Source organism: Pollicipes pollicipes, unplaced genomic scaffold (genome assembly GCF_011947565.3).
Source record: "Pollicipes pollicipes isolate AB1234 unplaced genomic scaffold, Ppol_2.1 Scaffold_5724;HRSCAF=6776_pilon_pilon_pilon, whole genome shotgun sequence".
Lineage (NCBI taxonomy): Eukaryota > Metazoa > Arthropoda > Thecostraca > Pollicipedomorpha > Pollicipedidae > Pollicipes > Pollicipes pollicipes.
Genome location: NW_023596746.1, coordinates 26571498 through 26634895, shown reverse-complemented (window position 1 = coordinate 26634895; position 63398 = coordinate 26571498). Strand labels below are relative to the sequence as shown.

The window sequence follows — 63398 nt, the reverse complement described above, 5'->3', positions numbered from 1 at the left end:
ACAGCGCCACTGCAGCTGCTTTGTGCATGCTGCAGCGTGGAGGCCTCCAGCATGCCCTGTCATCCTCGTCAATGCAGGTGCCGCTCGGCAACTGCCGGTGTTTACGGACAGCTGGCACCAGCCGGCCTCTGCAAAGAGAGGGAGGCTGGAGGAGGCCCGGCCTGCTGGAGACGGTGCGGGTGTTGCGTCGAAGCCCCCGGGCACTATTCCACCGGCTGACATTTACGACGCCGGCGTGTATTCTGTTATTGGGGCTATCGGCCGGCTACCGCCGCCGCGGGACCTGCGTGTCTCGTCCATTGTCTGCCCCGGACCTGGCGGCATTGGTTTGGGAAGGCAGCTAGACCTCGGCGTAAATCTGCCTGAAACGTCCGTGGTTTAGATGGTATCACAAACTCCTTCGTTCTTTATTGTCAGATCGTAATGAAAACGAGCAAATGCAATCGAACGCGCAACATGCAAAGAGCTCAAGCGACTTCTGCAGCCAACTTGCAAGCTGTGAGCGTTGTGCAAAGAAGTGGCTTCTTGTGAGTTCTGCTGCTCACATGGTTTGGTGTCCTGCTCGGACGGAGGTTCATATGCGATATTTAGAATAGCTGCGGCGATATCCACAATAGCAGGACCGCGCCTGACGTCTGCGGACCACGCCGTGCTTGCGGCACACATATAGCCACTTTCGCAGATCCAACCAGGCGAGAAAAGCTGGATATATAGATATGCATTTGATGCTATTTATTGACGCACTTTGAGCTTAAGGTATGCTACGATTATTCTACACGTCAGTACCACGAACAGTCATTGTTCATGAGCGCGTTTTTCGTCCTTTAAAGCTTTTATGCCTGTGCGTGCTTTTTTTGCGACGGATTACCGATGCCTTCCTACTAAACACCCGCTGCCGACCATTACAAGCAGTCCAAATACGTCACTATGTATTTTGTGAAACCTTTACGAAAATCTAGGGTGGCAATGATATTGAGCTCTTGACATTACTTTCCATCTACATTTCAGGGTAGCTATTCATTTGTAGATGTCCATTTCAGTGTAGATGTCCATTCCGTCTACTTTTCGGTGTTTTCTGTGTCGACTACCTCGGTGGGGCGGAACAGGAAGATGGTCATGTTTTTTTTCGCCAGCGGGCCAGCGGGCATTTGTCCAGGTGCTTCAGGAGTACGTCAGCGACCGGTCAGGTAGAGGTCAGGAGGCAGTGGAGTGAGTACCAACTTTTGATAAATCGCGCAGGCAGGGAAAAGTGGCGCATTGTTATTAGCTGATGGTAGCATATATTAGCAAGTTATTAGCAAGTGGCGCGTATATTATTACCTGATGGTATCAGTGCGGATTGGTGCGCGTCTGTAGGAACGTAAATTGTAAAGAAGCTTTTGTTATTTCCTGGGGTGTGTTCGGAAGCAGCCTTGTGCTATGCATACAATAAGTCAGATATACACCACCGGTACATTTTTCTGCACAGTAAAGATGGAGGCAAACGCATTATCAAGCATCCAAAAGTTTTTCAGGGCATAGAAAAAAGTCTTATCAACAGATGTAATCACGTGTCCTTAAACACACATGATGTATGCGCCTTCTAAAATTGAAACTACGAGAGTCTTACATGCGTCGTACAAAGCTTTCCACCGAATACTCTAAAATGACTTACGAAGGTTTTCACAAGCCTGAGGAATGTAGTTGACAAATTCCAGGGGATCCCATAAACACTTTTTGTTTACCCTTGATGGACAGCTTGAACTGCGCAAACTGAGATGCATGCAATGGGCGATGCACATACTACCAGAAGGTATCATTGTCGAAAACTGCTCGCGAGTGCTACCCCACAATGCGGGATGCACATACTACCAGAAAACAGTATAAGCGAGTTTCGTCCCCGAATGTCCATATGACGCACATGTATACGGCACCAGTGGCCCATGTTGTCAGGCAAGCTGAAGGAGGATGCCGGCGCCAGTGTTGGAAGCACCAATCCGACGTCCATTTGCACTTCTGCCCAAGGAAACGTTTAAAATTGATGCCCTCATTATCTGCCTACCATCCCAAATAAGCACAAGAATGTGAGCGTCACATACGCGTGCTCCCCCCCCCCCCACCCCAGCAAACTTCAAGGCCACGCGGTGTGAGGGGGCCGCCCGTTCCTGGCTGGTGCGTTCCCAGCCTCGACCGCTGGACGAGCCGACCCACACACAGATCCTTTCAGGCCGGCGGCTTCGGCTGCTCACATCGCGGTCTCATCCCGCTCAAAGCCGCCTCGCCCGCCCCTTCGATATACGCGCCCGCGCAAAAAGCCGCTGCCGCCAAGATGGTTCCCGACAATGTGAGAGGAATAGATAATGCGAATAAAAACTGCGGCTCGGACGGGCAGGCTGTCGGCCGGCGGTCTGTTGCCAGTCGCTCTCGATGCACCGAATTGACCCGCACGCGGCTGTTGTTTGCCATCAGCGCCGACCAGACCAAATAACCGATCATTTCCTCCGCGTCGGAAAGTGCGCCGGTGCATTGGGGGCGCTCTGGGACAGTTGTATGGCCAAAAAGGGCTGCAGATATAGCGGAAAAATTTAGCACGCGCCATTTATTCCGGCCATTTTTTACGTCTGGTCGAGCTGTCTGACTGGTCGGCAGGACATAACCCGAGTTCTCTTTGTTGCAGACCAACGTGTTTACTCACAGAAAGACAAATTTCCATTTCAATCCACGAAACCTCGACGGCAAATAACTCAAAAATGATTTAATGGCCAGAGGCTGCGTCCCAGCGCGGCAGCCGAACAACAACAAAAGCACTAAAGCCATTAGGCTAACTCAGACCTGTCGTGGGTGTCACAAAACTCGCTGAAGAAACGCATACGGGACAGATTGCGGCGCATGCTAATCGCCTGATCCCCTCCCCCCTCTCCCCCCCCTCCCCCCCCCCCGCCTTCTCCCCAGGAATCAGTTCGGAACTCTTCGGTTTTTGCCATGGCAAGACACGTTGCCAGCATGATGCCAGCTTAACAGGTTGAAAGCTCATCAAAATAGTGAAGACTTCTCTGGTGGTGCCTAGTGCGAGTTGAGTCACCACATGCCTTACTGGTGTAATGCGATGTGACTGCAAGAGCGCCCCATTTGAAAACGATCAGGCATGCAACTTAGACAACGCTGTATGGATAATTGCTTCATGCATTTTAGTAAAATATTGCCAGTGCTTGATGAGCTGTTAGTAACACACAAGTATCTGTTCAATAATGCAAAATGCATGATTTAGTTAGACATTGAAATGTTGGCCACGGTGTTACATTACCTTCAAAAATGCCCTTTTAGGACCTTCGAAGTGTATACATTATCATTTAAGAGCAACTCACGTCCGTAGCTTGCGTACCTACTATCACCAGCAGACATCAATAGCAAAGTGCCGCGGGTGTCAGTCCCAGTCGCTCCCGAAGCCGGAGCTTTGGCAGTGCTGGAACGTGCCGACGCTGATGTAGCAGCATTAGCTGTTGCCCTAGTAGCAGCAGGGCAACAGCCAACCACATGTCAGGGTCGGAGCTGAAAGAACCGCTAGCGCCAGCTGCAGCTGAAAGAACCGTTAGCGCCAGCTGCAGCTGAAACAACCGCTAACGCCAGCTGCAGCTGAAAGAACCGCTAGCGCCAGCTGCAGCTGAAAGAACCGCTAACGCCAGCTTCGGCAGACGGCGCCCGGTGGACGCCGCGGTGGCGGGTCACGCTGCGAACGCCGGACCACCGGTCACAGGCCGGTGTAAAGGCTGTGCCGCCACGCCGGCTGGGCGCGATCACAGTGCATGTAGCATCAAAAATCATGCCAGCGACTAATTGAATGAACATGCTTTAGTTGATTCGGCTCAGCTTATCAGGTAAACAAGAAAATAGTGAAAGAAATGTTGATTTCATGCAGAATGTAGATCCCGCCGTGAGTGAATCCTCACTTCTGTTTGTATTTTAGGTGGCAAAGTAAATACCTGCAACCCGTTTGTACCACGTAGCTATCAGAAACTTTACGTATCATTCAAATGTTGTATTGTGTCATAGCTTGTGTACCACAAGTCATCGAAACGAGAAGAAATATGCCCTTCCAAAGATTCAGGGACCAACCGTTCCGAGAGCAATTCCGATAATGACCACGCGATTTGTTTTCTTTTTCCAGCATATACCTCATGCAAGCGTTGGGGTTCACGACCCTCCAGAAGCAAAACAAAAAAAAAACACACACAAAACGGACAGTTACTTCAACGTAATAAATGTTATGTGCACAACAAAGCGCAACTCATTCTGAATGAAACGCGTTGAAGTAACTTACACCAACCCCGAAAGGCACAAGGGGGAAAAGACTACAATGCTTGCTATGAACCAATTATCAAGACGTACAATGTCAAATAGCCTGCGTTACGAATCACGTTTATGGATATCATACCATATGATTTTGGAGGTTCGAAGCTGGGGCTGGTGGATAATCTACGAGCTGTGGCCCTCATCACTAATGCGTCACCGTCAGCGAGGAAAGGTTGGCATAATATAGGCTGAGGGTGTGGAGAAATGCTGACAGCAGTGGCGCACTTCACCGCGCCAGAAGACATGCAGCACCGCGTACAGCACGTGAAAGAGGAACTTTTGTCAAGCTGTTGAGATAGAGACGGCTTACTGAGACTAAGTACTGCTAAACTGACAACATCTTTGTTCAAGCATCATATTTAATGGAGTTTGACACCCTCTGATACTATTCGCTCATTGTTAAATGAGACACGTCCGATTTGATAGGAAATGTTAGTGTTCTCGAAATTTTTTCTAAATACCACAGAATTTCTATTTAAAGTACCTGCTCCGACACCCATGGTGTCTTGCTTTTTCCAGTGTGCGTGTTCGTATTGTTTGCAATACAATAACTGTTCAAAATGTTTGTGCAATAAGTTCTACGAAAATTTTTCGGATTTCGTGATTTAGGCTCTTTTTATGGAAAAATATGCCAATGTGAGGACATTATCACGCAAATTTAATAAAACCTCGTACTATGGCCTTGACTTCTCCCCTAGACGTTCCAGGAAATGGTCCACATTTCAAAATATTGCAGTAAGCGTGAGATATGATGAAATGAGCTCACTTATAACTAATGGTACACTTTAAAGTAGACAGAAATACTCCAGAAAACACAATGTTTCCATTCAGCAAATACACCCATCAATACGTCATTTTTCGATCGCGTAACCGTATCTTACACAACATTGATTGATAATCAACTGACGTCCGTTGCATGTCGAGATTGTGCTTATGAACGCCAGATGTGAACAACTCGGCAATTATATTTGTCTTGGCCTTGATCGTCGCATGGCCGATGGAATCGCAGAATTTGAATGAAGTTATGGCGTCAAAGATGTCTTAGTGACTTTGAAATAGTCCGCACGAAAAAAATTGTCTTTTATGATGTGACAAATAGTCCTATAAATTATGAATAGTTTTCGAAATAGTTAAACTTGCCCTTCCACACATTGAAGATGTTTTTCAGAATAACGTTGAACGACACGTTTTTGTACTGCATGGAGGTCAGAGAAGGTCACTACCCTGAAATGGTCGTGGTCAAGTTTTGGTCGTTTGGACCATGCCTCCTGGTGTAATCCTCGACACGTATTTAAATTCAAAAGCCAAAACAGCTTAGTAAGTTTTTCGTCAATGTGGCCTTCTGAAGGTCAAATAAGATAACTGACCTGAAATGAACACTAGTGACCTTTTGCTTAGAAGGGGTATCTAGGTTTAAAGAAGTTGGGTATGGAGGTCTAAGGGTTCTTCCGGCACCGATCTTGAATTTTACCTTGTTTAATGTTATTTGGCACTGGAGTCATGGCACCTCAAAATTTGACGCAAGTGAATCCGCTTACAGTCCTACCTACCCTGTGGATTCGATGTCTCTAACTTCCTTAGTTCTTCAGATCTTAGGGAGTTAAATCGACCCCCACCCTCACTCCATCCGAGTGCGTCGGATCCAGCCGGCCACCCTGGCACGTGTTAACCGTGTTAACCTTGATGAAGAAGTTGGTGAGCGTACACACGGCAGGAAAAGATATATAGTCTGCATACCGATGAAGGGCCAAGAGAACTCTGGTTGGTCGGAGGTCCGGATTCCAAGGCATACGGAGCCATCCAACGTTCAGATTAGAGATACAAGTTCTCAATGCGCTAACCCGCCACGTCTTCATATCATGATCATCAATCATCATCATCATAACAAACAAAAAATAGATTTTTTACAGCAAGGGCACCAGTGACAGAAAACTCAGGGCAGTCATGACAAAGAAGTAAACCAGGTTGCATAAATGGAACAGCTTTAAGCAAACATCCCCCTAAAAAAGCTCAAGAAAATTAAAACAAATCTTGAGAGCTTGATCCACAATTTCATTCAGCAGTAGTTAGCTGGGTCATTAATGTTGTCGCAGCTACAGACTGCTCTTGGCTGTTATTGCGAGAGTGGGGTCCACTTAAAATTTCTGTTTTCCTACGCAAACCATAAAGCACATTCACTATTAATTATTGATGAAATGAAAGGGAAACGGTGTGCCTTTTGTTGTGCTTGTTTGGCTCACTCATCGATACTGCCCACAGTTTCTGATGCATCACCTGCGTAACAGTTGCCGAAATCAGAAGAATTGTAACGTCTGGTTTGTCTATATATGCTCGAACAACATACGGTTTGCGATCACGATAACAGGGTCTCTTACGAAGAAGTTTAACATTGCTTTGATTGTCATCGGTTTTCCACCTAACAATCTCTTTAAGATTTTTGGTCTCTACTTTTTCCATGTTTCCCAATATCTGCATCTGTATCCAGCTCCGTGTCAAAGAATCCAGCTCAAGGTATGACGGCTAACGGAATTCAGTCGATGTAAATCAGACCGTTACGAACAGCAGGTTACTTAAAATGTGAATAGAGGTCATAGACATGATTTGCTCAAACTGCTTTTCCGCAGAAATTTTTCTTCGGCATTTAGCAATATTTAAATTTTGTGGGAGTGGAATGCGACATGATCACACGTGATTGATGTTGCTTGAATAGCAAAGATTCTTGGATCAAGTGCCATTGCCATCTTTGCTTGTATGCAGTATCGCAAGCCTTTTGGATGGTTGATCGCGCAATGAAATATGGAGACTGCTGAGAAAGAAATGTGAATGATTTCAAAGCTATTATGTAGCATTTATTCCCGTTCTGTTGCATGGCGTACCGACTTGAGGACAGCAAACTCCATATCAGCTCCTGCGTTTGGCTCTTGAATGCGGGTTATGGCATTTCGGCTGTTGTGACGCACTCAAATGGTGTTTATCCCCGTATTTAGTGTAATGAACTGAGGAAGCTTCCCATTACCAGAATATGCAGTATTTATTTTCTCTGTCAGTGCAAAGCCATCAGTTCATGAATGCAGGCGTGAAATACCTAGCCTATGGTTTACTGAGGTACAAAGGCGAAATACCTGATACATTTTGGAGATAAGCCATTCCAAATTCCACCCATCTCCCGTCTCATTTGTAGTACGAAACTGGGTCCATAGCGTTTAAGATGTGCTTTGTTACAATACAATTTTCGTTGTCCAGGGACTTTGATAATCGCTGTCTAAGGAACATCCCTGGTCTCAGACAAACAACGTGGTGCATTGGATAACATTGATATGGCAATTTATGCACATTATGCATAGGTCCAGAATTAAGAAGAAATGGGAAAGCACGGAGTGCAAGTAACTTGGTACCTGCGGGTCAATGCCAGCTCAGCATTGTAGCATAGCGGTTTTTTTCGAGCTACATTCCTAGCTGGCCGGGGTGAGCCTGGCTGCAGGTGACGTTTTGAAATAGCTGCATCTCTAGTCAAGATTCTACGCGAACTTTCAAATCCCATGGCAGCGGCCGGAGTGCTGCAGGGGGATGGAGCAGCACGGGGGTTGGAACACGAATGAGATGACCAGGGCGTCTTCAAGACACCCAAGGCGCCCACTGTATCAAGGTTACAAAAGTTCATACGCACACAAGGCTTCGGGATCAATATACTGGGGAATCGAAAATTAGCAAGAAACAGTTCCGTCAAAAAACAGTATGGGGTGGCGGAAAGATTTAAAGGGGTCAAAATTATCATAAGTCACAAAATGGTCATGCATTCAAGATGGTAGGGACCATGGATACCACAGGTAGGCAGGGTGCACTCCTTAGTCGCTAAGGGGTCAGGGGCCAAGGAAACGGTATTAACACGCGCTTGGGTGGGGTGGGGGTCAGATTGATCCTCCCGAAGTCCTTCCAGCATGGTTTCCGAACGGCGCGGCGTAGCTGCACCAAATTTTGCATAGCTGTAGACAATTAAATAGTGGATCGCTTTACATACAAAATTTAGATGTACCTTGTAAGGTCGCTGATCTATCGCAGGCCAAAGTCAGGCCATAGTTTTAGCAAAGGCAATTTCTAGGGAATCGTTCAATCTGATACAACAACGGAGTGTTTGACGAAGCCATACATTTCTGGGATGCTTTCTTAGGCACCAAAAATGTTGAATGAGCAAATAGCATTGACCTAAGGTCAGGCATAAAGGTTAAACCAAGGTCAAAACCTACCTGATTTATTACTCTAGGGTTTCTTGTATGGGATAGTTTCTGGTGCTCATTTCGAATGTATTGACAGCAGAAACCGCATTATACATCTTTCATTGAGTTCTTTAAGGTCAGAAAAGGTCACTGACCTGAGATGACCCGGGTCGACATTTTGTTTTAGGAGCATACTGCCCAGCGTAATCTTTGCCGCTTATTCAAATGCAAAGCTAAGAGCAGTCTTGTATGATTTTGGTCACCATGACCTTCATAAGGTCAAAAAGGTCACTGACCTCAAATGGGCTTGTGACCTTTTGCTTAGAAACAGTTGCCGAGGTTCTGGGGGCACCTTGGAGACCAACCTGGAATTCGACCTTGTTTGAACTTATTTGACCTGGAGGTCGTTACCTAGGAATATCAAACTTTAATCTTAATGAGTCCACGTACAGGTCAAGACACCCAGCAAATTTAGTGTCTCTACCTTTCTTTGTTCCCGAGATCTCAGGGGGATCAAATTGACCCCCCCCCCCCCCATCCCGAGCGAAGGGTATTTAGCCGGCCACCCGGGCGCGTGTTAAGGTACCGTGCGTCCGTGAGGTGGGTTCGGTGCAGTACTGAAGATTCCTATCGAATGAAGTATTCATATCTAGGGACAAAGTATTCCTTTGTTTGGAGGCAAATGCTGATTATACGATGAGGATTTCAAATATGCCTACCTGCTTCTGCTTTAAATATCAAGCCTCTGATGCACAAAACGCTTTTTACTGGACAAAAAGTCTCAGCATTATTTGGCTTCGGGTTTATTTAAAGTATAACGTCATTGGTGACGAGAACACTTGAAGACAACAATGCATAGCTCGAAGCAGCATTCCAGAGTGGATTTGGAGAATGCATCAATGACATGCCGGTGCTTGGGTTGTTTAGTAAATGTCCCCCACATCATAATCAAATGACAGCTGTGCATCTACTTAAGTATCTCTCAATGTCGCGTCACTTTATTGAATGCTATTAATCAATCAACGCCACATACAGAAGAACACGATGCAATGCCGCTTAATCTGTTGTCTCAATATAGCCAGTGATTGCTTCGTAGCGATGCCTCACCAGTACGTCCCGACATGTTGAAGATAGCTTAACTTCATCCTGAGAACTTCGATCTCGCACCGAAAAAGGAACTGAAGTCCTTTCTTGTTTACATGAAGCGTGATAATACGGTTGTAGTCGTCAGTTGGCAAGCACGGCGATGGCAAATACCATGCTGCACAAGAAAATGTAATTATTGCTCACATTAACACGCGCATGCGAATTCAGTGAAATCTTAGTCTTCCTTACTTTACAGTTCTGGAAAAGCTTAGCAAAGGAACATAGCATGTGCAAAACTGAGCCGCAAAGCAGCGGCATAAAAGTGCAGCCAAGTAAAAAACAGAGGCAGGCACAAAAACAAGGAAAAGTAACAGCCTATGCACGGCACAGGCTAAATGCGGCTTGGTATAGATAGGCCACTGGGTTTGCGATTCCCGAGACTTCCTGCCAGAGATCAGCTAAGAGCAGGCAAAAATATCCCATGGGCACCCTGTTCCAGAAAATATTAAATCATATATGCTATAGGGTGCCTTGCAAATAATGCTGACTTAGAAATACTTCGAATTATTGCATCTAAGCATTATGACTGTTAGATCTATGTGTCATTATTGAGCGATGAGGTACAGTGATGGCTAAGCAATACTAAAATTACCGGCATCTAACTACGCCATTAACATCTCAAGCTCATGCACATCGTCCCTTGATGTGTGCTGGTCGACTAGACTTACGTGATTGTACTTGACCATGATATGTACTCGTGCAGAATCAAGCAAACCCCAGTTGGGCATGGACGTAGGGATAAAATGGGCCAGGTCGTCCGCGGCCGATCTGCTTTTCTTGTCAGATTAACATTTGCCGTAAGGTAATGCAAAACAAGACTTTTTTCTTTTTTTAATGAAAATTTTAAATTTTTTTAACTTCTTACTTTTTGCGGTTTTCCCACGTCTCCCTGGTTGGACACACTTGTGTCGGAGTCGAATCGTTTATCCTATCTTTCGGGGGTATAACCGCGGAAGTTTGGCCTGGTTACTACAAAATTGCGTAATTTACTACAAGGGCCATCCTGCTTTTTGACAGAACACGGAAGTTGTTGGGCCAGGTCGCGCTCGAACCTAGTCCCCATTTGGGTCGAGTCTAAATATTGCGCTGCGATATACATAGTTACTTGCTTGTCGATTTTCACCGCACATATTTTGTCGTAGTTAATTTCTCAAATCGTGTGCCAGGGTGGCAAAACTTCGACGGTTACATAAAAACTATAGAATGGTTTGAACCAAGTGATTGCTGTCTAGCATCATGCTTCTAGCTGGCAGCATTACTTCGCTAACGCTTTAATCCGATGTCGTCTGCATTTACCACCTTATGTCAACCGATGTTTGATTTCGAACGTCTATCTCATGAGGCTAACTGCCGGCCAGCATTATGCTTCTAGCTATGAGCTTTATTAGCAACATTATTTCAGCATTAGCAGCATCATTTCGCTGAAGCTTTTATCCGATGTCGTCTGCGTTTACCACATTGTGTCAACCGATGTTTGATTTCGACATCTATCTCATGAGGCTGACCGCCGGCCAGCATTTTGCTGCTATGAGCATTATTTCGCTTAAGCTTTCGTCCGATGTTGCTTGCATCCATCACCTTAGTTAACCGATGTCAGCTTGCGAACATCTCATGAGCTGCTTCTCAAATGGGCCTCGGCGACCGCCGTTTCTTTGTTCTTCGCCCCGGCCACGTGTGTCCCGAGCCGCGCCAGGCGACGTGGGGCGATCGATGGCAGACGCCGGGCTCAAGGCTACGTTTTCTGCAGCGCACATGGCGCACAACCCGGCTACACAAGCGTCATTCAACGCCTGGACCCGTGCCTCGCTGATAGAACCCCCTCCCCCCAGTTGTAAATTTATTTCCCTCTCGTAAAGCGCTGGCAAGCGTTCAAGGACAAACCTCACGTGGTCTTAAAATCATCGGCGCGCCAGCCAATCGCGTGGCGCGTTGCATTTACGGTGGGCCGCGCATGGCGGGCCGCGCCAGACCGCGCCTCGGCTGAATCAAAACAGGGAGGCCGGTCGCCTCGGCCGCTAGTCGGGGAAGAGGCGTTGGGGCGAGAAGGGCGGGACGATGTGAAGAGGACTGTTGGAGGCAGTTGGAACTTTGGCTGTGAGGTGTGCATGATCCAGTGTGAGAGGGAAGATGCCGCATAATCGTCGCAACCAAGTCGCATTGGTGATTGGCCACCAGCAGAGGCTAGACCCAGCCACCATTGAGAACCAGAACTTCGAGTCGACGCTTTGCTGTGTGCCGAACGGCTGCCTGACACCCGATGTCGCCCTGAATCCTCAAGATCGCACGGGTGTCAGCAAGGTGCTATGCAACAACGAACAGTGCCCTTTCTCGGGGTATATGCACCGGCAGTGTTTTGATAACTGGGAAGAGAGCGTTCTGACATACCTCAAGTCCTGTGGACGCGCACGGTCGTGGTCTGAAAAACAGCGTCATCAAAATTTGTGGACGAAGAAAGGGTACGACCTCGCTTTTAAGGCCTGTGGCTGCCGTTGCGGCAGAGGGCATTTGAAAAAAGATCTCGACTGGGTAAACGCCGCGAAAACAGGCGATGAAGACAACACCAAGAGGCGCAAGAAGCATAACAAAAGCAACAAGCCTGTGCTAACTCTGACCATCCAGACGCCGGCTATTGGATGTAACGGCAGATCACGAGCGAACAGCTTGGGGTCTACTGGATCATCCCCGCCATCGTCTGGGTCAGAGTCGCCACACAGTCCCCAACATTATCAAGCGGTGCGCAAGAGATCCAATCCAAAGAACGAGTTCTTCGCAGAACGCCTTAGGTGAGTGTTTATGAACTTCTCATATCAAATGGCATGTAATAATATCCGTGCCTGTGATGGATTTTTACATTCTTAGTGATCAAACGCGAATTTTCTTGCTCCAGTTGGTTCTAAGCGTTTCGCTATGGAAGGACTGTGTTCAGCCGCCTGGGTCTTTGTTAAGTGTCCTGTAAACCGCTGTTGTTTGGTCATACCACTGCATTCCTCAAAAGGTCCGGAGTGTCAATACACTGTCTTGTTTGGTTGGATTTTGCTCTGATATGCGCATTTACGTGGGCATGTCGCAACATATTCCTCACTTAGTCGTTCCCTATGCAGGCACAATTCTGGAGGAAATGGAATTTTCGCCCGCCGAGCAGATTTCAGCTCCTTCAACATCCTACCAAAGCACAAAATCAACTCGTATCACATCAAGGTAAGTTTTGCGACATTTGTGCTCGTCTGGTGTCTTGACTTGTTTTCCTTCACTGCCCTTCCTATCAAGTCCTGGCCTATTTCGATGCTGTTTTTCGTTGCCATTTATTCAAGGCTGCTTCAATTCCTCTGCGGAAATACGGCGCCAGCTGGCTTCGTTTTCCGGGTTGCGCCGTGCCCCGCGGCGCCGTCTGCCAGCCGTTCGCGTCTCGCTGCGTAGTTTGTCCTTGAGCCACGGCCAAGGTCATTTCGGGAGCCGCCGAATCGATAGGCGGGGCCGGCCGCCGGCCAAGCCCAGCGCCCGTGGGGGGCGCGAGGGGACCTAGCTGCCGCTCGATAAATAATGGCCGTGTGTACGCGATACCGGGGCGCGTGTTGGTTGACTGAGCGTCTGATGGGTGTTGCCAGCACGGCAGCCCGGGGCAGACACTTTTCGAAAGCTATTTTGGGGCAGTGGAATCTTGTTGGCGCACGGTTTTCATTACAACAATAGGGTTGTTCGCTGCAGGCTGGTTCACCCGAAGCAATGAACCATATTTCAGCACCTATTGTTCTGTAAGGCGCGGCACCCGCGACTAGGCTGATGCCGAGGATGCGCTATTGAACGGCCCTGCTCCCCATTACACCTTTTGTTGTGGATGAGTCCGAAAACGCCTCACTGGGGCCAGGTCGCCTGTCCCTCAGCCCCCCACCCCACCGAGCCGGTGTCGCCGGCGCCGCTCCCACGCCGCCATCGCGTCTGCCGATCCCCGGAAGCGTGGGGCCGTCCTCTGGCACGGGGCCCGGCCGCCAGTAGCCCTGGCCTTTGGTGGCGGCCGGCGCCCTTCGGCGGCCGCCAATGCCAGCATCGGTCGATCCGCGCACACGCGGCCGCGACGCAAATAGCGCCGAGCCGGCCGCTGGCGGCGACCCGTCGGCACCGACGCGGCGCCGCCCTGCTCGTGACGTCGCGGACGACGCGGTAATGCGAAAACTTGGATCCGGAGCCGGCGTGGCGATGAAGGAGTGGTGCCGCACGTTGATGAATAGCGCGAGGAATTGGGGGCGCTGCCCGGGTCAGTCGTGGGCGCAAGTGGTGCAGGTTTGAGTGGCATATGAGGAGTTGCAAGGGAGATCCCGGAACCGGGTCTGCGTCGCAAGCACGTCGAATATGAATTAAAACGTGTTTTCATATTGAACGTAAGGTCTCAGTATTTATAACAAAACTCGTCGCAAGACGACCTCAGCAGTCGGCGCACTCCAAAACCGATATAAGGAACAATTTTGAATAATTTCTGATCGCTCCAAATGCCAGCGGGCATTTCGTTGTCACGTCCGCACCGTAGCCGTGTCATCACCCCTGAGCTGAGGTGACACGGTAGTCCGTCGAAAGGCGCGCTGGCACCGTCTGCCACCGGTGTGGAACACTTGTGCGCCGGGGTCTTTGTGGAAGGGCTGCAGCAGACAGCGGCGGTGATGTACTCCCCACGCCGCCCTATTTCACCGCGGGCCGCAGATTAATGTCCTGCCATGCCCGTGCCCCGCCGCGATGCCTGGGTTTAATTTGGCAGCGGGCGCGTTGGCTGGCGCCGCAGCCGGCGCGGCGGCGGTGCGGCGCGCGGTCGCGCGGTGCCCAGAGCCCAGAGCCCACGCAGCCTGATCGCTATTTGGGTCGGGCGGCGGCCGGGCGCCGGCGGCGGCGGCGGGTGTCCAGCAGCGCTGCCGTCCGCGCTCCTTTGTGCGGAGCGGAGCCTCTTGGTTCCACCGTGCGTTTAATGTTCCTTTGTGTGCCGGCGGGCCGGCCGCAGGAAATGTGCTCTATTTTCACCCCTCCCCCCCCCCCCGTCCCCTTCCCGACATAAATTGTCGCCGGCACGAGAGCGTCCGACAAACAGGCGTCGGTTGAGAGCCGTCGGCGGTTGCTAGGCCGGCGTGCCTCCGGTCCGGCGTGGCGGGGAGAAGTCGTGGTTCGTCCTTTCCTCTCGTTTCCTCGCTTCCCTGTCACCATGAGCAAGCTGAGGTTTGGTATCCTTTGTGGATTTTTCGATCAAGCGTGTTTGAAAATTCTCGTGAGAATGACCAAGGAGTTGGATTGCAGTATAGATCACGCGTCATGGCGGGCTTTCGGTGTGTTACTTGGCGTCCCGTGCGTTCGTAACTCAGCCCAGGGGGTCTGCTCAACACCGGCTAATTTCGGGACACTCACTGTGGACGGCTTGTGATGTTGGGTCATCTTAACTCAATCAGCCCAAACCAGATTCGGATGTGGAAACGTCCGGCTCTCTTATGTGAAGCGTGTTGACGTACCGCCTGCATCAGTCAGATCACCGAGCCCCTAGTTCCAGACTGTTATTAAGCTTCCGCCTCGCTTCAGCGTCGATCGTTTTGGCCGTCATGACTGACGTCTTTTGGGTGAGATTCATGCCACAACTCACTAGACTCTGGTCTGAAGCCCCTCGAGCCCTCACTGTTTCCGCCACAACAAGTCTGACGCTTCAGCGTGACTGTAGCCGCGCCCCCTCGGCCTCCCCCCCTCCCCCTCCCCCCGGCTGCCAGCCACTGGGGAGGTGCTGCTGACCGGAGGCGGCAGCGGACGTCCGCTGCCGCCCCCCGTCCGTCGCGGCGCCCCTCCCCCTCCCCCGCCCCCCCCCCCCCTGCGCGGTGTGGCGTCTTATTTGCGTCGGCCCACTACCGCGTGACTCACTCAGAGCCGTGTTTAATCTGCGATAGCTGCCGCGGCCGGCCGGTTTAAAAACGCGGCCGGCCAGAGGTCGCGTGAAGGTCAGCGCGCCGCGCAGTTGCTCACATGTTGCATGCCGGACGGCGCAGCGCGCTCGGACTGCACGACGCCCCGCCCCCACCCCCTCCCCGGGGCTGGCCGCGGCCGCGCGGACCGTGCAGGGCTCCGCGCAGGCCCGTGCGGCCTCGTGCGGAACTGCGGCGGCGGAGTGGGGGGGGGGGGGGGGGGGGGAGCGCCACAGTCCCAGGCGTCGAGTTTGTGCTGAGCTTGGGCGTTGGCTCGTGACAGCGGCTGGGCGGCGCCCCCGCCCCGGGCCTCCGCCGGCGGCGGCCTCGCCGCTGAGTGGGTGTTTTGGAGCATGGCGGCCACGACTGCGGGCCATGCGTCCCCCCCCCCCCCTCCCGCTGCCGCCCCGCCCCTCCCCGCGCGCAACGTGGAGGGTTTTGTTGTGTCTGCGCCAGCCCCTCCCCATCGCCCCGCCCGTGTTGCTGTCTCATTAGTCACGCCACGGGGGAAGGCGTGCGCGCCGATCCCTGTGGACAGATTTCATGCCATTTCGGGGATCCGAACCCTTCTCGCGAGTACTTAAATGTAATGGGTTTGTTGATCGTTGCGATTAAGAGCCGTCGCCGAGGGAAGGCCGAGGTGCCGGAGGTGCCGCGTGCGCTCCGCCTCCGTCATCCCCGGCAGAGCCCTGTGGGAGTGGTTGTGACGAAGGCGGCGGCGGCGGCGAGCTGAGGTGGCTTGCAGATTGATTTTTTCCGGATCGGGCTGTCGCCTCGTGCGCTCGCTGCGCCGCTCGGGCTGTTGTAACCCGGTAGAGGCTGGATATTGATCTGCGGTCGGCTGCCCTCCGCGCGCCGACGCGGCGGCGCGGCGGCGGCGGCTCGTCTCGTGCCACGAGCGACGTCGCCAGCCGTGGACGGCCCGCTTTCTTGCACGCGTCCTGAGCCGCTTGTCGCGCTCCGGTTCAGCCAGTCGGTCGCGCTGAAGGCCGACTCTGCCGTCTTGGTTTGCGGGCCACGTTTGTCTTTTTTGTGGGTTTCGGTAGCGCTGTGGAATGATCCTGAGTTGAGCTGGGCGCGCCCTCAGTTTGTGGGGCGACAGGGACTGGCTTCCTTCTCGTTGGTTGGTCTCTGCCTCTGAGGTCAAAAGCACGTATCGCATCTTGGCGATCATGGTTACGTGTTGCCGATTTTCCCATCGACAAACTATGCCGGTGGTGTTGCGCGGGGGAGACCAATGTAGCGCCGCCTCACTTAGTCCAGTGCCTGACACCGCCCCTGCCGCTCAGCCGGCGTGGTGTCTGCCGCCCGGCGCCCGCTCCGCCCAGTCCGATGCCTGGCACCGCCCCTGCTGCCGCCGGCGTGGCGTCAGCCGTCCGGCGGCGCATGCTCCACCCAGTCCAGTGCCTGGCGCCGCCCCTGCTGCCGCCGGCGTGGCGTCAGCCGTCCGGCGGCGCATGCTCCACCCAGTCCAGTGCCTGGCGTCGCCCCTGCCTGCTGCCGGCCTGACGTCAGCCGTGCGGCGGCGCCGCTGACCGAGCGCGCTGACTGCGCAGCGGCGGCGGCGGCGCGGGGTCGCGGGCCGCGGGCCGGGTCAGCACGCCGCCGGACGGCTGACGTCAGCGGCGGCTGCGCAGGTGCGGCGCTGACCGACATCGGCGGCCGCTCGCGTGACGCGGGGTCGTGCCGGGCCGGGCCGGACGGGACGGCGGCCCTCCCGCCGCCACCAGCTGCTGCACTCAGCCGGGTGCCGGAAGCGGTCATGCCTGCCGGCAGAACAACGGTCGCGCAATCTTGGAACGCGCCCAGGGTTCGCTGGAATGGGCGGCCTTTCTGGGAAAATTGGCCCCTTTTCTGGTGGTTAGGTGACGCACGCGCCCCGCTGGCGTCGCACCGTAGTCTGCATCCGCAAATGACACTTCCCTGCTCCGCTGGGAGGCGTTGTTGACATTGCCTGCTGGGCAGCGGCGGGTCCCGTCATGCGATATGTTTGGTCAGTTTCCTGTTTGTATTATTCAGCCATGTGGGTGACGACGACATGCGATGAGCCTAACAAACTTGGGTGTGGCGCTGCAACTTGCATGAAAACAGCGCGCTCTAACGCTGGCCTGCCGAACCGTCCCCTTACTGACCGCCGCCGTCTCCGCAGATGGAGGACGAGGGCTCCCAGGGCAACGACGACACCCGGTGTTTCCTGCTGTCGTCGCTCGCCTCGGCGCGCATGTGTCGCACCTTCTGCGTCATCTGCGGCGACTCGCTCGTCGTTTACGACCGCTACCCCATCATCGACGGCACGTTCTTCATCGGACCGAGACAGCACTCGCGGGCCTGCGTACAGGTGAGGAGGCGCCGTGGTCGGGGGCGTCGAGTGTACCCCGCTGCTGTGTTTGGTCGTCATCATCGCCGTCATCACGTTGACAATCATCACTTTCGACCATCGCGCACCGCCTGGCATCGCCACCATGATGCACAGCACGGTGCCGGTGTGATGATGGCGTGATGATCTGCGGCATCGGCGACGGCATGGTCGGAGCGGCCGCCTGCGGCCGACCAGTGCACGTCCCGAGGCGAGCCGCTCTCGGTCGCAGATGTCTGCTGCCCTGCCGGGGGCCGCCGCTGTCGCCGGCCTTGGCGATAGCCACTATCGGCTCTGCGGTCAGCAGCCGGCTGCACGGCCGGCAAACAGGCTCGGCCGGCCGTCTGCACGGCTGTGCACGACTGTGCACGCCGTGCTCGGGTCCGGCCAAGCGAGTCGGGGCCTGTTGCCTCCCCCCCCCCCCCACCCCCCACCCCCGCTCCACCCTCCGCTGCCGAGCGACGTTACGCCGTTGGCCGGCTCGGCCCGGCCCGGCCCGGCCCGGCCCAGCTCGGCCCAGCTCGGCCCGACTCGACCCGGCAGGTACACACGCACTAATGGAACACGAAGGTCGGCCGACTGCAGACGGCCCGACAAAACAGCCGACGGCCGGTAAAAACGGCCGCGCCGTAAATGCGCCTTAGACCGCCTCCGCCATAGACCGCCGGCCGGCCGGCCGCCGGTTACTGGGCTGGATGCCGGCCGGTGTGACGGACCTGTGGTAGCTGAAGGCTGTCGGCCGGGCCGATGACGCCTCAGAAGGGAGCGGTGGCAGCAGGCCGCTTAGTTACGGCAGCGGGCCGCCTGGCTACGAGGGGCCACCGGTGACTGCAGCCGCCATATCCCGCACCAGCTGGCGGGCCGGGCCGGCTGGTTCGTGTTTACCGCGCCCCTGGCACGCCGCCGCCGCGGCGACCAAGTGCGCCGTTGGCCGGCGCGCTCGGGGGCCGCGCGCCGGGTGGATCGCGCCCCGACTCGTGTAAATATTGACCGAAATTCTGCCGACCGGTGGGCGGCACCGCCGCTGCCCGACCGCTGTCGGTGCCCTGTCCGGGACTGGCGCCCGCTGGACGACCCCTAGCAACCCCTAGCGACACTTGGCGACCCCTAGTGACATGGTCCAGTCCGGTCTGGTCCGGTCCGGGGTGGGCGTCGCGCCTCCAGTCGGCCGGCGCCGGTCGGCCCCGCGCGCTCGGGCCGCCCCTGCCTCCGCGGCCCGTGACGTGGGAATCTCCGAGGACATGCAGTGTCGCCCCGGCAGGGTTTACACGGCCGCTGCCAGCGGGGAGCAGTGGCAGATGTTTACAGGGGGCCGACTGACAGAGGACGACGCAGCGAGTTGTCCGGCTCGAGGCGTATCTGGCGGCCGCGCGGCGACAGGGCCTGTGTGCTGGCCTACCTCCACTTCATGCCGAGTGCGGCGGCTTCTCGCAACTCACGCCGCCCGTGTTTGCTTTCGTTGCCTGCAAGCTGGACCGCCCGCGTGGCCGCCGGGATCGGACGCGTCGCCGTGGCGTGCGCGCGCGTCACGAGGACGTGCGCCACGGCACGTCTCGCGTGCGGCGCACGTCCGCGCGCCGTCGCCCGCCGGCCACCGGGCTGGAACCGAACGGCGCCGCGCCACGGCCCGCCGACAGCGTAATGGGTTCTCATGACGGCCGGCGGGCACGTCCAACCTTGGCGCGCCCTGCTGCGCTCCAAAGCCGCTGAAATACGGCGACCGGTTCGGCGCCGGCCGAAGCCGACTATCTGCCGCGCGCCGGCCCGGCCCGGTTATTTAGCGTCGCCCGGCTGATTGTTGATCGGACAGGCGCGCGGCCTCTCGGGTGTCGGCCGCGCGGCGCCGGTCCGGCGGCCCTCGCCGGGACCCCGGCGGCTTTGTGCGCCTGTCGCCCGTCGGCCGGGCCCGGATGAACGCGCGGTGGCCGGCCGGCCGGCGGCGTCCCGCTCTCGCCGGCGGCCCGGGCCGGGCGTCCGAAGCCCGGCCGGCCCGGGCCGGGACGAGACGCGCGCGCTGGCATTGCTGGCATGCCGTGGACGCGACGCTCCTCGTGTGCCACCTGCCCGTCCGGCGTTGGATCGGCGTGACGCGCGCGAGGACGCTGTTCGTCTCTCTGCCAGCGGGAAAGTGCCAGGGGAAGACGTGCGTGTGTGGTCGCTAAGCTCCGTGTCTTGCTTAGTGGGCCATGCGGGGGCAGACAGCGCGGCTGGCGGCTCGCAACAGGGAGAGAACTCGTCTGGATTCAGTTCTCTTGTCCCAGTACGTCGTGCGCAGTGTAAGAAGCCCTTACGGCATGATTGTATTTGTCATTTTGTATATTAGTTTGGCGCGTATCGGCAGCTGTGGTCATCGATCACCCAAAGCTCACTGGCACTGTGGCTGCCACTGTATAAACGGCTGCGGCATGCGGCTATGTCACCAGAGCGGCGCGCCATCAGCTGTGTGCATGAGCGCGCCGTCTCGGGGCACATAGCGCCACAGCTGTGTTTGGTCGCCGTCGCAGCTATTCTAGCTCATCGCGGTCACTCCGCCGCCTGCTCTGATGTCCGCTCCGACATTACAAAACCGGCCCTGCCCCACCCTGCTCTGTCCTCACCTCATCTCATCTCACCTCACCTCACCTGACCTGACCTCACCTCACCTCACCTCGCCTCGCCTCACCTCGCCTCGCCTCTCCTCATCTCACCCTACCTTACCTCACCTCACCTTACCTCATCTCACCTCATCTTACCTGACCTGACCTGGTCTGACGTGTCGAAATGGCGTGCCCTACCCCTGGCCCGACCTGACCTGACGGGACGAAATGACTTGCCCTGCCCTGACCTGAGTCACCGAACCTTCTACCCTGACCCAGGTAACTTAACGCGTGTGACATGACCTGAGCTGACCGTGCGTCATCGCTTCGTTGCAGGTGCGGTACGACAACCGCGTGCAGTACCTGTCCGCCGTGTGCATGGGCTGTCTGGAGGGCTGGACGGTACGGCTGCGGTGCCGGTGCTGCGCCAAGCCCTGGGACGGCTCCCAGCTCATCCTGGGCACCATGTACACTTTCGACATCTTCGCCGCCACGCCCTGCTGCACAGAGCGACTCAAGGTACGGTCCGCCCGACCGGCCGGTGGGCGGGGCTGCCTCGCCCCGCCTCCGCCCGGCGGCGCGGGGAGGGGGCGGGGGGGGCGGAAAACGTCGGCGACTGCGTTCGCGCATTATTTGGCACTCAGTCAGGGGCCGGTGCACCCGACGCGGCGCGTGATGGCGTCACGGGTTGAAGGTGCGGCTGGCGAAGCTGCCGGTCAGACGCGCGTATGGCCACATCGGTCTACCGGAGCCCGAATGCGCGGCCAAATTCGGTTGCGGGTTCGGGGAGGGGGGGCTTCGGTGTTTGTGTCCGAGACGGTGGCGAACTCACGGTCCAGAATGCGTCGCCTGTACCGTTGTTAAGCATAACACAATGCTGGCCGGGCCGTAGCATCGTACGCGGGGGGGGGGGGGGAATCCAGACAAACGGAACACCTTCAACAATTATGCAACGCTGGCGCATCTTGACGAGTGGGTGTGAAGTGTGGAAGTGACGCGGGCCGTAAAGTTCCGCCCTCCTGCCTGCGGTGGTGGCCGCCGTCGGCCATCGCGTGCGCCACGTGTGGGCGTCTGACCGCGCCACGTGTGGCCGCTGTCGGCCGGCGGGCGCGCCACGTGTGGCCGGCAGCGAGGCGGCTCGCGGCGCGCCGACACAGGGCGCCATTAGTCTCGGCGTCCCCAGCTGGCGCGCCGTCATCCCGCCTAACGACGCCGCCGTCGCCGTCCGCATCTCGCGCCGTTTCTTGTGGCCGGCGCGCGGCCGATTGGCGCGCTTTTTACCGGCGCCGTGTGTGTGTGTGCGCGCGCGCCGGCGGCTGTTTGGGCCGGACGCCGCGTGTTGACGTGCCGTCGCCGGCTGGCGGGCTCGAAAGGCCGCGGCCCCGTTTGATTGAAGGAGCCGGACGGGTGGTGTTTGCGCCGGCATGCCCGCCGGCAAGAGACTGAGCGCGTGCTGGGCGAGCTGGTCCAGTCAGATGACGGGGAGGGGAGAGTTTGCTCTGCGAGCGTTATTTTGGGTCTGTTTGCACCCGTCTTTTTACCGCTCTGTTTGCCTGGAGCCCTCTCATCCCTTCGTCCCCATTTCGACGCCCTGGTGTCGGCTTTCTTGTTTGGTCTGTCCGTTCCCCTCACGTCGCTGTATCGTGTTTTCCTCCCCTGTTCTTTGCGCCGTTTCTCGCTCCTCGCCCTGTTGCTCTGCCCATCTCCTCCGCCGCGCTTCCCCTCTGTCCGATGGGACATGCACGCTCGCGGGCACCGCGCGGGCCGAGTCTGCAGCCGGCGTGCAGGAGAGAGAACCTTCTGGCCGTCCGTCCGTCCGGCAAACCGCAGCCGCAGCTGGCTGGAGCCGCCTGCTCCCCCGACCGGCCGGCCGCGCCGCGTGCATACCCCGCCGGCGCGGTCTTGACCTGGTTTGAGGCCGGCGACCCGGCGCGGTCGCCGCCGGGGCCGGCCGGCACCTGCCGGCGCCGGCGCCGGCCGCGGCCCTCCCCGGCTGCGCGGCTGACGACGCTGCCTCCTACGATTATGCTAATGGCGCTGCTGTTACCAGTCGCGTGTAATGGGCTGCGTGTGGTCCGGTGGCCGCGGCGTCCCGAGACTCGAGCCATCGCCGATCAGCGCCGCTTTGTTTACCGGCGGCCGCAGCTGCCGCGGCCACCGGCGCCGGGACGGCTCGCACGCGGATCGAACTGGGCCGCGGAGACCCGCGGGAACCCATGCGTGACGAGAGGGGGTCGCGATCGCTCTCCGTCTGTCCGTGCGCCGCCGGATGCGCCGTCCGCGGCGCCCGGCGCTGGCGCCCGCCATCGAGCTCAAAGACGCGCCACAGGCGAGCCCGGGCCGACCGACGACCCGAGCCGTCGTGACGTCATCGACGAGGATCCGTCACTGTTGCGTCAGGACGCGCCGGCGGAGGCGTCTTGCACGCGCGTGCGGCGCGCCTCGGCTCGAGACGCGCGTGCCGGGCGCCGGCGCCGGCGGCGGCCGGCACGGGGGCCGGTAAAAGTGGCCCCGCCGGCCGGCGCGGGCGCGGTGTTGCCTCACCCGCCGGCGTGAATGGCCGTGTTGGCCATTGTTCTCGGCGCGATATTCGTCCCATGGCCGGCGAGAGGCGGCGGGTGGATGACCTGGCCGTCTGCCGCTGCCACGCGCGCCTTGCTGACCCTTGGTCGGTGACCTCGGGCGCCCTCCGACTCTTGTAGTGAGAAGTGCATCGTGAGATTGGTGAGAACCCAGTAGTCTCTCGGGTACTCAAGCGTGCGACGGCAGGGATTTTCCAGCGTCCCTTAACGATATGCTTCACACTTTCCGACGATGGGTGTAAAGGTGACCAGATGAACTTAGTTGTTAACATTATCTGTTCGGGTTTTAGCAGATGCCTGCAGTTGCTTTTCACAAGTTGCAGTCTCTTTAGGAATCAGGAGGCGGTATTATGGATAACGTACTGGTCGCTGCGTTCACAGCTAGATAGGGACTCGGCGAAGTCGGTTGCAAGGTCCCATGTGGAGCCCGGCAGTGTACCATCAGGTCATCGGTGCCCGCGCGGCCCGGGAGTCGAGCTGGGCGCGCCCATGACGCCACTGCGCCGCTGACACCCTGTCGGCGGCCGAGAGATGGCCTGATACGTGCGTGCCGTGCAGCTGGACCGGAACGGGCGCGTTATCGCTGTGCCCGGCGCCGCGGCGGTCGGCCGCGCTCCGGCGTTCCACCGCGTTACAATCCAATTACGCCGGCAATTAGGGCGGCCGCCGCGCGACAAAGGCCGCGCGACCGCGGCTCGCCCCGCCGCCGCCGGTGGCTGGTCCGCACGACCGACCGCCGCCGCCGCCTCGGGGCCTCTCCCTCCCCGCCCTGGGGGTCGTGTTCCTCTTTGTGTCGCTTATTGGCCATTCAGGGCGCGCGGCAGGGCGGGGCCGGCCTCGGCCTGTTGCTCTCCGGCGGCGGCGGCCGGCGCGCGCCCGCTCTCCCTGCTGCCTGCGCCGCCGGCGTAATTAATAGGAGCGCCTCTGCCAGGCGACCGGTGGGCTCTCTCGTCGCTGCCGGCGCCGCTCAAAGACCTCAATGGGCTCATCGCGGTAAATTGCCGCGGCGCCCGGCGAGTTGGAGTAAATCTCGTCAGAGCGCGCCGGCGCGACCATTTATCACTAACGAGATTTCTATGGCGCTCCGCGTCGCCGGCGGCCGCCCCGTCGGCGACGGACCGACGTGCCCCCATTCGGTCGGCGCGCCGGGCTGCTGACATTTGGCCGATCAGCGGCGGCGGCGGCGGCGGCGGCGGCCGTAACAGCCGGCTCGGACCCCGGCCGCCGTTGCCGCCCTGCCGCGCCGCGGGCTCCGGCTCCGCGCCGTCGCTCCCGGTCGCTCCTCGCTCCCCCGCCCCGCCGCGGGCTGTGGCTCGTCGGGCGCCATCGCCTCGGCCGGCCTGGCGCGGGGGCTGGGGAGGGGTAGGTTGCGTCATGAAGCGTGCACCGGCGCCGGCGCGCGCGGGGAATGAACTGAAAGTGGGTCAGCGCGGTTTTTTACCCCGCGGCCGCCGGATTTGGCGCGCCGAGGGCGGCCGGACGGCCCGCGCGCGCGCCCTGGCGGCCCAAGGCCGGGCCGAAAGTGCGGCCTTCCACTGCGACGTCGACCGGTGAGAACGGCCGACGCGGCGCCCGTCGGCCGCGCTGCCCCGAGCTCCACCGTTGCGCAGCCAGGCCTCTGGGTCAGGGCAAGTGTCAATGACCCCCCCCCCCCCACCCTCGAAGCGGTGGCGTCGCGGCGTGCACCTGTGTCGGCGTTTGGTGGCCAGGCTGCGGCGTCGTGCTATCACCGGCGTCATTTTTAATGTCGTATCGGGGTCGCTCGCTCCGGAGAGGATGGCCGGCTCACGACCGATAGCGGACGCTGTATCGGCGGTCTTGCGGCAGTGGTTATGTTTATTGGTTTGTTCAGGCCTTGCTGGCGGTGATACGGTCCATTGGAGGCTGCTTTATGTTGCCGCCCGTTGAAATTATTAATTTCATAGCTTATTTGCCGTTGTGTTATTACTTACGGGATGCTAAATGTCTGTCGGTTTGTTAATTTCATGCGCGCTGTCATTGTACACACATGCCAAGTACGCCACTTCAGTCAAAAATGAACTGTACTTTTGCACGACTACACTTGCTTGGTCGTGCCTACATTTTCTCGGTCGTGTCGTGTCATGGCGACTGCAGTGTGTCTGACCGCCCGCCGTCTCCTGTTGCAGTGCAACGAGTGCGAGTGTCTGGTGATCGCGCCCGACCAGCGGCTCAACTTTTTCTCGGACTACAGCCACATGGTGAGCTGTCCGTTCTGCACGGCGCTGGAGAACCACTTCGTGAAGGCGCTCTCCTTCTACCAACGCGTCGAGCCGCCCGCGTAATGCCGGCCTCCCGGCTAGGTCAATGTGTGCGTGGGCGAGCGAGGTGAGAGTCCCGGCCAGGGGCCGACCGACGGCGGCGCCGACGAGCCGCGGCGGCCGCAGCAGCCGCCGGCCAGCCGACCGGCGGACAGATCGACAGACCGGCCGGCCGGCCGGCCGGCTGGGCCCGCCGCAGAGACACGACCGCTCGGCAGACGCGCTCGATTTTTTATGTTTTGATACCTAGCGTAAGGCGGCTGCGCGATCGGTACGTTACGGCACGGCACGGCACGGCACGGCGCGGCATGGCGCGGTGGGCCGGGTCGGGCCGCGTGCCGGCGCCAGGACGGACTGGCGCCGGCCGCCGCGCCACCGCGGTCGGCGCCCGCTCGCACCGCGGCACGTCCGCTTGGCCTTTGGACGGGACTGACACTAGTTGATTTTGTTTGGTGCGCCCGCGCTTTGCCTAGTCTCGGTGTTAAGTTATGTATCAGTTTTGCGTTGGATTTCAGCAGTTTGCGCAGGCCCCGCAGCCGGCCAGTATTTTTGTACATAGGTCGCGTGCGGCGCGTGTGTGCGTGTGCGTGCGCGTGTTTGTGACTTGTCTTGTGACGCCGACAGAAAGAAGCGTATTTTCTCTGCACTTGTGCCGGGCCGGCGCCGGCTCTGCGCCGTCAGCCGCGCTCCTTCGGGGGCCGGCCGGCGCCGCCGAGCCTGGTGCCGGCCTGCCAAACTAAACCAGTCGGGCCGCGTCGACATTCGGTCGGCGCGGCTCGCACCGGAGGGGGCGTGTGATAAGACGGGATTGAGGTGGTCCGAGGCTCGCGCCGTGTTCGCCGCCGCGTTAACCGTCGTCTTCGTCGCGCCGTGTTCGAAGCGCCCAGCGTGGCCTGACGCGTGAGGTCTGAGTCGGGTGTCGGCCGTCCCCCGGCCCCGGCCCCCGCCCCCCCGCCCGGCCGGTCACTTGGCCGGCGCGACGCCGACCGGTCTCAAGAGCAGACCGCGACCTCCGCGCTCAGGTGGCGCCCGTCCCAGCGCCTCCCAAAACCCCCTGTAAGTGTACATAAGACGGAAAGGCTCGTGCCTAGAGCGGTCGGCCGTCGTGGTGGTGCGGCGTGCCGCCGCGGTGGGTGCCGATCGGGAGCGGGGGACCGCCTTCGCCCCCGGCGGTGCCGGCCGCGGCGGGGCGCCGCCGCCCGGCCGCCGGCCCATGCGCCCCGATCTCTGTTCGTTCGGACGCTCCAGCCGGTGGTGGCCGGGCCCGCCCTGTGTCTGATGCTGGCGGGACTGTCGGAGGCATTAAGTACAAACTAGTGGGTAAGGTGAGCTGGGGCCGCGGCCGGCGCCTTGTCTCGGGCCGCCGACCAGAGCCGGCGGCCTCCCCGGCCTCCCGCCCGTCCTGCGGTGTGCGGCGGCGCCGGGCGAGAGAGCGAGCGCGCGCGCGCGCGCTGTGCCAGCCGGCAGCGGCCGGAGTCGACGCCGTGGCCAGTAGACCGCTTGCTGGCCAGTCGATGCCACCCTTTCGGTCCCCGTGGTGGGCGGGCATCTGTGGGCGCTGTGCTGGCGTCGCCGATCGCTGACCGCACCGCCCACAGATGCCCCGGGCGTGCGGAAATCAGACGTATCACCGTAAGCCTCGGATGCAGGCCTACACCCTGTCCGTGCCTGTGTGGGTGTGGGTGTGTGAGCCGTACCTGATAGCTGTAAGCCGAGCCGACAAGCTCCTGCTGTGCGAAGCGCTGTGGATCCCGCTAAAGTACCTGAGGCGCCGGGCGGCGGCGTGCCGGCCGTGCGCGCGCGCCCCCGGCGGCGGCGGCGCGCGGCCGGCAGTGCCGGGCGCCGGGCGCCCAGGCGCCCCGGCTGGCGGCGCCTCGCCCCCGCCCCGGGCGCCCGGCCTCCGGTCCCCCGAGCGGCTGTGACTAGCGTAAGGTCTCTGTACATAGCAGCCGCGACGGCGGGCGGGCGCGGCGCGGTGACGAGTCGTCTTTCCGGCGGTGTCTGCGGACTGTCTGGGTGTGTGCCTGCGCCGCGCGCCTGCGTGGCATCTTCCACTCCGCCGCCCCCGCCCGCCCGCAGCCTTGTAAGCGTAACAACAAAAAGCACCACATTAATCCGGTTAGTTGGTAGTGACTGGGTGGAAGTTGCATGCGACGAGATATTTTTGTAACAAATGACACAATAACAAGTAAAGTTGAAAACTTCTGCCGCAGCACAAATCGTCTCGGCAGGTTATAATAAAAAAATAAACCCAAAACACGACGCAACGAAAATCCCGGTACAGTCTTCTCACCAAGAAAGAAGCAAACCTTCTGTATGAGTCGATCTAGTTCATAAACAAGGAACGCATTTTAGTCAGAAATTCTAATCTTTTCACAGGCGTCGCCCGGCGGTGCCGTGACCTAGTCTTCGTTTTCGTAATATTCACGCGGCCTCATTGTGTGCCAGTGCCGTACGGCGGGGGATGGAAGGGCTGAATGATCAGGGTGAGGGTCGGTTTCCGTATGCAAGCATGGTGCTGTTGGCGCTTCCGTGTCGGCATCTCGCAGCAGAACCTGTCCGGTGTGGAATACGTTGACTGGTGGTGGCATCGTTCATTGCATGCACGGTGACCCGACTGGCTTTGATTTTGCAAGCATGCGCACATCCGTCTGTCGTCTGACCAATCGCTCTGATCGTCTGTCGTCCGACTAGTCGCTCCTGATCGTGGTTTGATGTCCGCTGTTGACTCTAGTCCTCGAAATTACCAGCTCCTTGTAAGCGTGGCCCGTCGGTCGACATAGCTTGCCTTTCGGCGACGCCGGCCCCGCACCGCCCCTCCCCCGGCGCTGGCCTGGGGTCGCGACCCGGGGTCACGACCGGAGGCCAGGCCCCGCCGAGATCTCGTGGCGGGCGGGCCGGCGCCGCGCGTACAACCGTGTCTTCAACGAGAGGCGGCCCAGCTGAGATATGTACAACGGCGCGCGCCGGTCGGCGGGCGCTTTCTCGTGATGCGCGAGAGCGCGCGTGTGGAGGCGGTCCCCCGCGCGGGGACGGAGGGAGTACAACATCCTGAGGTAGTACAAGCTGTTGGTGCTGCGCCCGCCGGCCGGCGCCGCATGGAAGAGCGCGGCCGGCTGCCGCCAGGCGGGGCGCCGCGGCACTGCAGGCCGCCCCGCCCCGTCCTGCTGGTTAGGACGCTCTCACACACACACACACAGACACGCACATCACACGCACACTCGACCCCGAATTGTGTCCAGGCCGCGTGCGGGCGCTGGGCGCTGCCGGCGCCCGCACCGGCCCGTGGCGGATGGACGCCGGGCCGCCCGGCGCCCGCCCGCCCGCCCGGTGCTCGGCGTGGTGCGACGAGCGGCGTGTGCCGAGTGGCGGCAGTCATAGTCGTAGTGTGGTAGTCTAGTCAGCGCTGCCCGGTGCCTTGGTGGTGGGTCCGCTGCTGTACATTCGCGCCTGGGCGCCGGGCGGCGGCGGCCCGCGTGGCCGCCGCCGCCGCCCTTGCGGTCGAGCCAAGGTCAGGCGTGCCATGGGCGCGCCGCTCTGTTTACTACGCCGCGGCGTTAACTGCCTGCAACATCGGCACCGGCTGCCACGGGCTTCCAGCTCCCCGCCCCCCCCCCCCCCCCGCCCCTCTCCCTCCCCCTGCCCCGTGCCCCTCCATCCCCGGGTAGGGGTCTTTAATGTCGGTTTTTTTGCGGCTTCGGTTTTTTTTTTAGCGTGATGGGATTGAGGGAACGATAGTGGGGTGATGAACAAAAAGCGTCATTTTCCCGGTGCGAGGGGAACCCATCTGGTTTGGCGCACGCAACACGTTTGGGGGGGGGGTCTACGGGAAGTGATATAAAAAACATTGGGTACAGAACCCTGGTGGTGGTGGTGAAGGACACTGACGACAGAGAAAAAAGTGCGGATGCGGGTGAGTTGGGGCAGGACCTCCACCCCGTCCTAACGGTGGGTGGGTCGATGGGGGTGATTTCCTTTGTCGTGAAAAGAGAATGGGGGATATGAAAAATTTCGGAAGCGCGCCCCGATTGCTTGACCGGGTTCCGGGTGATTTGGGTTTATGAGTTCATTTCCGGGTGATTCGGGTTACATTGTTGTGTTCCGCTGTCGCCTGAAACCATCTCCGGGGAGGACGGGGAGGGGGGGTGGCGGATAACCCACAGCAGCACGGGCTCCGACAACCGGCGCCGAGCGCGTCGCCGCCGGCGTTACCATAGCAACCTCCGCCAAGGTTATCGATTTCGTCCAAGGTCCGACGACGGGCCGGCGCGGCGGGCGGCCGCGGCCGGCTCGGGGCCAGTGCCCACCGACTCAGCTCAGTAGAGTGGTCTCCAGCCGCCGTCTTCCTGACGCTGTTCCCCCGGATCGTGACCTCGCGGCGAGCGCCGCCCCCTCACCCCTCCTCGTCCCCTGTGGCGTTCAGTTACCGCAGCCTGCCAGCCCACCCCACCGCGCCGAGCGCGCGGCGGGCCGCCACCCGGGCCCCACCTCCTGCCCGCGGGGCACGGTCGCCAGGCCTGCGCCGGTGCCTCGCGGGAGTATCGTCGGCGAACGGTAGTTACCAAATCTCTCGGCCCGGGCGGCGCGTCCGGCGCGCCGGCCGGCCGGCCGACCTTTGACGTCGCAGGTCGACCCGGCCCGTCCCCCCCCCCCCCCCCCATGTAGTCCGATCTGCCCAGGTGGGCATATTCCACGCACAACCTCTCCCGCTGCCCCTACGCCCCTGTACATAGAGCTACAGCAGTGCGCTGTCGTTCGTCCCTAGGCTAAGGTCGCCGTTCTCCGTCGTGTATCGCAGTAGCAGCCGTCCGCAAAGGAGGCCTCCGTGGATGCTCCATCCAGCGTGCGTGCGCGTGCGCGTGTGCGTGCTTGGGTGCGTCTGTGTCGAGTGTAAGCGAGGAAAGCGGGCCGGCCGGCGCGCGCTGGCCGCCGGCCGCGGGTCGTGCGCCCGGCTCGCGTCGGCCGGCGCACGGCATCACTAGCCATACATACGTGTAACGGACGGCGAGAGAGCGAGAGCGCGAGAGCGAGGCGGGCGGCCCGGCGCGGCCGTCCCAAGTCGGGCTGTGACGCGGTAGTGGGTAGGCGGCCGAGCGCGCACGAGAGAGAACGGCCGAGCGGCGGCCGGGCCGGGTCCGCCGCCCGGGCGGCGCCGGCCCGGCCGCGTGCTGGCCGCGGCCGGCGGCGGCGGCGCGTCGCGGTCGTCGCGCCGCCGCCGCCGCCGCCGGGGTCGGGCGGTTTCGTTGCCGTGTGTATCGGCCTACGTTTGGATTATCAATCTGTGCCGTTTTTCCTGACCTCATCGAGTGTGGAGCGAGCGTGGCTGTGCCGTGTGCGAGCGCGAGCCTCGGCGCGGCCGAGGGCGGCTGTGATTAGACGTAAGGTCGCTTCGCATTTCGCTTCTGTTCGTGTTCGGTTCCACCGTGTCCCATTCGAACGGCATTAAGGTAGGCGTTAAGGCTTGGCGGAACGTCTCTGCTCGCCGCGGGAGGCGTTTGTGTGCGTGTGTGTGGCCGCTGTACCGCGCCAAGCGGCGGGTCTCTTGTCTCAGTGCGAGTCTGTATGGTTGCTGGACCGCTTGGTCTCGCGTGCCTCTCCGTCTAAATGCGCGCGGCGAGGAGAGACGTTCGCCTCCGTTGAAATGTTCGTGCGCTCTGCTTGCCTGCGTGCCTTTATTCGTCCTGCGATAGAATCCAATGGTGCATTTCGGCGTGTGGTGTCATTCCGCGGTCAGCTGTTCCGTCTTGTTCGCCCCCGATCCTCCGTTGCGTCCGGGTCTGCCCGCGGTGCGCCCGGCAGACCCGACCGTCTCAGTTACCAGAGTTATCTAGTGCACTCTGTGTCAGGAGCAGGCCGTTGTTACTTCATGCGCCCCGCGCGCGCGCGCGTCACACAGCACGTTCTCAGTTCCTGCACCCGTGCTGCTGATCACCTCCAAAAATCACCGTCTTCCCCTTAGTGTGTAGGTTTTTGGGACACGTGCATTTCTCGCTTCTGTACTTCCGGCTGCCTGGTGCGCGCGTGCGTGCGAGCAGGCGTGCGTGCGTCCCGCGTGTCTGGCTGTGCTGCGGACCTCGCGCCGGCCGTCGTCGCCGGCGGCGGTCGGCGTCAAACGGGCTGTGACTGGGCGCGACGGGGCGCGGCGGGTGGCGTCGGCCGCCGCCGCTGCCGGCCCGGGGCCGGCGCCAGCCGCCGACCCCGGGCCGCTCGGCTGCGCCGCAGCGCCCGCCCGGTCCCGTCCCGCCGCCGCCCCCTGGCGGCTGTCGAAATCGTCTGGTTCGTGCATCATTTGGCTGTTGGTGCCGCTGGGCGCGGTCGGGCGTAGGCTCGGTGTAGGCTCGGCCGCGACCCGGTGGGCGCTGCGTCTCCGCCGCCGGCCGGCTGGGACGGCGTCGGTGCCAGTACAAAAAGATCGCCTGAGGCTCATAGCGAGGCGGGAGCGCCGCGTCGAGCCGCGGAATGACAGTCTGGCTGTGGGGGCGGCCGGCGGCGCGCCGCCGGCCGCCCCGCCCCTGGGAGTGAGAGGGCGCAAGCCGGCCGCCACGGAACACTCGCTGCATGCTTACCTCGGGGCGGCGCCTCGGCGGCCGCTCGCTTGTCCGTGCCTCAGTTGTTAACGTCAAGTACCTGCGCGGGGGCCGCCCGGCCCGGTCGGGGTCGGCCCGACGCGTCCGGTGTCGGCGCGCCGGCGCTCGGTGGAGGCGCCGGCTTCGCTCCGCTCCGTCTTCCTCGGCAGTGTCGTTTTCGGGTGTCTGGGTCCAAGGGTGACGCTAGGTTAGGTGGTGGTGGCACGTTTTGTGTGTGTTTCTTGGTGCTGATTCTGTCCGTGCAGGGAGCCCGGCTGTTGGGCGGCAGCGACCCGGGTCCCGGCGCCGCGCCCGACCGGTGGGCGCGCCTCCGAAGGGGCCTCGCGCCCCGCGGCGCGTCCGAACACCGTCAGGTGGCGCCGGGGCCTGCAGCGGCGCAGTCTCGCCGGTGTCGGTAGCTGTGCCGAGGACTCCGTTTCACCGGCGAACGACAATTCGGATGCACAGTTGTACTCAGGTCAACAGAAATCACCTCAGGAGTTGTTTCAAATTCAAAATTCGACTCAGGTGTTCGCGGCGCGACCGCGACGCGGCCCTGGCCCCGGTCGGGGCTGCGGCCCGCGGTCGGCCGCGTCACAAGTCCCTCTCAGGCTTCCCCGGTTTCGCACCAGCCGCCGGCGGCGCGGCGCGCCGGCTCCGCCCGGTCGCGCCGCGCCCGCGCCCGTGCTCGTGTCCGTGTCCGTGTGTCGTGCTGTTGGTCGACCGGAGCCGCGCGCCCGGCGCCGCTGGACAGCGCGCCGCCGGGCCGCTCCGACGGCCGCCCCACCCTCCCTCTCCTTGTGCGTGGCGTGCGAGCGTGCTTCCGCGTGGCCTTAGGTGTCGACCGTAGTGATTTGTGGTCCCGTTGGCGACCGGTCGGCCGCTCGTTCCGTCCGTGGCCGTGTCGCCGAAAAAAACGAACAAAAATATCGTGTGCGTGTTTGTGTGAGCATAGCGGCCGCGGCCACGGACGCAATGATCGCCAGCCGGTCTTTATGTGTGTGGTCGCATGCGTGAGTGTCGTCCCCAGAGTGAACCGTGCCATCTTCTTCGACCCGAGTGCCCGGCCCCGCAGCCGACGGGCCCTGCGCGTCCCACCGGTCCCCTCCCCCGACACCCGTTGCCTCGGGTGCCGCGGCGCTCGGGGCCCCATCGCCCGAATAAGTCACGTGCCCATCGAGCATGCCCGCGAGCTCCAAGCGCGCCGCGCGACGCGACGTCTCCGCACGTGGAGCGTCGTTCGCGTCTGGCCGGCCGGTGGCCGGCGCTCGCGCTGGAGCCGTGCCAAGATCTCGGGAGGCGGACGGGCGCGCCGCTGACTTTGATTCGACCTTGACTTTGGGCGGCCGACGTGGCGCGGCGTAGCGCGGCGCTCCCCTCGGAGCCGACGACGCGAGAGACATCTAGCGTAGACCGTGCGAACCGGCGGCGAGCCTCGGACCACGCGGGCTCAGGGAATGGACCGGACCGAAAGGGATTGATTCCACAGGTCTCCGGAAAGGAGTATTTTGTCAAATATTTTGTCAGATGTTTCTTAGAAACACCTCCAAAAACCAAATGAAACAAACAGAAAAATACGCCGTATTTTTGTCGTCACTTCGTATCGTCGTTCTACTCTGTACAGTTAACACGTTGATAAGCTTTAGGGCATAATCCTAGTGTACCGGTGCCGTCTGTGTATGCAGTCGTCCGGCCGCGCCGGGCTTCGGCGCCCGCCGCCGTCCGGTCCGGTCCGGTCCGGTCCGGACGGCAGCAGGCGGTCCGCAGCTCGGCCGCCGTCGCGCCGTTTTCGGGTCTTTGAGCGAGTACAAACGCACCGGTACACGTGCGTGTACCTGACTGTCGGCCGGGCGCCGACTCAGCCGGCGGCCGCGGCCGGGCCGCCTCGGGGTCTGGTCCGGATCCGACCGCCCCCGCGCGGCCCGGCCGGCCTCTGACCTCCACCCACCGGTGACACGGTGCCGGGAGGACCGCTGGTCGGCGGCCGGGCCGACACCGACTTGATATTGTATGCCTGCGCATATGTGCCCTGCTGCGGTGTAGCGGTATTTTGTATAGGCGACGTTAGTGCGTCGGCGTTTGCCACGCGCCATTGCCGTGCAGTGCTGCGCGCGCCGTGGACAGTGTTCTGCGTGTGTCACGTCCCAACTGGACATCATTCGATGACGACCTCCTTTGTATGACACTGGAACTGGGCTCCCACCGTAGATCGCGTACGAGGGCGAATCGGGCCCGTGCGCCGTTTTGGCCTCGGCGACTCATCGCCCGGAGCGGCGTTGGCTGGAGAATGCCGGCCGAAATTGCCGCGCGGCGTCTGCGGCCGCGACACGTCCCGATTCGCCCTCGTACGGGGGCGGCGGCGACCGCGCGCCGCGCCCCTCCCCTCCCCCGCACAGCTCCCGGGCTAACATTGGATGTCCTAGGTGTAGCGTAGGTAGTTTTCAGCTAACGCGTTCGTCGTTTCTCCGGTACCGGCGTAGCGGCGGCGGCGGCGGCGCGCGGCCCGCCCCAGCGCCGCTTGCCGGTCGGGCGTGCCGCGCCCGCCGCCCGCCTAGTGTCTCCCCTCGGGCGTTTGTGTTCGGTATCGTCCAATGCTGCATTCGGCCGGGTCTCACCCCGCCCGCCGCTTCTGTGCGTTTGTTTGCGTTCCGCCGGCGCCGACCGACGGCGCGCTCGCTCTGTTATCTTCTCAAAAGCTGCCTGCGATTTCGGCGCTGTTTTGTATGGTTTTCTCTCCTGTGGCGGTATTGCCGGTGACCTGGGGGCTGCCGCGCTGCCCGGTGTTTTGTTTCTATCGGTTCTTTTGCGTAGCGCGGTGTTGCGCCCCGGCTTCTGACCTGGGTTTGGTTAGGTATTTGGTTTTGTGGGCCGTTCGTTGTAGTTCGGAATTCCCTGGCGTTGTGTCTGATTCACGGTGTGCTAACGTTTAGAATGCGTCGCTGATGCCATACGCGTGCCGTTGATGGGCTGATCAGCTCGGGTGAAGGTGACTGGCGCGCGTGTGACGACTAGCTTCTGCTTATTGGTATTTGTAGTTCGGCGAGCCCGCTGGGTGTTGCACATGTATTGGACGACCAAATAAAGCGACAAAATGCCAACGCTTGTTTTATTGTCATCGGACTGGACGAGGAATGTGGCTGAAAGGAGTCAGGCGGTAGCAGAAACAGATGCATCATATGCAGTTCGACTCCGCCAGTCGCGGGGCATTTCACATTGTAATTCAATTGAAATGGCCGAACGTCTTCCATCAAGCAGCGGGGAACAACACAAACATCGGCCGCGCGGCCCCGACGCTCGGTCCAGCTGGCGCCTGGAATGCACGTGTGACGACGGAACTCGCCGCCGCCGGCTGGCGCCTGCGCGCGGCGAGCTCCAGCCGGGGTCACGACCTGCGGCGTCTGGCTCCGCGACACGCCGTCCGTGAGCCGAGATGGATCTCGGGATCGCGCCCCTCGGTCGCATGCCGCCCCGGCAGCCAACGGCAGGCGCGGAGCAGCTGGAGCAACAAAGTCGCCGCGGGCCCGACCTGGAACCGATCCTTGTCGTTACCATGACGACGGTCGCGGCGGCGCGGGCGGAACTCTCCCCGCGCTCGGGTTGGATTAATAAAGCCCGAGCTGTCATTGACGGGGCGGATTCGGCGTCCGGCTTCGGGGCCGCCAGACTGAGTATTCCGGGAACAAGCAGCTCCGAAAAGGCACAACAAATTGCCTTGCCTCGCGGCGTGGGGGGCGCCACCAACTCCCCGGTGTCACCACTGTCACCGACGATTGGGGCGACCCAATAATGAAAACTCAATCCGTTCGAAGGATAACGAAAAGCACGTAGTTTGGAGGGGGCCAGCCGTTCCTATTCCAGGTTCACGTGGCGTGCAGTGACAAGACAGCGCAACCACAAGCCGCGTCATCCCAGCGTCTGGGAGCGTAAGCGCCGCCGCCGGAGCGTCTGGCCGTCGGACAGTCGCCCAGGTGGCGGTCCTGGAGCGCTGCTAACGAGCGAGCGGCGGGCAGGGCGGCCGAGGCGTTCCGCAGCCGTCGCGGCGGCGCCGCCCGCCAGCCGACGCCGGCCGCCAGGTAATGGGCAGGTAATGGCGGAGCCCGGCTCGCACCGGCGCGCAGCAGAACTAACGACCGGCGCGCCCGGGTCACGGCGGGGTCACGCACCGCCGCGGGGCGGGCGGGGGACGGGGGTCGCCCGACGCAGCCGAGCGCTCAGGCCGAGGTGCCGTCACGGACGCGACGCGATACGGCTCGAATTACCTCCCGCTGTGTTCTAAACCACGAATACCTGGCGTAAAATGCCATGGCTGTTGAACGCCAGACATGCGCCTGCAGCTTGCCAACTGGAGGTCTCATGATCCCATTAACATGGAACACCATGGGATGCTGGGGCTACTCTTGGAATCCAGGCACATGCCTGGTCGGCGCGCCCTAAAACCCCAAGTATCTTGAGCGTCATCGTCAAGCCACAAATGCGATCAGTTGACACGAAGTACTGGGATTAGGGGGCCCCAGGTTGCCGTGATGATAAGAGTTAGGGGCTGCATTCATCTATGCCTACGTCTTGCCAGTTCCCGGCGCGGAAGACACATCGGACCCGCCGAGCCTCGGGGATAAAATAGGGGCCACCACTAAGGTAAGTACCACACACGCGGACGTCTTGCGGGACGGGCGCTCCCCAGTACGGCTCAACTTTCCCGTGCCATTTTTCGTCGAGGTGAGTCTTCAATGGTGGTGATGAGCGATGATGCATGCCATAAAAGTGATACTGTCCCGTGACAATAGCTCGACGTCGCAAATATTCTAGACCAGGCTGGAAAGACGGTACAAATTAGGCAAGGGTAATAGCGCACGTTTTTACTGCAGTGATCTTTTTGTGACAGGTGCAGTCGTTCGCTTATACTTGCCTTACCTGGTTATCAATTTCCCCGGAAAGTCGTAAAACAGCACAGTCAAACATTTGGGAAATATTTGGATTAAGGAAAAAATATCCCTCCGGGCACAATTTTGCTGAAGCGCTTGCTCCCACAAGCCTCTTAAAAAAGAACGCCGACACTTTGAATTCGGGAGGCAGACAAAAACAATTTGATTCTCCACTGGAGGTTTGGATGATGAGACAATTTCACACCGAATCCCCCAAATGATGTAATCAGCGGCGGGGTAGTTTTTCATCAGGATCGCTAATATCAGCGACTCATTAGAACCGTCCCGCGCCGACCATCACTAGATTGTTCAATTTCCACCAGCCTAACGTTCCCAGCGATTACTGAAGAAAACAGGATTAGGCTGCGGAAGCCTTTCGCTTTCTGTTGGGCCAGCGGCTGAGTCTGCGCGGCGGGGGGCCGGGCGCTTATATGCAAAGCTTCGGAGACGAATGGCTGTTTTGGTGGCAACAAGGCGCTGCTCCCACCCCGCCCGTCCTGCGCTGCCTCCGGTGCTATTGTGGGCGCAAGAAACGTACTCAAATTTATGTCCCCCCGGACGCCGATAAAAATCGTCGAGACAGCGCACGTGACGTCCTTGCACGTCAGCCACCAAGCGACCGGCGCTGGCACCAGCCACGCCTTCAAACACCGCCGGCACGGGCGAGCCGGTCGGCCCGGCGGCCGTTCACAAAGTCCGCGCTGTAACAAACCTAGGACTCGAGAATTTGATAACTTTCGTAGCTTGTAACAAACTACTAAACGGTTGATGCGACGACCACGCTTAAAAAATTCGCTGCACTGCTTCGTGAGCGGGACCTTTGTCTCCTGCGAAGAACAAACACGGAAAAAGTGCTCAATTGCCGACGTTCCGAACCCCACATGTGCAACAATCAGGACGCACATTACGATCAAGTAAACGTGTGTAATCCGTCTCTTGAGCACCGCATTGGGGCCTTCGGGTCTGTGTCGTCGGTGCCGGTCCTTTGCTGTATTATTTTTGCGAATAGTATTGAGATCTGATTAGAAAGAAAGGTGCTTCAGTTTGCTGACGGTAAGAAATTGATAGTGGTGTAGAAAGACGCAGACCAGGTAAAACTTGACTCAGAGAAAGTAGTGAACTGGTCTTCTCTGGGGCAGATATCATGAAGATGTAAGGTGTAAGATAGGTGTAAGGTGATGCTTTTGGGCAGCTCTGGCTGTGAGTGCATTGGCTATAAAATGGTAGGCCGGGAGTTGGACCATATCGAGGGAGAAAAGGGCTTGGAAGTTATAATTTCCAGGAATCCAAAAGCTAAAAAACAGTGTGGGGCTGCCAGGAACAAGGCGCTTTAGATGCTGAGATGCATTAACAGGAATATCCACCACAAGAGAAGGAATGTTACCAAAAAATTGTGTTTAGGCTATTGCAGACCACACCTAGAGTATCGTATACATGCTTGGTCCGCGTGGTTCCAAAAAGACACAGATAGGCTGGAGAGAGTACAGCAAAAAAAAACGAATGATAGATGGCTTTGGCAGCTTAGAAGATATGGATAGGCTTAAGGCCCTGGAGTTGTACTCACTGAAATGTCATAGGCTTGGAGCGATCTGATGGAGGTATTCAAGATTATGCGGGGGATAGACCAGGTAGATTTACAGGGAACACTAACAATTAGGTCGAGATTTAGAGGAGGCCAGTTTCAGTCACCAAAAGGTAGGAGAATAACTATAAAGAGGCAGATGTCGTTCAGTGAGAGTGATGAATCAGTGGAATGGGCTGCCAACCGAACTTGTGGGGAGTCACTTTGTAGCCACATTTAAAAATTGTTGGGAGAGGCTCTATCAGTCTAAGGATCTCATTTATATCTAAATTCATTGCACAATCTGGGGAATGCCAACTTTGGTGGGCCCGGCTCTTTGTTGGCCTGATGTCTTTATGTCTTTATGTCTTTGACCCTTTACAAAGGCATGCAATTGACCGGAGCTTAAGTTTTGTACGTCCCAGTCGCGGCGATAGCCGGAGGAAAACCGGTTTCAATGAATGACGCATAAACCATCCTTTTTCTATCACACCGCCATCTCAATTGATGCCCTTCTAAAAGATAAGGGTTATCCGGACAATTGGGGATAAGGCATTTCGAGAGATTCATCGGACATGGACGTTCTTTAACTTCATGCATTCATCCTGCTTAACGCTAGTTTTTTTTTTGCTGTCAGTTTTTGCCACACCAGTTCAGCAGAGCCACTCGAAGTTCCGTGGTCAGCAGTTGAACTCGGTGCAGTTCTGCAACTGCGCCTCCGAAAGCACTCGTGGTTGCACATGTGGCAGCAATGCCTAGTTCTAAACAGGCCAACGCCATCCGCAAAAAAAGCGGAAGCTGACAGCCCGTGATTCTCATTTCATCATTTCACGGCCATTAGAAGAGCCACACCTGCCGCCTTCTCGCGCGCCAGCAGTCCACGGCTCAGCGCTACGGTCCGCGACAGCCCCTCGGTCGCCCGCCGTCGCGAGCACCACCAGCGCCCGGCAGCCCTGGTCCAGAGATCGGCGCCTGTGCGCGCGCGCGTGCGCACGTGCTCTGCGCCAATACCATGCGGATGCGTCGCCGCCCGTCGCAGCATCTCTCGGATATTGGTCTGGCTCTCGCATCTGTCGCCCTCGTAAAAAGAAACGGCGAGCAATACGGATGATTGAGACACGCTCTAAGTGGCGCGATGCGGGCCGCGCATAAAAACACCGATGAACTCGACCGATGAATCATGTTAATTGCAAAAAGAGGACGGCAAAAACGGGCTGAATTATCAAAGTAATTAGAAGCGGGACAATTTATATCCGAGTGCGCCGGCGAAGTTGGGTCGTTAGACGCCGTCGAGTGGCTAGGTGCCGCCTTGGTAAGTTACCATTGCTACGACGGCGCGCGCCGCCCCTGATGGCCGGAAGCCACATCGAGGGACGAGAAACAGCACTACCGCAGATAAAAAAGTCGCAGCCGACGGCAATTACGGGAATGTCACATCAACCGCCCGCGAGAGGCCGGAGGCCTGCGGGAGCCGCCTTTCCGGAATGTGACGCGGAGACGGGCCTGCCACAGACGCTGTGACCGAACCATTTGAAGTGCAGATGGCTGCACTTGCTAGATTTGGTCTAGCAAGGTCGGCCTCTGTGTTTTCAATGTGGTTTCAATTGCCGAATGTGGGCTACGGTAGTTATTTGTTCGGCGCTCTTCAAATGTCACCAAACAGCGTTGGAGATCGATTTTCCGTTAGGGTTTGACTCAAAATGTCGCCGATACCGACGGAGATCGGTGCTGCATTGATTTCTTCAGAGCGGGGCGTACAAAGTCTTTTAGGTATAACATGTATCACACACACTATGGGCCGACTATTCTTTTGTTTTATATTTATCTTGGAACGTTGCCCCATCGATCTACGAGATGTACGGGATCTACAGGATCTCCGGGCCTCGTCGTACGTTCGCGGTTCCCCTTAATTTATACATCATGCAAGACATGGGCAGAAGATACGGAATACGTGAGCACCTTGCATAACATAATACATGGGCACTAGATACAACGTCAGGTTTGACTTCCATGGAAATTGCCACGAACTTGATCATTACAATGTGTGGGATTCTGCAGAGCACATTGAGGGCTTCCCAGGCGGTATCATGACTTCGAACCATCTCGTGGTTCTAGACGTGGGTATTTACAAGCTCAGACAGCTGCGGCTTCAGTCCTTTGTGGCGAATGTCACGTGCTGTTGCGCTGCCATGCCTCGGTTCTGTTGTTTCGCTACCAGCCACGCGGGACGGAGAACTGTTTGTTGCCAACTGCACGGTAACGCGGATTTATCGTCGCAATGAAGATTATAAATGAGTGAATAAATGTCAGAAAGCTGAACCGTGCCGTCAAAGTGAAATGAATGTGGAAAGAATCCGCCTGGTCGTTAAGCTGATGGTCTTATGCAGCCATTTAGAAACATTTATGCCAGTGAGCGGTAATGGGACGGGGAAACTTGGTTCTTAATTAGTGCTTGGAAATAACGATACGGAAAGACATCATTTTGACAAGAACATTGCGGAAGGCTATCTTTTCGATGACTGTTGGAATGCCATTTTTTTCAAGCGACAGTCGGAAATGTTATATCGTGCACGCGCCAACCACAGCTCACGTAACACTGCGGTCCTTCACATCAGCAGTTCCACGCTTCAGCGCCGTGAGTCATGCGCATCTCGATGCTATTTTGTCATTGAAAAAGATGTAAGTTTAAAAACAAAATTGAAACGCGGGTGATTTGATGATTAATCTCGGAGTGGGCTATCCAGGAGTGTGTGCTGCCAGGAGCGTGTTTGGTGTGCCCGCTAGAGTGTTGACCCGTGGCGCATCCTAGTGTATCAGAACATCAAATTTTGATTTTGGGGAAGCAGACGGGGTCGACGGGCAGACTACCAGTTCAGAAAACGTCCATAGGAAACGTGTCTTCTTACACGGAATTGTGGCTACCAGCCAGCGACATTTTTTTCCTCATGCACAGAGACGTTTCCTTACTAGTGGTATACGTTCGTAGATTTTTACAAGCGGCCGTGGGCCGTTGACTTCATCCGCTGAGCAAGGCTCTAGCAGGCTTAGGAAACATAATTGGTGCTTAAGTCCTCCATTTCACGAAATCCCCGGCGTACGATATCCATCTCTCGCCCCCTGTCCAATCATCACACAAACACAGGACCAGCGGCACAGGCACACGCGCTCTCCCCCACACACTCCCTACCGCACACGCACATACACGCGCTCCCTCTCTCACGTGGCACGTCGCCCTCACACACACACACACACACACACACACACACACACACACACACACACACACACACACACACACACACACACACACACACACACACACACACACACACACACACACACACACACGCACGCACACACACACACACACACACACACACACACACACACACACACACACACACACACACACACACACACACGCTCCCCGACATCCCATTCCGAGAGTAATCATCAAATTACCCGCATCGCAATACCAGGGGCGCTAATCGCACTCACAATAATCGCCTGGCGCCGGGCGCCGAAAGGTGGCCGACAGCCGGCGGCACAGCGCGTGACCCCGCGTGACCCGGACGGGACCGCCTGGCATGTTGCCAAAGCTCCAGCGCACGGAGCCGCATGGCGCCACCGCCGCGGATCTCGTGGGCGGCTGCAGCCAGCTTATCTCGGATCGGTCAGTCGGCACCAGACTCGGACCCGTCGCCCCCAGCAAAAAGCTTGGTCGCGCCCGCCGGGTCGGTCGGCGGGACAGCGGGACGCCGCTCTCACTGGCTGCCGCGCGTGCCGGCGTGGAAAACCCGTACACGCGTGCGCGCACGGCTGCTGATAACAGTGCCGATCGGAGTGCACGCAGAGTCATGCAAACGCACGTGGATTCATTGCAATCGTCCTGTTGCAGAGATAATGGTCGCATTTATGAGGCGTTGGATGCGGTCGCACATGCAAAGAGCACACGGCCTTACGGGCGCCTCTCTGCCCGTAAATCTGCACGCGCGTTCCCGGTCCCGCGCCAGCTCCGTTTCATTTGCAGCTGGGCGTGGGCCGCGTGCTGCGAGCTGTTGCCAAGCGACGCCCGCCGCGCCGGGCCCAGGCAAAAAGCGGTGTCGCATCAATCTGCCGGCGCGCCCGCCAGACTGTTTGTTGGCCGAGAGTCTGTGCGCGGCTGGAGCAACGCTGCTGCGCTGGACAAGGGGCGCAGGGCTGGAGAGGAGACATCGCGGACCGGAGAGACAGCGACAGGGCTGGAGAGGAGACATCGCGGACCGGAGAGACACCGACAGGGCTGGAGAGCAGACATCGCGGACCGGAGAGACAGCGACAGGGTTGGAGAGGAGACGCTGCAGACCGGAGAGACAACTACAGGGTTGGAGAGGAGACATCGCGGACTGGTGCGACAGCTACAGGGCTGGAGAGGAGACATCGCGGACCGGAGAGACAGCAACAGGGCTGGAGAGGAGACATCGCGCACTGGTGAGGTAGCTACAGGGCTGGAGAGGAGATATCGCGGACCGGAGAGACAGCGACAGGGCTGGAGAGGAGACATCGCGGACCGGAGAGACAGCGACAGGGTTGGAGAAGAGACACTGCAGACCGGAGAGACAGCTACAGGGTTGGAGAGAAGACATCGCGGACTGGTGTGACAGCTACAGGGCTGGAGAGGAGACATCGCGGACCGGAGAGACAGCGACAGGGCTGGAGAGGAGATATCGCGCACTGGTGAGGTAGCTACAGGGCTGGAGAGGAGATATCGCGGACCGGAAAGACAGCGACAGGGCTGGAGAGGAGACATCGCGGAACGGAGAGACAGCTACAGGGCTGGAAAGGAGACATCGCGGACCGGAGAGACAGAGACAGGGCTGGAGAGGAAACATCGCGAACAGACATCGGGAGAGATAGCTACAGGCCTGGGGAGGAGACATCGCGGACTGGGGAGACAGCTGCAGGGCTGGAGAGGAGACATCGCGGACTGGAGAGACAGCTACAGGGCTGGACTGGATGACTAGACTGGAGGGGCGGCATCGGACTGACGGCGTGGTCTACATGACACTGAAGAGGGTTGGCACCAGTGTGGAGGAGCAGCGGTAATGGGTGGGGATGAAGCATTGGGTTGAGGATGTCGCACCCGGCTGAGTTTTTACTGTGACGGAAACTATCTTAGGAATGCTTCTAATGGTAAGCGTTGGTACCATCATACCGATGCTTTTGGGATACGATCTTGTCATAATGGAAACATTGGAAGGGCTAGGGAGCGCTGCTGGGCTGGAGAGGCGGTATGGGGTTGAAGCGACCGTGCTGGGTGGCACAGGGCCCGAGAGGCGGTGCTGGGGTAGAGTTTTTATGTGTTTTTCTTATTTTTATGGGACTGAAGTGGCCGCACTGGGCGGTACAGTACGGCCAAAGAGGTGGCGCCGTGCTGGAGAGGCGGTACAGGGCTGAATGGGCGGTGCTGGGCGGGAGAGGCGGTACAGGGCTGAATGGGCGGTTCAGAGCTGAATAGGCGGTGCTGAGCTGGAGGGGTGGGTAGCCTGGAGCGACGCTGGTACAGACCCGTTGTGCAGTCTGACGTTGCTGTTGCTAGAACCGGCCAAGAAGCATACACGGCTGCAATTGTGCATGCAAAATCCAGTGGCTCCTGATCATGCAAAAGCCACTGACCACACCGGACCCCTCGGCGGCATACTAGGCTCCGGGTGCGGCGGCAGCGGCAGACTGTCTGGCCGCGTGCAGGCCTGCGGTCACCAGCCGCAGGTGTGATTGGCATCAGCTGTGAGCCGGCGCCGCCGCCTCGCGCGAGCGTTTCCGGGAGCGTGAGTCCTGGACGGCAGTTTTTCGGCGTATTTTCGCCGTGGGCCAGACGGATCGTCTCGGTCTCCGCTGACGGACGCACTGCCGGTTTTTTCGGCGTTTTCGAGCGGCGCGCTTCCTGCCATATTTCATTGTAACTGGGTCACCAAATGTCTCGGCTCTTCAGACGGCGAGGCCCCGGTGGGAGCGCGCGAGGGGAGCCCGACATCACGCACAAAGAACTGCTGGGAATTCAGATTTCTGTTTTCTCAGTTACAAAGACAACACCGCCGCCGGGGCGGGATCCCAAACGACGGGCTCTCAGCGCGTTTAAATGGAGCCAGCCTCCATTACCGTCGGCGAATAAATGGCTCGAAGGAGGGCGCCGATTCAATTACGCTCTGCCCAGCAAATGCTGCGGAACCAGCGTTACGGCCAAAGAGCCGCGCTCCCATCAGGATGCGGTGCGCCCTCGGCCCGCATCCCCGGAGTTGAGATTCCCACCGCACGCGGCCTATTCCTCTGATCTTCAGCGGGCGCCGCCGCGCGCTCCCCTCCGGCTCAAATGAAAAGCGGGCCGCACGCAACTCCCTCGGGCGTCTGGCCGCGGGGTCGTTTCCGTGCCGTCGCGCCGCCTCGCCGGCTTCCCCGTGTCGGCTGCCACTAGTTCCCCAAATCGGCCGGCGCCGCCCAGACGTCTGGCGGCCGACCTTCAACTGACCTCCAGATCGGCTCCCCACCCGCGCTCGTGTTGCAATTTTTATTCGAGTTTTTGTGTCTGGCTGGACGGCGGGGTGTCGGCCGGGGACGGACTGCGCGCGCGCACGGCAGGGTGGTGCGCGGCGCGCAGCCGCAAAAGGGTTTCAGACGCCGGGGCGTGGCTACCCCGGCAGATAGGCACGATGGCAATCCACCTCAGAGCGTACACGGCAAGGGCGGCAGGGTCACCCACACCTTTACCTCTTTTCTTCACCCCTTCAGTCCTGATTTGCCGTCCCCCTCAGCCTTAGAGACGTGGGGTTACACCCAAGATGCGGTCCCATCTAAGCAGATACACGCACGTGGCCTCTTATCGCTACAACGTGAACAGGTGAACACGCATGAGTCATGTCGGCGTAAGTGCATGTGTCCGTTTTTGGCACATCAAATGACTCGAGCATGCACGGAACTGCTTGATGAATGTAAATACATCGACCGCGTGCGGGCACCGTACGTTTATCTGAGCGACAAAAACGCCAGCAATTAGCTTTGATCACAGCGATTCTCCCGACCACATCCATATCACGACAGGAACAAAAAGCCGCCAACATTTGAAGTCTGCCGGCAGGGCACTTGACACATCGTTCCCGCCACTTCAGCTGATGGCGTGACGTCACTGGTGCGCCAGGCGTGACGAACGCTGGCACTGCGCACGCGCGCTGACAGGACCGGCTCAAAAGGGGGGGGGGGGCGTGGATAACAGGAACACGCGTCAGCACACCAAGTCCACGGGAGCCGCCAGAATTGGCCGCAGACGAGCGGAGGGGGCTCCCCTCCCCGGTAACTCTGGCTGCGAACCTGGCGCTGCGCGTCCGAGGTCTCACCTTGAGCGGTGATGAGAGGACTCCATGTCGGGCTAGGCCGTCAAACTCCTCATTGTGGTCGGTACAATATCGCCGAGTACCGCTTACTAACCGCATTATCTTGTCTTAATGCGGCCGTTTATCTGGACGATCTGCCGCATTGTCGAGAACAACGCACGCACGGTGCGCGGCTCGTTTGCCACAGCGCTCTATTTGCATATACAAAGAGCAGCCATTAATTTCCAGCCGAGCCCATGCCGTCATCGTGTTCCTCCTTTGTCTCGGCCGACCGGCGTCGAGTAGCTCCTGTGTAGTGTTATCGTCGTGTGCGATACCGCACGCCCGTGGTCTCCGAGGCTGGCCCGACCCGTCTCAACCTCGGGGAGCGCCGTGAGGCGGAAGATGTGTCGCGGGACCGGCCGCGGCGTCACGGTCGACGGCTAGCGACGCGACGGCGCCGACGGCCACCCCCGCCCTCACCCTCTCCTCACCCCGCCCACCGCAAGGGGCCTGCGCCGGGTGTGATCCCCGCCACGGTGGGGGGGGGGGGGGGGGGGCGGCGTAGTTCGCAGGCACCGGGCGGTCCCCTGTTTGTTCGCTGACGCGCTCTAGAGGGGCGTTCAAGGTAACGATTTCCTGCGTCGTCGTGCACGGCCGTGCCGTCGGCGCGCTATTGTTGCAGTCGGCGCCGCAGCTGGGCACAACACCGACAGCCGAGAGCTGTTTGACGCTGACATCTAATTAATTAGCGTCGTGGGCCGCGGCCGCCGGCGGTCCGGGATCAGATGGGTCCCGACCCGGGCCGCTTCCGCGTGGGATTAGCTGTCACATCGGCCCGCCGGCCAAGCCGGCCGCAATACACTTGCACGCTCAAATACACAGGCGCGCCGACGCAGACGCAGACGCAGTGTCTGAGGCGTACTGGCGCTGGCGAAGGGTGCCTCTGAGGCGTACTGGCGCTGGCGAAGGGTGCTTCTGAGGCGTACTGGCGCTGGCGAGGGGTGCCTATGAGCCGTACTGGCGCTGGCGAAGGGTGCTTCTGAGGCGTACTGGCGCTGGCGAGGGGTACCTATGAGCCGTACTGGCGCTAACGGAGGGCGTTTCTGAGCCGCACTGGCGCTGGCGAAGGGCGCTTCTGAGGCGTACTAGCGCTGGCGAGAGGTGCTTCTGAGTTGTACTAGCGCTGGTGAAGGGTGCCTCTGAAGCGTACTAGCGCTGGCGAGGGGTGCCTACGAGCCGTACTGGCGCTGACGGAGGGTGTTTCTGAGCCGCACTGGCGCTGGCGAGAGGTGCTTCTGAGTTGTACTAGCGCTGGTGAAGGGTGCCTCTGAAGCGTACTAGCGCTGGCGAATTGTGCCGGTCCTGCGCAATGCCGCTAGCAGAACCAACATAAAGGTCACCACTTTACGGTGTATGTGCACTGTGGAGTGCCCGTCTAGGTATGCAAAGAGCTGTGCAGCAAAGTGCGACTCGCTTTGCACAGCCTGCATCGAATCCGAATGCACTTTGCACATGCTTGCACCAAAAGCATGCACAGAATGCTAAACTGCATGCAAGAATACATGTAATGCATGTACCGTCGCCCGACAAAAGGCTATCAAACGATGTGCGCAATCGGTACTGGGCATTCTATGCTGTATCTCTTATGCTATACATATTCAGTAACACCTCATACATGCCTACTTTGAGTGAAGTGATGGAAAGGGGATGCTAGTCAGCATCCACAGAACGCTCATGCTGGATAAACACAAAACGGACGCATTCTGCGAAGTCGCAGGCTGACAATTGACTATGATTTGCAGTCTGCTCTGCTGCACCACCCATGTCGCGCAAATTTCGGCCTCCCCGAACTTCAGCACGCTTGGCACCATTGTATGAGAACAGCTCAACCATACACAGTAGGCGTCACGCCGCCTAGGACTCCTTGGAAGACAAACACTGACTTCCACTGGCCACATAAATGGGTCATGTAAGCATGTGAGAGTGGGTTCGTTCCGCGGTGAAAAGTGTCCTCTGTGGCATGTGCGAGATATCTGTGCGATTCGACCCTATTCTCATCATATGGTCAGTCCCTCACGGATCGCCGGTCAGCGGATGCAGTCAACCCCTCAGGGACCGTCAGCAAGCGGATACAGTCAGCCCTTCAAGGACCGTCATTCAGCGGATGCAGTCGGCGTTGTAACACGCACTCGGGTGGGGGGTCAAATTGACTCCCTAAGGTTTTTCCAGAATGGTCTCCGAACAGCGTGGCGTACCCGCGCCAAATTTTCCAAAGCTGTTCACAATTGAATAGCAGATCGCTTGATTAAAAAATTGAGATGTACCTTGTAAGGTCGCTGACCTAAGGCAGGTCAAAGTCAGGTCATGGTTTCAGCAAAGTCAATTTCTAGGGAATCGTTCAACCCGATACAACAACGGAGTGTTTGACAAAGCTATACATCTTTGAGATGCTTTATTAGACAACACAATCATTGAATGAGCAAATTAAGTTGACCTAAGGTCAGGTATGAAGGTCAGACCAAGGTCAAAACCAACCTGTTTTATTGTTCTAGGGCTTGCTGTATGGGGTATTTTCCGGTGCTCATTTTGAATTCATTGATAGCAGGAACGGTATCATACATCTTTAACTGATTTCTTGGAGGTCATAATAGGCCACTGACCTAAGATTACCCAGGTCGACATTTTTTAAAAGAACATACTGCCAGGCGTAATCTTTGTCCCTTATTGAAATGAAAAACTCAGGGCAGTCTTGTATGATTTTGGTCACCATGACCTTCATAAGGTCATGCAAGGTCACCGACCTTAAATGATTTTGTGACCTTTTGCTTAGAAACAGTTATCTAGGTTATGGAGGCACTTTGGAGACCAACCTGAAGTTTCACCTTCTTTGACTTTATTTGACCCAAAGGTCATTATTTAGTGACCTCAAACTTTGACCTAGGTAATTTGATGTACAGGTCAACACACCCTGCAAATTTGATGTCTCCAGCTTTCTTAGTTCCCGAGATCTTAGGAGGTCAAATTGCCCTCCCCCCTTACCCGAACGAAAGGTATCTAGCCGGTCACCCGAGTGCGTGTTTGTTTGTGCGTGCGTGATCGTCATTGAGCAGATACAGTCAGCCCCTCATGGGCCATCACTAAGCGGATACAGCCAGCCCCTCAAGAAACTGACACGGGAAGCATGCTACGGGTCAGGGCACGCGAATTCATATAAATATTCCCCGTCGCAGCCGGTGGCATGCTGTTTACCGGAAGTCTGAACGGCAAACCGACCTCCAAGAAACTGGTGCAGCGTTCTGCTCACTGCTCATCACCTCCAGGGAGAGCTGGCTACAGACCGCTATCAACGCCAAATCACATGCGCCAGAGACCACTCAAAGCTGGCCCTGAGCAACTGCATTTCCAGCAAGGTTGAAGCGGAGGGGCGGGGAGGTCCTGCGGTCTCTCGATTGCACTTTGGCGCGCAATCAGCGACCAGTGTTTCGGCTGCACCTTGGTCCGCAATCAGCGATCAGTAGTTGGACCGCAGCCTGCATGCGCCTACGTCAGCCAGTAAACTCCTCAGGGATTACATAAACAGAAAGAGATGGTTGACGCCCGAAAATGGGCGTAAGTGGCGCGCTCAGTAACGTGCTGGGCTTCGCTGTCACGAGGCCCGATTTCGTGTCCCGCGCATTCCCAAAGACATTGTAATGGCCCCATCTTAATAACTGTTGCGACAGTTCACGACATTCATGACAGTGAACATACTGCATAACTGCAACGGTAGATATGTTTGCAGAATGTCGTGTAATATACACATGAAACCGGACGGTGTGCATTGCGATGCATTATAGCAATCTGTTAATTTGTTAAATTTGTTTTGAACGACGAGTTAAGTGAAGCGGAAATTCAGAAAGGGAGTGTTCCACATTTATATCGGGCTTTGGACAGAATAGTCATCTTGAAGACCCTTTTGGTGCTGTTCATAATCCTGCTTTTCTTAAGAAATGTCCCTGTAGTTTCTGAGCTACACGCCCGCGAAAATGGGAAAAGCTATATCGGACGAGTATTTCCAAGTCACCTTGGCATTCATGACGTCATAATAACACCGTTCAAATCCTGTCACTTCATAAAACATCTGGTGATCAAGGCCAAGAAAGATATAATTGTCGAGGCGTCCATATCTGGCGTTCGTGAGCACAATTTCCAGATACGACCGTCAATTAGCTATCAATCAATATTGTGCAAGGTACGATAACGGTAATCAAGCCATGACACATTGAGGAGCATATGTACTAAACAGAAAACTGTGCTGTCCAGAGCAGCCCTTTCCACTTTAAAGATACACCAATAGTTATAAGTGAGCTTGTTTCATCATATCTGGTTTTTGCTTCAATATCTTCAGATGTCAAGCATCCCCTTTAACAGCCACCATGCGACTAACGTACCGTGCGCACGAGAACTAGGCGACAAGAGCTTCCTGACCTTTATATTTTCTTTCCAGTGATAAACTCGTGAAATTTAGCCTCAGGGTTCTTTATTTATCACCACGAAGAGGTCCGTGTCAAAAACACCCTACGTCACCCACGTCTGGCGATTTCCCGTGTCCATGAGTGTCCTTGCGCCTCTTTCGTCCTTCGTTCTCGAATGCCATTGGACCTTGGACGAATGAATGCCATTGGACATTGTAGCTTCCCACGTCGAGCTTGAAACAACCCTGCTGCCCCGGTCCCGCGCTCGCATTTCTCCGCGGCCGCCGACGGCGTCCCCTCCCGCCGCACCCTCGGCGCTCCAGCTCCCCTCCGCCGCCTAATCTGGAGCACCAGACGAAAATATTGAACGGCCACGTGACAGCCGGGGGCGCTATGCCGCCGGCGCGCTTTGCGAAACGGGTTCAGGTGCGTGCCAAGCCCCGCTGACCTCCAAGCGCCCTCGGGCCCGGCGCGGCCGTGACGCCATGCCCCGCCTGCAGCGTGCACAGCACGTCGAGGAATGTCCATCCATCTCTGCACCGGCGCTTTAAACAGGCAGGCGCTCCCCGCGCCGCTCCACCCAGGTGACCTTCACTTCCCCTTGGGCCCGAGCGCTTTTTGCGCGGCGCGCCATCCGCCCGTTTTTCTGCTGTGCGTGAATCAATAACGTGGCGGGCGACGCGAGGGGGCGGGGCTGCAGGCCGCGGTGCTGCATGCGGGCCGCGGTGACCCTTCCGGAGGGCGGCGGTCAGGTCAGTGGCCATGAGGCCGTCTCGAGAGCGGCACCCATCGACGCCGAACGACGCCCACGAGCAAAATCGAAGCCGGCCCGGTACAGAAACGACTACGGCCTGGTATTCGCCGTCGCGTCGTTTTTGCAACCTGTCTGGAGCTGGGCTGTGATTGGCCGGAAAAGTCGGCGTGGCTGCAGCGGTCGGCGCATCGGTGGGAGAGGGGAGGGGGAGGGACGGGAGCCAGATATACACTGCCGGGCTACGACTGAATCACGTCCATAAGTGTTGAGAAGACACAGTTGTTGTTATAACTGAGGCGCTGGCACTGCCGCCAGAGGCGCAGGCGCTGTCATAACAGTTCCATGCGTGCAAGTTATGATGTGATGATGCAAACATTTCACACCATGGTAACAGGATATCTGGCGTGGAAACATACGGGGTGTCGTACTACGCCCATACAACGCCACACAGCTCACGGAGATGACGCCGCACCGCGGCCCGAGAGGCCCCCAGGTTCAGGCCACGCAACGGTTGCATTCGACTTCAATTCAAACGTCTACGTGCTAAGCACTGCCCATGACAGAAGCACTCGTCTGTGTATCGAAACAACCGAAGGATGAACCCGAGTACACGCCGCAGCGACAGGACGTCCGCAGCTCCCAGGCATCACGCCACATAACCGCAAAGCGCATTGGCCGACACGTGAGCGTCACGACGCTGATGTGAACTCGTGACCACCATCCGGGTCACGCCAAGGGCAGAGGCGGCGAGCAATCCGGCTCTCCGGGAAGCCCACCGGAACCGTCTTTGCTCGTCTCTCCTCGTGGTTGGCGCCTCGCGTGGGCGGTTTGCGGTGCGGCGTCGCACGGGCCAATGATCACCGGTGGCGTCATGCATAGCGAACGGTACTTCGGCAATCGAGAGCGAAAGCGGCGACAGAATTCGTACGCCCAATGCGCACTCACCGCAGAAATTGTGTCGCGGTCAGCTGGTCTGAAATAAGAGCATACCGGAGTGCACGCCATGGGGACGAGATCACGCTCGTGTTCTCGTGGAAGAGGGCCCGTCTCCCGGGAAAAGTCTGACGTCTGTGGTGTAACACCAGTCGATGCGCTGGAAGGAAACGATCCGGCAGTAGTTCAACGGTGATCTTATTTCAAACCAAATGGAGGATACAACGCGCAAGAGCTGCTGGCCTTACGAGAAAGTGACATAATTGGATTGCGTCTGAAACGATCAGGAAATGGAGTTTCGGAGAAGCAGATTTGCAGCTCCAACATATCCAGAACAACCGAAATACTGTGCCTCCTGCATTTGGTCTTGAGCCATTACGCTGTGGACGAGAACACCACCACCATGGACGGATCATTTATGTGTTTTCACCTTCCACAGACTCCATGAAAAAGCCAAAACTTGGCAGCATTATCGCAGCGTTAAAGAGAGCATTCCAAATCTGTATGGCGCTTCGAACTGAAATAGCTTTCCTGAAAGTAATTCGGTGCAGTTTACAGTCCAGCCCTTCAAGACATAATGCCGTCTAGTTTCGGAGCTACACACACGCGAGGATGTGAGGAGTATTTTGCACATGCTATTTCATGGTCGCCCTCACATTCATGACGCCATGACGTCATTAAAATCCTGTCATTTCATTGACCATGTGGCGTTCAAGGTCAACTAAAATAGGCTTGTCGATTCGCTTACACCTGGCCTTCGTGAGCACGATTTCCAAGTGAAACGACCGTCAATTGACTCGCAAATATGCGCTTCAGCACACATCAAACACCGCCGTGGCCACCTCTTGGAGGATTGGAAGTGCTTCAAGTGAGTACTGTCATATAAACGTTCCATGACGTAATGAAACAGTGATCCATGGAAGAACATATTTACGATGTAGCGAAAATTATACTGCGGAGCAGTTTTTTCCGGTAAAAATATACTTATAGCTACAAGCGGGTTTATTTCATAATATTTAACTCTTGCTAAATATGTTCAAGCGCGGAACATCTCTTTGTAGGCTGTGTTCCTCATTTATATGGGGGTTTGAACTCAAATAGCCATTTTTAAGACCTTTTGATGCAGTTCATAGCCCTACCCTTCACAAGCCCTAAACCACTCCATTTTCTGAGCTACATGCTCGCGAAATGGGGAGAGTATTTCTGGAAAAGTATTTTAAGTTAACCTTGGTGCTCATGACGTCACAATAACGCTATTTGAATTCTGCCATTTCATAAGCAATGCGGCGATCAAGGCCGAGAAAAGCATAGTGATCGAGTCGTTCATATCTGATGATCGTAAGCACGATTTCCAGATAAAACGGCCGTCAATTGGCTTTCAATCCGTGTCGTGCAAGGCGCGATGACGTGGTCAAACAATGACACATCGAGAAATATATTTACTAAACGGAGTACTTGTGGTGTGTGGAACTGTCTTTTTTGCTTAAAAGTACATTAATAGTTATAAGTAAGCATGTTTCACGATATCTGGTGCTTGCTTCAGAACCCTCATATGTGAAACACCCCCTTTAAGCGAAACGGTCCAAAACAGACACCGAGTAGATCAGGAGTGTCTATGAGCAAATCTCGATGTCTTTGACTGAAACACCTTTGGTATCATTCTAGGTGTTTCATCACTAAAAACATTGTCCTCGAGCTCAAACTGATCATAATTTTGAAGCCTTTTACACGGATTCTTTTAAACTATATCATCTACTTTCGTGTGACAGCGGTCATACCGAGCACATCTGAGAGCACGTGGGGACAGTTCCTGGTTTTGACCTCTGTGATGAAAAGCTGCAGTCAGTTGGCTCCTGTCGCCAGTCAGCTGCAGCCAGTTGGCTCTTGCGGCCAGTCGCGGTGGTGCTTGTCCTTATTTGGAGATCTTGACGGGCGATGACGATGATTGCTTTCATGGGAGAGTTTTGGCGTGGGTGCGTGATGGCAGGGAGATTCACGAGCACTGATTCTTTGCAAACTTTAAATTATGCCGAGACATGCTTACGTGCACAGCGACATGAGAAGGAGTGAGTAGGGCTGCTACATACTGCAAGTATTTAGAGTTCCATCACGATTCCACTGTGAATTATTCGATGTCCAACATTTTTTAAAATATATATTCTGTCCCCCATCGAACGTCGTAGCTGTTTAAGCTGTGTTTTGTGGTTACTGTCATACTATGCTTTTTGGTGCGTAGCAAGAGTGTCCAATTCATGTTGCAATTAACCCATGCAGATGAGCATAGATACATTTATAGAAAAACAAGGCACACAGGTCACCATGGTACGCTTTTCCACTAAAAATCGACAGCCGTAGCCATGGCTACTCGATCCATACCCTCACAGCGCATTGCAAAATATACTTGCCGTCGCCCGGCCAGTTCCGGAAGGGCAGGGCTGAGGGGCGGGGAGGGGAGGGATGGGGTGGGGGGACGCAGGGCACGCAGAATTGCCGGTAAAATGTTCCACGTCAGAACCGTGCAGTGTGCCCCCAGTTCCGCTGGATATTAAGTCCAGCATCCTGTCCCGTCTCGTCAGCATCCCGTCCCGTCTCGTCAGCATTCCGTCCCGTCTCGTCAGTATTCCGTCCCGAAATAACGGGGCGGCGACATGTGAATATCGCTCAACTCTGGGTTGAGACCGGCCCTCGGGTATTGACATTGGAGGATTAGAAGAGGGCAAATGGGAATACCTGAGAGCTGTTTCAATTCTCACCTCATTTCGGCGTACAAGAGACCAAAAGAGCCTCTGTACGCAGTGAGAGTTTTGGCCTCTCATGCACAGTCATTAAGCGATGTTACCATTCCATCGGATATAGAACCTCCGACGCCAAGTCACCGTCTACGGCTGGGAGACCACCATCTCCAGTTGCAAGGCCATCTCGGGGCCAGGACTTCTATCTGCGGCTCAAGTATTTCCTCATTCCTATCTTTCGGGCTCCGGAACCATTCCCTCCAAAGGCAGGTGTCAAGTGTCGGGACCATTATCTTCACACAAAGACCTCCCTGCTTCCAGGACCATCCCCGAACATGGGAGTGCCTCCGAACATGGGAGTGCCTACGAACATGGGGCTGCCTCCGAACATGGGGCTGCCTCCGAACAGGGGACTACCTCCGGACAAAGGACTGCCTCCGAAAATGGGACTGCCTCCGGACATGGGACTGCCTCCGAACATGGGGCTGCCTCGGAACATGGGGCCGCCTCCGGACATGGGACCGTCCCCTGACATGGGATCGTTCCCGGACACGTGAGGCTGTCTCCGGACATTGAGAAAGTCCCCGGCATGGAACCATCTCCGAAGACACAAACGTTTCCGGACACTGAACTAACCCAAGACAACGGACCATCTCTGGAAACGGGCTGTCTCCAGACGCACGAGACCGTCTCCCGAAAAAAGAACCGCCTTCGAACACGAGATCGTGGTCAGCATCGGACCGCTTCCAGACGAGGGACCACCTCCTGACATGGTCATATTTCCGAATACATGAGGCCGTCCCGGGACGTGGCCCCGTCTCCGGACGTGGGGACCGGCTGCGGACCTGTGACCGTCCTCGGACATCGGACCATCTCCCGGAACAGGACTGTCTTTGGACGTGAGACCGCATCCGGTCGTGGACCTTCTCCGTAGCACAAGAGCGTCGCTGGACATCGGACAGTTTCTAGACGAGATACCATTTCCTGACACGGAATCGCCCCCGGACATGAAGCCGTCTCCACCCTGCACGAAACCGTCTAAACAAAATACCGTCCCCACAGCACACACCACCATCTCGGGCCCTGGCGCCGCCCCGGCCGTGGCGCGCCTTCGGGCGGCAGGCGGGCCGAGAAGCCCCCGGCGGCGACAGAAGCCGGTGAGCTGCGCGCCGACGGTTCTCGCGAGGATCAGCTTTCGGCCCCGCTCGGGGTGGGGCTTCGGCGCCGTCTGCCACCCATGACGTCACCGGCGCTGACAGAGGACGTGAGAAAGTTGGCCGGTCGCCTCCGACGCGACTGCCGAGGCAGGTGGCCGAGCACGCTCTTAGACGGTCCTCTCTCCGCTCCTGCCCGGCGTGGTGCTGCCGGGCAGAAGAAGAGGCATCCATGGGTGAGAGATGCCGTACTCGACTCAGCCGCCACCCCATGGAGCTGTGCCCATATCCGCCCGCTACCCCATCGAGCTGTGCCCATATCCACCCGCTACTCATTTGTGATTTGTTACAACTTCTTGTTACCCACCTTTTTGCACTTTTCATCGCTGTATTATGACTACTGGGAAGGTGGCAGGAGGGCTTGCACACAAACTCACTCTTTTGCCAAGACAATTGCAAAAGTAATCTGCATGGAGATGATAATCAAAAGAAGTGCAGCGGCAAAATGGAGTAATATTTCATGAGATTTGCTTCACAACGGCCTGCAAATTTCTTACTCATGCTCATGCCAATAGCCACAATTTTCCGGATATTTTTTAATTTCAAATTTCCCCAATTTTGAAAGCTTCAATTTTGACAAGCAAATTGCTCACGCTGCATGCGTTTGGTGACCCACGCGCATTTTCCTGTGTCATGTACCAGAATGCATGTTCTGCGTATTTCGTGTACAGTATGTTTGGGAAAGACACTCAAAGGCGTACTCTCCTTTTGATTTCAACCAACTCACGGCCGTTATTTTATTGCTACAGAATGGAACAGGCGAGCTTTTTGTTGTTTTCGCCTAAATCTCCACATTATCCCAGCAGGCTTTCTGCCCGACAGACTGCACGACGACACAGGTGGGTACCGCTTCGCGTGACACAAATGGGTACCGCTTCATGTGACAGCGGTGGGTACCGCTTCGGGTGACACGGGTGGGTACCGCTTCGCGTGACACAAATGGGTACCGCTTCGCGTGACAGCTGTGGGTACCGCTTCAGGCGACACAGGTGGGTACTAGGTGGGTACCGCTTCGCGTGACACAGGTGGGTGCCGCTTCACGAAACAGCGGTGGGTACCGCTTCAGGCGACACAGGTGGGTAGCGCTTCGCGTGACACAGGTGGGTACCGCTTCAAGCGACACAGGTGGGTAGCGCTTCGCGTGACTCAGATGAGTAGCGCTTCGCGTGACTTAGGTGGGTACCGCTTCACGTGACACAGGTGGGTGCCGCTTCGCGTGACAGCGGTGGGTACCGCTTCAGGCGACACAGGTGGGTAGCGCTTCGCGTGACTCAGGTGGGTACTGCTTCGCGTGACACAAGTGGGTACCTCTTCGCATGACACGAGTGGGTGTCGCTTCAGGCAACACAGGCGAGTACCGCTTAGCGTGGCACAGGTGGGTACCGCTTCGCGTGACACAGAGCCTCGCAACATGGTAAAGGCCGTACCGGGCTGAACTTATCTATCCGCACCGCCCCCGGTGGCGGCCGCGTCAGACTGAATCCTGTGCCTTGCAGCCTCGCTTTCACCGTCAGCCGCCCGTCCGTCCATCAGCGGCACTTGACTTGCCCGCCGGCTGCACACAATGCCTTCATTGTCATGAGGCAAAATGCTGTCATTTATGCCATTTTTGCCCTCGGATTTAAAATTGTTTGCTGTCGTTAGTATCTCACAAAAGACATGTGTAATTGTGTAGCATGAAGTAATCCCTCAAGGTCGCTGACAGTGGTAAGCCTTTCCACGTAATTCGCGATAAGGAATTTCTGCAAACGACATGGAAGGTTGTAGGGCTACCAAGGTATTCAAACCTTTCATCTGAGAACACTTTTCGCACCTTGTTGATCAACGTAGCGTGTATTAAAAAAGCTGCTGCTGATACATACTGCGGCATGTGCTCTGAGCTGCTGTCGGTTAAGATTGTGGAACACGATGGGTTTTCAACTGTGTCCAGTACAGAACTGTCTAAACGCATCTGCAGTAACAGCGCCTCAAGCAATAGGCTGCTACGGGTAGCATCCTCACCATGGCTTTCGGCGCCGACCATCCAAAGTATTTTAAACGGCACAGGCCGACCGCCTTGACGCACCAAATTGCAGGTAAATAACATTATTGCACCTGCATCTGCACTTGCACATACTACCCCCAGTATGCACATGTCAGAGCTATGCAGCTGTTACTGTGGCGCAGCGAGCCTTCAGCTATCGACCTGACTACTGCGATGCATGCCCGTGTCAGAGTGTACTGCGGCGACGTCCGGGCCTGACCCTCCTCCCACCCCTCGCTGCACGTCCGGTGAAAGGCGCGCCGACGACTTCCCCGAACGACGGCGCGGCTTTTTGCGGAAAAGCTGTCGGAACGAGTCGACACGGCAAAACAAAGTCACATGCACGGCGGCGAGCGGGCCGCAGCCTGTGCAGACTGGCGCGACCCGTCGGCTCAGCAGGAGCGGCAGGCCGAGTCACGGCGCGGCGGACGTCTGACCTGATCGGGAGAGCGTCTGACCGGACCGGAGAAGCGTCTGACCGGACCGGGGGGGCGTCTGACCTGACGGGGGAGAATCTGACCGGACCGCGGGAGAGTCTGACCGGACTGGGAGAGAGTCTGACCGGACTGGGGGAGAGTCTGCCTGAACCGGCAAGCGTCTGAGCGGACTGGGGTAGAGTCTGCCTGAACCGGCAAGCGTCTGAGCGGACTGGGGGAGCGTCTGACCTGACCGGGGGAGAGTCTGACCGGACCGCGGGAGAGTCTGACCGGACCGGGGAAGCATCTGACCGGACTGCGGAGCGTCTAAGCAGACCGGGGAGCGTCTAAGCAGACTGGGGAACGTCTAAGCAGACCGGGGAGCGTCTAAGCAGACCGGGGAGCGCCTGACCGGACCTCAAGCGACGCCGCGGCCGGTGGCGGCGCCGGTGAGGCGGGAGCGGGACGTGCCTGCCTCCGAGCCGGCCCACTTCTGTCCGGCACGTGCGGCCCTGTCGACCGGGCGTGGACCGACCGGCATTGTGACGGGTCGCGCAGGCCCCCGCGCCGGTCCGTTGGTGCGGGCCGCCGGGGCACGATCGCGCTGGGCTGCTTACGTCGCACGCAGAGCGGAAAACCACCCCTCTTTAGGTCAGCCCGGCGGTCAGGTGACGTCTTTTTTTAGGGGGTAGGGGCAGAAGACCAGGCTAGCACAACCTGTAACACGCGCTCGAATGGGGCTCAAATTGCCTCCCCCAAAGGTTTTTCCAGGAAGACTTCTGAACGGCGCGGCGTAGCCGCGCCAAAATTTGCATAGCTTTAGAGAATTGAATAGCGGATCTTTTCAGGTAAAGATTTAATATCATTGTCGGGTTGCTGACGAATGGCAGTTCGAAGCCAAGCTCTTGCTGTCGGCGAAGGACATTTCTGGGGAATCGTTCTTTGTGATGCAACAACGGAGCGCTAGACGAAGCCGTATATACCTGAGATAGTTTCTAAGACAACATACCATTTGAATTTGTGATTACAACCAGTTCTATTCAACTAACGTCAGGTATGCAGGTCAAAAAGAGGCCAAAACTTAACTGCTTTTTTACGCAAGAGGCTGGTTTCATGAGGTAGCTTCTGACCCTCATTTCGACTTCATTAATGCCAATGACTGCAACAGACATGTTCCATGGACTTGCTAAGATCGCTTAAGAAGCAGATCGCTTAAGAAGCAGACCACTGACCTAAAATGACCCAGGCCAACATTTCGATTTTCGGAACATTCCGTCTAGTGTCATCCCAGACGTTATGATATCCCATTCAAATGAAAACATAGGAACAATCTCGTAGGTATTTGGTCACCTTGGCCTTATGAAGACCAAAAAGGTCAGTGACCTCATTGACCTTTTGCTGAAATAGGCATCTAGCTTCACGGTGGTTGCATCAGAAGGGTTGGGACAACTGAATCACCAATCTGAAGTTTGGCCTTTTTGTCTTATTTGACCCAAGGTCATGATCCAGGAACCTCAAATTATGACACAAGTGAGTTTACGTACAAGACAATCCACCCTGTGAATTTTGTGTCTTTAGCTACCTCAGTTTAGAGCTCTCAGGGGGTTCAGACTGCCCTCCCTGCCCCCCCCCCCCCCCCCCCACACACACACGAGTGAAGGGTCTTCAACGGGCCACCCGGGCGCGTGATAATGTTCAGGCGTTGCATCGCAGGAGTCAACCATTTCGACCGTCGTCGGGATCAGGCGATGTGAGATCACAAACGGCACAGCGCTGTGCCTTTATGGGCTAGTGATACGTATGAGTAAATGTAAGTATGGCAATCAGGATGTCAACAGCTATTTTCTGTGGTGAATATGCCCTCTCTCTCTCTCTCCTCTCTCTGCCCCTCTCTCTCTGCCTCTCTCTCTCTCTCTCTCTCTCTCTCTCTCTCTCTCTCTCTCTCTCTCTCTCTCTCTCTCTCTCTCTCTCTCTCTCTCTCTCTCTCTCTTTCTCTCTCTCTCGCTCTCGCTCACTCTCGCTTTCTTTATCTCCTTGCCCGCTCTCACCGGTTGGCAAATGCAAGAGGTCGTCGCTCTCGTTCAAAGGGAATGTCAAACGACGATGACATTATTAATGGAGCACTATGAGCCGTGCCCGGATCTAGATCTGGCGAAGAGAAGGCAAGTACGCATGAGCCCATTTACGCTCATGCACAGCCTGGCCACTTTTCGGGTCCGGCGCTCCTGAGCCGCGCATGTCGTTATGAGGCCACGTCATAGGCGTCCCAGGCGGCTGGGACATCCACCGTGGATCGCGGCCGGGACATAATGGCGGATCGCGGCCGGGACATCCACCGTAATGGAGATGGGTGTGTTGCCCAACGGAATAATAAGCCTATTTAGCTGCCGAAAGATTGCATCACGGGGACCTGCTTGCAAGTGGGCCTGTAAGTTAAGGCGACATAATTAGAGCCGGCTCTCGCCCCATGTCTCAGGCCGGCCAACAGTGACGCGTGACCTGGCCAAGGGCGGAGTCAGCGACGAGCAGAGGGGAGAAGATCGCCGTTTGTAAAGCACTTCGCCTTTATTTTACGTCTAGCCTGTCATGCGTCAAAAGCGTCAGATTTTGTGTTCGAGTTTTCTGTTCGGTGGGTTCCCCCACGTCCAAAACTCCCGGCCATTCGCCTGGATCCGACAGCTTGCGTCCATGACGGGCTGACCCTGATAAACGGCGCCTTTTAGGAGGGCGAACTGGACGGCGCAAGGGCGATTCACGGCAGCCGAGCACGGCACGACCAGCACGGCTTCGGGACAAAGTAGGGCGGATCTGAGCCCAAATGGAGCGCGCGGAACGGACTGGAAATGACTTGACACGTGAGCTGGTCAAGCGCTACCCATGCGGTCATCACTGACAGCGACCAACACCAAATATGGCGAGACAATGTGTGGCTTAATGCTAGCAGCTTTGGTGAAGCGCCTTTAAAATGTGTGGTTTGTTGGTCATCTATCATATACTTGACTACGATGCCCGGATTAACCGTGTATTTGTTTCTTTCTTCTCAAAATCGATTTACATGGTGGCTTTTCAGGTATTTGGCTTGTTACAACTTTCGCTACGTTGGGCTCGTTACAGTACTCATTCATTGGTTACAATACGTTACAAAAAAATACCATGAAAGACGATGCTGCGAAATACGCTTTAAAATTTGATTCTGTAAAATACGATACTATAGAAAACAACACCATAAAATGCGTACGAAGTCGAACGATTAAGCCAGTAAATGTCCTGCATCGACAATGGGACGTGCCAAAGCCAAACTATACATGCAAGGATGAATGAAAATAAACTATCAGTAGATGAGATCCGCCTTGACCCGCAAAGCTCACACACGCACACACACACGGCTTACAATCACCATAACCTTGATTCGATATTGATGCAGTGCAGCTATTAACGGCTTCCAAAATCTAAGGAAGCTTTTTGCAAGATGCATGGATCATAGTTTTGACATCACAATTTCTTAAAGATAATACGCCCTGCAACTAGCTGAATTGCGCTTGCTCATGCTATCACAGTTATATGCACGACTGCAATATATTGCCAGCAACATGAGGCCTAACGCTCCGGCCAAAGCGGGAGTGAAGAATAATGTCCGTACAAGCATGCTACATCCCCGGTGACTTAGCAGACCTGAGAGGTTCTGGCTCCTTATCGTTTGCCTTCAGTTGGTTCGTTCATTTCATCAACTCAAAATATTTACCTCATAACTATGCTGTTTCTATACGCTGTATTGTTATTGCTAAATGACGACGCTGTATGCTATCGTGATTAAGGCGCCTCATATAATACATACCAAAGTTTGGAAACTGCAGCTTCTCCGCTCTGCTGGGCAATAAAACCCATAACATCTTTCCGTCTTTCGAACCGGCCCGTTTGTCTGCGAGCTTATCCAATGTTAAACACACACACAGGTAACATTCAAAATGTAAACAAAGAACTGAAGTACGATAAACACTCCGCGATGCCTCGCAGACAGAGCCGGCAGCGCACGTGCTGCACAGAACGTGCTGCCGCACCGCCCGGCGGTCGCGATGGCCCGACCTGTGCGCATGTCCGATGGCTGCCCCAGGCTGGGGCGTCTGGCAGGTGTCGTCCGGCGTGGCATCACGCTTCCACGGGTCACGTGACAGGCCGACGCCAGGGGTCAAGTGTCGCGAGGGACGGCGGCGCCGGTGGCCCGCGACAGACCGCCCTCGAGTCACGTGACCTTTCGTGCGTCACCTGTGACCTATGGCTGCCGTGGCGGCTAAGGTCGGGGGTCAAGCCTCGCGGCTGCAGCTGGTCAGGCGGCCACGCAGGCCTGGCGGAATGTCGCCGCTCCGAGCCGCGGTCCTTCGACCGCCTCAGTCCCAGCAACGCTGCGGCATGAAGCCGACCGGGTGATATCTCAGAAGCTCGAGGCCCCACGTTTTAGATTTATGGCTGATCGTGTCAAGAACGCAGCTTGCGTCATTATTGCAGAACTAAGTTACGGCGATCGATAACCTTGCTTAGGACGCCGGAACATTAGAAGAACACTCTGTCATTTGCTTTTGTCCATGGCGTAGGTGAGGATGCGATGTAGGGAGCGGGTAATTTCATGATCACGCAAGGCTTGCTGTCATAGCGTTTTGTGCCGTACCTAATTAGCTGTCACAGCGGAGCGAATGCCACGTGCTCTGCGGGTAACACTGACCCTGAGGGTCGACATCTCATGTCGGGTCACATCAGACGGCAAACTCTGGCCTTGCCGTTCTGAAAAGTGCTCCGGTTGTTGCGTGTATGCACACTTGGAAGGTTTCTGATGTCATTCTAGGGTTTTCAATGTAGTAAAACAAACCGTTCGGCACACTGATCTAACCTCACAGAACTTGACCTGATCACCCCTGACCTTCTCAAGATGCAAATTTTATTTTGTTTGCTTTTGGTGGGGCGACATTTGTCAAAGTGAGGATACGACTTACCAAATAATTGTCGTGCCTTACCAGCGTGAACTCACCTCGGTTGTACTTCCTCTTCCGCAGCGCAGTGGCAAACTACTGGCTCTTTATGA

The 63398-nt window shown here is 57.5% G+C and overlaps 1 protein-coding gene across 1 annotated transcript; it reads left to right on the top strand.

Moving 5' to 3' along the window:
* The first annotated feature begins 11688 nt into the window (after positions 1-11688).
* Positions 11689-25833, top strand: LOC119102316 (headcase protein). Its single transcript, XM_037225683.1, has 5 exons — positions 11689-12472; positions 12791-12887; positions 17760-17948; positions 20879-21061; positions 25272-25833. The coding sequence occupies exons 1-5, from the start codon at positions 11817-11819 to the stop codon at positions 25425-25427; spliced, it is 1281 nt and encodes a 426-aa protein (XP_037081578.1). The 5' UTR covers positions 11689-11816; the 3' UTR covers positions 25428-25833.
* Positions 25834-63398: the final 37565 nt, after the last annotated feature.

Excerpts from the sequence above, each read along its gene's own strand:
- LOC119102316 (XM_037225683.1), top strand. The coding sequence starts at position 11,817 with ATGCCGCATAATCGTCGCAACCAAGTCGCATTGGTGATTGGCCACCAG. Across the intron at positions 12,888-17,759 it reads TCAACTCGTATCACATCAAG|ATGGAGGACGAGGGCTCCCA; the intron begins GTAAGTTTTGCG and ends CCGTCTCCGCAG. Across the intron at positions 17,949-20,878 it reads ACTCGCGGGCCTGCGTACAG|GTGCGGTACGACAACCGCGT; the intron begins GTGAGGAGGCGC and ends GCTTCGTTGCAG.